General features: G+C 46.6%; 3 protein-coding genes across 4 annotated transcripts in view; 2 read left to right on the plus strand and 1 right to left on the minus strand.

Moving 5' to 3' along the window:
- UTP11 (UTP11 small subunit processome component) overlaps nucleotides 1–9,932 on the minus strand; it is a 10,682-nt gene extending 750 nt beyond the window's left edge. Inside the window, exons 1-6 of the mRNA XM_036746743.1 lie at nucleotides 9,749–9,932; nucleotides 6,057–6,118; nucleotides 4,605–4,707; nucleotides 3,698–3,811; nucleotides 3,330–3,423; nucleotides 3,082–3,212 (exon numbers count right to left, since the gene is read on the minus strand). Coding sequence (XP_036602638.1) covers nucleotides 3,082–3,212; nucleotides 3,330–3,423; nucleotides 3,698–3,811; nucleotides 4,605–4,707; nucleotides 6,057–6,118; nucleotides 9,749–9,811 — 567 coding nt within the window. The 5' untranslated portion in view covers nucleotides 9,812–9,932. The remainder of the gene's footprint in view (nucleotides 1–3,081; nucleotides 3,213–3,329; nucleotides 3,424–3,697; nucleotides 3,812–4,604; nucleotides 4,708–6,056; nucleotides 6,119–9,748) is intronic.
- A 9,199-nt stretch (nucleotides 9,933–19,131) lies between these two features.
- Nucleotides 19,132–29,644, plus strand: FHL3 (four and a half LIM domains 3). 2 transcript variants are annotated; one of them, XM_036746742.1, is made up of 7 exons: nucleotides 19,132–19,207; nucleotides 22,607–22,717; nucleotides 27,250–27,421; nucleotides 27,648–27,822; nucleotides 27,965–28,134; nucleotides 28,454–28,640; nucleotides 28,825–29,644. In XM_036746742.1, the coding sequence occupies exons 3-7, from the start codon at nucleotides 27,266–27,268 to the stop codon at nucleotides 28,977–28,979; spliced, it is 843 nt and encodes a 280-aa protein (XP_036602637.1). In that variant the 5' UTR covers nucleotides 19,132–19,207; nucleotides 22,607–22,717; nucleotides 27,250–27,265; the 3' UTR covers nucleotides 28,980–29,644. The 2 variants fall into 2 exon arrangements, with proteins under 2 accessions (XP_036602637.1, XP_036602636.1); XM_036746741.1 differs by lacking the exon at nucleotides 22,607–22,717 and having other exon boundaries at nucleotides 19,134–19,207.
- Nucleotides 29,645–39,989: 10,345 nt separating this feature from the next.
- On the plus strand, nucleotides 39,990–56,330 carry SF3A3 (splicing factor 3a subunit 3). The gene is made up of 17 exons (XM_036747239.1): nucleotides 39,990–40,151; nucleotides 40,471–40,518; nucleotides 42,144–42,196; nucleotides 42,305–42,410; nucleotides 44,346–44,418; nucleotides 44,898–44,989; nucleotides 46,343–46,425; nucleotides 47,350–47,488; nucleotides 47,747–47,815; nucleotides 48,381–48,448; nucleotides 48,623–48,730; nucleotides 50,152–50,221; nucleotides 51,695–51,859; nucleotides 51,953–52,063; nucleotides 53,813–53,903; nucleotides 54,760–54,815; nucleotides 56,018–56,330. The coding sequence occupies exons 1-17, from the start codon at nucleotides 40,056–40,058 to the stop codon at nucleotides 56,093–56,095; spliced, it is 1,506 nt and encodes a 501-aa protein (XP_036603134.1). The 5' UTR covers nucleotides 39,990–40,055; the 3' UTR covers nucleotides 56,096–56,330.
- Nucleotides 56,331–60,948: the final 4,618 nt, after the last annotated feature.

Raw genomic sequence — 60,948 nt, forward strand, 5'->3', positions numbered from 1 at the left:
TATTTTCAGCAAAACAAACAAATGGAGTAAAAGTCACTAAGAAATGTTTCAGAGCCCAATGGGAGGCCAGATCTGCCAAGGCTTAAACAAGCTCTTCTCACAACTCTAGGAGGGCCTCGCTACAAGGCAATGGATGAATTGCTTCGACTTTGGGGGACTACACTTATTTGGAATCTCCAAAAATCATGGCACTGTTCTGTAGATGGATTTTGTTTCCTGAGAGCATCATTCACAGCAACCCTGTGAGGTGGTTAATCATTAGTCCCATTATGCAAAGGAAGAAGCTCAGACTGAAAGAAGTGACTTGTACAAGGTCACAGAGCAGCACAGGTGAGACCCAGACCCAGAAGCTCCTCAGTCCACCTCCCCCTCCCTCTACTCCCCCCAACCACTTCCATTGTCTGTCTAGGGCCTGAACATCTTGAGGTCAACAGAAGTGGCTGGGAAAGTATGGCCTGGTCCTTCCGTAGGCACTCTGTGAAATACTGAAAAAATTTCAGGAAAAGAAAGAAATCACTCTGCCTGAATTCTGAAGCCTCTCCCTGATGATCCCTCTTCCCACACCCCTTTTCAGGGATGCAGTCACCCAAAGGTAGAGTGGAGCTTTTACTACCCATCTTGGCAACTATCATGGGGCAAAAACTGTGCCAAGTGTTTGGCTCTGGAGTAAAAGGAGTGAAGAGGCTACTCTCTTCCAGTTCATCCACCCTGATAGGCACAAGCAACCTTGAGCAGAATGTCCCAAATCACCTGATCTCAAGGGACAAACTGCTGCTAAAGCAAAGGAAACAGGGCAAGCCCCAGTACCCCACCTCTGTCTACTCCTCTCCACCCACAGATGCAAAGCAATGCAACCAGGTAGCAACAGAGTGACCTCTCCAGGGACCAGCATTTAATACTCATGAAAGGTCAATGACACACTTAACTATTACCAAAGCTATTTCACGAACAGGGGTTGTCACAACTGGTAATGCCAGAAAACCAGCCTGGCTGCTCCAACTGCTGTCTATGTAGAAGAATATTTAGGGAATATTCTTGGACCTGAGATGATGACAATTCACCAACTCTGCCACAGTCTCCCAACAGCGGTTTCAGACAGCTTTTGTTTTCACTTTATTGCACACGCTGTCAAATTTATGGGATTGCCCAATATATTCAAACTAATTAGGGGTATTTATATTACTAAAGCAAGTTTAGCTGCCTCTGAGCTAAAGGAAACTGCTGTGAATTAAACATTGGAGGCAAAGCTGATGCTGTGTAAATGATTCAAATCACAACAGAACAGCTGTCTGCTTGAAACTCATAGACAAATTTTTTTTTCAATGAATCAGTCAGAACAGAGATTTCAATTCTCTGAGAAACAGAACATCACATTTCATAAACCCAATCACAACAAAGGAAGAGAGTCAGAAAGGAAAACGCAATAGAAATTCATCATTGAGGTGAGGTGGGCTGCGTGGTGGAGAGTCCTAAGTCCCAGGCTCTGGCACCAACTGTACGATATCTGAGCTTTGTGGGTGCCCTGGAATAAGTAACACACTCCCTGAGCTTCAATCTCCTTATCAGAAAAGTAAGAAAAAGAACACCTCCCAGCAATGTGGCGGGAGTCAAGTAAGATGGTGGGCATGGGGGCATCTTGTTAACTGCTAATCTATCAATGTGAGTTATTACTTATAACCAAAAAACTTGGGGAGAAGGGGAGAAATACATAATCACTACTAAGTACAAGGCCACAGACCGAAACAATCCAAGTGCTTTATCCTTCAATGATAACCTCTCTAACAGGATCAGAGAATGCTACTGATGGAAGGAATCTCAGAGATGGTCCCTTAGTACATTCACTTGCACGTTCTAAACACTTTTAGCATTTGTGACACATCTCTTCCCAAGAGGGGAAGGATGATGCTTTGACTGTACTCAAATTTACCAATAATCTCATTTGTTACTATGTATGATCACAACATTTTTTCGTTCTTCGGTCGTTTTTCAGCGGTATCCGACTCTGTGACTCCAATTGGGGTTTTCTCAGCAGAGATACCAGAGTGGTTTGCCATTTCCTTCTCCAGAAAATCTTACAGGTGAGGAAACTGAGGCAAAGTTAAGTGACTTGCCCAGGGTCATACGGCTGGTGTCAGAGGCTGGATTTGGACTCAGGAAGAGGAATCTTCTTGACTGCAGGCCCAGAGCTCCATGAAGTATGGCGCCACCTAGTGGCCCCAATGTGCCTCATACTCTGAGGTCTGCAAGCACTGGTTTCCTCATTGGAGTCTCACCACAACCCTGTGAATTAGGGCACTATTATTAACCTCCCTTTCCAGAAGAGGCAAACACAGGGTCACACAACCAGTAAACGCCTGAGACAGGATTTGAATTCAGCTCCAACTCCAAATCCAACACGCCACACTTGCTTGGTTTGAGCAGTTTTATAACAAGAAAGAAGCCTAGATTAGATGACAGAAGCCTGGGCTTTCTGCTCCAGCTTTGCTCCTCACTAACTGTGTGAACACTTCCCCTCCCCATCTGTAAAACGAGGGGGCTGAATTGGTAACTAAAATCCCTTCCAGCTCTAAAAGTGTCCAGCTGGTCCGAATCGGCATTATGGCTCTGCCCCATCGCATCTTTAGCACCCAAATAATCACCACCAGCATCTGCACGGCACTCCAAGGTTTGTGAAGCGCTAGATAAACATCTCCTTTAAAAATACTTTAAAAGAATCTCCTCCTTATCCTCACAACCACCCTAGGATGCCGGTGCTGGTTATGACTCCCATTTATAGGTGAGGAAGCTGAGGCAGAGGTTCAGTGACTTGCTCAGGGTCACACAACCAGTAAGTGTCTGAGGCTACATTTGAACTCAGGACTTCCTGACTTTAGCCACCATGAAACTACCATCGCCAACGAATTAGCAAGACCACCAAGGTCTCCGATCAAACCAGATTGTGAGCCAGTTTCCAGTCTCAGAAATCTGTATAACAGAAGAGTTTACAACAAGTATCTTTGTTATACAGGGTGGCAAAAGGGGGGAAAAAAAGTCCTCCCATTCCCCTTGAGGCTGAATGTACAGAATTGTGGCAAAGAGCACCTCGATCTGGCTGCGCTTGGTCACGCCCTTCACTGTTTCTTTCTTCAAGGTCTCTATCCTGGGCCGGTTATAGACTCTCTTCACCAGCTCCGGGGCCGTCTGCAGGTGAGTGGCGAGGTCAAATGCTTTAACTACAAATGCAGACAGGGAGAGGTCCTGAATGAGGGTAGGCCAGTGGACCCCCAACCCGACCCACACCCAGGATCCCAGCCACCGCCTGTCCCCCAGTCCTCAGCTGTGCCTCATACCTTCCTTTTTGGTGTCAAAGAAGAACACATGCTGGTTCTTTTGCTTCCCTGAGGCTTCCAGCAGGTGGAGCTCCGATTTCAGACGTTCAATTTTCTACGGGAGAGTCAAGGGCACGTTGGCCTCTACGGTTTCGGCTCACCTGTCCCACCTCCCCGTCCCAGCCCATATCCCCAACAAGCAGAGGTGTACTCAAAGGTACTGAAACTTCACCTGGATAAGCTTCTCTCCACCCACGACCCAGCTCTGCCCTGGATCACCCTTCAGTGACGTCACACTCGCCCAAGAAAGAAACTGAGGCCCCCCAAGCCCATGCAGGACTGTATTTTAACAAGGGGGAAGCATCAGTAGAGAATGGTCCCCACAATACCTTGGCTTCTGCCGCCCTCTTCATCTCCACATATTTGATGTCCTGAGTCTTCATCACCTTCAGCTGCTCATCGGTCACCTCATCCTTGGGCTGCTTGACCACGTGGACCCCATCCTAAAAGGCCAGTCCAACCATTCACCGAGTTAATTACCTGTGGTTAAGGCATCTCACAGGTGCCCCAGAGCCTCTCTAGAGGAGGACACTCCCCTCGCAGACAGCTCAGCTCAACCACAACTGTGCAAGATGCCCACCTTCTTCTAAGGGTCATCCACTAACCCCAGTTCTGCCCGCTAGGGTCAAGCTAAGTGAGTCTGATCCTTTTTCAACATTAACATCCCTTTAGATAGTTTAAGAAAACAATCACTTTCCACAAAATCTTCTCTTCTCCTTTAACCCTCCTCACCTGAGAGGGTTTTGAGACCCTTTACCATCCTGGTCCTCCCTCCTAAAACGTGACACCCAGAGCTAGATAAAATACTGCAGCTGTGGTTGTACCAAGGCAGGGGACAGCCAGACCATCACTTCTCTGATTCTAGACAAAAGCCTTCTTCTAGTGATGCTGGCAAAAATTGCATTACCTTATTTGAGAGCCATGTCCACTACTGAATCATACTGAGTCTGAGATCCACTAGGACCTCCAAGTCTTTTTTTACATGTGAAGCTATCTAGGCTCATCCCCTCCTGCCCCTCTTCCTGCACTAAGTGTATGTGGCACAAACTCCTCTTCCACAGTCACTGCTAATATAAAATGATTCATACCCAGCCACCAAAAGCCTGCTATCTCTTGGACAATAAGTGTGATAACAGGTGAGCTTGAGATTAGCCTAGGGTTAGCCTTGCCTCTCTGCCCTCCCATCCCACAATGGCAGGCATTCAATAAATACTTCTGGGTCAATCAGACACCGACCTGGAGTTGAACCCGTGTCATCTTAAAGTAAAACTCATCAGGATTTTTTTCCAGGGCCTTCTTCCGAAGGGCTCTGAGATACTCCTGTTTCTTGTGGTAGTCACTGAAAAACACATTAAGCAGAGTTTACCAAATGGCTTCCTCAGACCAGATCGATCTCAACAGGCAACTTCTACAGGGATCTGAAAGTTCACGGGCAGTGAAGTCCACAGCTACTGTAGCCCCAAAGCAATTAATTCGGGGACTGTCAACATCTCTCTTGCAACTGAAAGCTACTCCATCCGGTTAATTTCTCTTCATTGAATCAAAGTACAATCTATGTCACAGAAGTCACAAATTGTTAGCAAGAAGACCAAGGTCCAAATCTCAGCTCAGCCACTTACTTGCCACAAAGCCTTGGGAAAATCATCTAACTTCTCTGGACCTCAGAGTAATGAGTGCACTGCTTGTTTCTGGTGGAGCTCTAAGGGTCAGTGTGGGAGTGCATGTGAAGGACTCTGTCCAGGGTTGGGAGCTATCTATACATCAGTCATTGTCTATCATACCTGACCTGGTTACCTGGTGACTTCGCTTTAACAAGAAGCCAAGAGCCACACGAAGTGAGAAAGGAGGCGTCTGAAGGGAGGCCTGGATGCCAGATGGGGTCACGGATGGAAAGACCATGATTCAGGAGTGACAAAGGCAGCAAGTGTAGATAAGGCAGGTACTATCATGCCCATTTTACAGCTGGGTAAACCACGTCTCAGAGACTTGTGTCTCACTGACGGTCATACAGCACTGGGAGAGGATGAGCCTCAGGGTCTTCTGAATCCCTGATTTAGCACCAGGGCCCACCACCTCCTGCAGGAACTGATGGGCCTTCAAAATTCTGTAAAATGCTCCTCCCATTCTGTTCTGGAGGTACAAGGAAGACCTGGGCCATAATGTGGACCGACCAAGAAAGGTCGAATTAAGCACTCGAGAAGAATGATGGTCCTAGCTGTGCTATCAAGGGTTTATCGGGGGGGGGGGGGGGGGGGGGGGGGGATAGCAGTCACTACGCTCAACTTTGACATCTGGATCACAAACTCCTATCCACACTTCATGGGGATGTAAGAGATGGAACAACTGGATGCTGGGATGCCATCTGGCATTTCAAGGACTGGGGAGGAAAAAACCCTGTTTTTTGGCTCAAATATCAAGACCATGACACACAAAGTCCCTCTGAGGAAATTAATCTGGAACAAAATGCAATGAGAAATTATGTTGCAACTGAAATTGCTACAAATATTACTATGCCTAAACTAACAGATCAGTTTGGGGCCATGGAAAAGCATCTGAGGGGCTGCCAAAGGTTCTGCTCCTTTATCAATGGCAGGAAATGATCCTCTTCTGGACACTCGAGCAATTTCATCACAGTGTTTCAAGTTTATCGTGTTATTTGCAGCAGCTTGAACAGAAAAATAAACTCACTTGGCACGAATCTTATAATCTTTCTTCTTTTCCAGAAAGCCCAGATGTTTTCGAAAGCCAGGCTAGAAGACAAAAACATGGTGTTTGGTTTCCCCAGCACACAACACACCCCATAAAGCTCCCATTTGACTGCCACCAGCCCCTCTGAAGAGACAAGTGAATCCATGTCCTTGGAGCTGTCCCCTCGGCCCAGCTTCCCTCCCTCCCCATTTACTCCATACCTATCCTCTGCCAGAGGACAAGATACATCGAGCTGGGCGCCAGGAGGTTTAAAAGTTTGGCCATGGCAGGCTTTCTAGCCAATTAAGGACAGCAGGAGGCAACAATGAGTGTGCACCATGTGAGCAGTTGCCAGCAGAACTAAAATTAATGTGAATTGGATCCAAGAGTTTGTAGAAAACCAAACAGAGGGAACACAACGTGTATGTCTAGTGTTCCAGCAAATCTTAGGGAAGGTGGGGAAAGCTTTCTACCTGAAGAAGGCACCTGGTAGGGAGGTCACGAGGATAGAATTTGGGGGGAGGGAAGAGGTGTGAGCATGTATCTGTCACTCTGACATTCTGGGGTGATTCCTCTGTTAAGCCTCCAATTCTTACAAAGCGATCTGAATTTAAGAACTTTACTAATATACTGCACATTTATGAGGTGGTTCATCATTTTTGTCATCCTTCCAAACAACCGTGTCTTTGGTAAACCCATGGTTTTTTCCCCTGTAGGTCCTTCCTCCACTGTCACATACTTCATAACCATCTGGTCTGAGCATTTAGAGTAGGAAAGGGCTTTAAAAATCCCCTATCCCAGTGGTTCCCAACTTTTTCAAGTAGGAAAAGCCCTTTTAAACATCAAAAAACATAACGTATCTCCACATGATAGTGAATGCACCAAATAATCATTAAGAAAGAAAAATACAGCAAAAATTTCTATGAAATTAACATTGCTTTTAAATGAAATTATATCCTATTCATCACAGCAGCATCTACAACCATTTGAAAAACAGCAATATTTATATGTGCAAGATATAGTATTTATTCCATCTACAGAAATTAAGTTTGTCAAGGTAGTAGACACCCAGCATACTGGGGAACAACTACGTAAATTGTGACACACTAATGTAGTGGAATATTATTACCCTGGGAAAAAAAAACCAATGAAAATGAAAAATTCAGAGAAGTATGAAAGACTGATATGAATGAAAGAAGAATGAAGTAAGGAGAACCATAAAAACAATCTATACATTGACTACGCAAGGTAAATGGGAGGCACAATCAAGTGAAACTGACAGCAGTCATTAGAATGACCAAGGAGGGGCTTTCAGGTCTACAATACTGCATTTTGTGTCAGAGATGGGTCCAGGAATCACTCAATTCCCTAAAATTTTTTTCTTTTTTAATCGGTTAAAAGAGAAGGCTCCCTAGGTACAGCAGGGAGGGATGTAGTAGGCAACAAATGTGACATAAAAAGGAAAGGTTATATAATAAATTAAAGGAAAAATGGGGCGGGAAGAGTAGAGGTTGGGGAGAATGGACTGGGGAAAAGTATCCATCTGCAAGGGGCTCAGGAGTCAGGATCTGCCCATCAGAAGATTGGGGGGGAAGTGAATTAAGCACATATATCATATCAATCCCCTTCAATAATAGCTCCCTATTATCCACGAGGTCAACTCTGTAACCACAGAATGTCAGAGCTGGAAGGGTCCTTGGAGAACATCTTGTCCAACCTCCACATTTTACAAATGATGAAACTGAGGACCAGAGAGTAATAGCAGCCTACTCTGAAAAGAACACCAGATGTCAAGTCACATAACCTTGGGAAAGTCACTTAACCTCTCTAAGGCCTACATTTCATCATCTGTAAATAAGGGGATTGAACCAGATGATCTCTAAAAGCTCTAAATCCTATACACCCATTGCTTGCTCAAGGCAAGTCACTTCGGCTAAGCCTAGCCCTGTCCAACGAAGCTACAGGATGATCCCTATTACCTCCAGGGTCCGACCTGTCTGGCATTTATAAAGATCTTCATCATCAGACTCGTTCATACTTCTCCAGGCTTCTTACGCTTTACCCCCACCCCCTCACTCACTCTACAATCCATCGATCCTGGCCTCCGTGGGGTTCTTTTAACACTTGACAATCCAGCTTCCAACTTTGACATTTCTGGGCATTTCTGGAAATTCACTGGCTGTCCCCCATACCCAGAATTCTCTCCCTCCTCAGCTCTACCCCTTGGCTTCCCTGGCTTCCTTCAAGTCTCAACTAAATCCTACCTTCAGCAAGAACCCTTTCCTGGTGCCACTTAATGCTAGAAACCTCCCCTACTGATCATCTCCAATTTTCCTTGTATATAACTTGGATGTACATAGTTGTTTGCATGTAGTCTCCCCAGATGAATGTGAGCTCCTTGAGGGCACAGATTGTTTTCTGCCTTTTCTTTTTATCCCTAGGGTTTAGCAGGTATTAAGAGCTTAAAAGATGCTTGTAGTCTGAATGCCTAACAGCACGTCATTTGCAGAAAGGGCGATAGAACTCAGGTCTCCTAACTAATAATAGAAGACTCTCCACCCTAGCACAAAGATTACAGTGTTAAATCAGCCAGTCAATAAACATTTATTAAGGCCCTACTAAGTGCTAGGCACTATGCTAGAGGCAAAAGATGGTCTCTGCCCTCAGAACTCAGAATGTAACGAGGGTGACAACAAGCAAACAAATACGTACGTTATTATAGACAGGATACGTAGGAAACAACAGAAAAAAGGCAATGTAATTAAGAGGGGTTGGGAAAGGCTTCCTGTAGAAGGCAAGGTTCTGGTTGGCACTTAACGGAAGTCAGAAGGTGAAGATGAGGAGGGAGAGCATTCCAGGCTCGGGGGACAGCCACAGAAAATGGCCAGAGCTGAGAGATGGGGTGTCTTGTTCATGGAACAGCCCAGAAGCCAGTGGGATATCAGGGAATAAGGTGCTTGAAGCCTGGAAAAGTGGGAGGGAACTAGGTTATGAAGGGCTTTGAATGCCAGAGAGAGGAAAGAACTCTGGACTTATAATCAGAGGGCCTGGATTTGACTCCTGGCTAACCCATTTTATGAACTGTGTGATCCTGACCATTCACTTGACTTCTCCCAGTCTCAGTGTCCTCAACTGGAAAACGGAACTCCCAGATGAAGAAGCCACCTCTGCAGATGCTACTTGGCACCTTCTCTAAATTTTTTTAAGCATTAGAGTTGCATGAGGCACTAAGAGTGACTTCCCCAAGGTCGCACAGCTAGCTTGTGTAAGAGGTAGGACTTGAACCCAGTTTTCTACTCACAAAATAAATGCAAGACAATAAAAACTTGTTGAAAGCAGCCCTGGTCCAGGTTAGAGAACCCGGGTCCGGGCCATGGCTCTGATCCCGGTCCTAACTCTGCCACTCTCTCTATGCAGATCGTAAGTAAGGTCCTGCCGGCGCTCTTCCGAATTCAAGTTTCTAGAGCTCGGGCCTCTGCAGCCCAGGAAACTGACATTTGATGGTTGCACGAGGTAGGAGGCCAGGGAGCGTGGTATGCAAATAAGGGGGCGGGGACGCCGACGACCAGCCGGCCCAAGATATGCGCACGCGCCAGGCTGAGCTCCGAGTGGAAAAAGCCGGATCGGCGCTCCGGGGTCACGGCGGGGTTGGACACCCGCGGGGCCGCAGGGAAGGAGTGAGGGGTTCCTACCTGGCTTCGTTCCCGGTGCTCCCGCTGCCGGGATTTGGCCGCCTTTTTAAACGCCGCCGACATGTCGCTTGCCTTTTCCGAGAGCCCAAGAAGCGCCTCCGGCCCCACTCCGCCTCGGCCGCCTCACCGGAAACAGGCCGCGCCGCTGGATGGCCCCTCCCACTTTCACCTCACAGCCTATGGAACTCGGACCTCCTCGGAAGAATCGTCGCCCAACCTGGAGCCGCTCGAAAGCCCTTCTGGGAAATGTAGTTTCTCTTGGTCTGAAGCCACGTGACATCTCTCTCATTGTTGGGTGCTGGCTCATGTTTTCTACTGCCTAAGACTTCCGTGCTCTGCTACCCCTTGGCTAATCAATTAATCTGTAACATTTTGTTTAGCCCCTACTATGTTCTCGCTGGGTGGTGCAGTGGATAAAGCCCCGAGACTGAAGTCAGGAAGACTCAGGTGGACTCAGACACTTACTAGCTGTGTGAAGCCTGGGCAAGTCACTTGACTGCTTCAGTTTCCTCGTCTGTAAAATGAGCTGGAGAAGGAAATGGCAAACCACTCCAGTATCTTTTCCAAGAAGAATGAGACACACCTGAACAACATGTGCAAGGCACTGTGCTAATGGCCTGGGGTGGGGGTTAGGGGGTTACAAAAGAGGAAAAAAACAAACAGCCCTTGCCCTCCTTGAGCTGCCAATCTAAGAAAAGAGACAACAAGCAAACAAAGCATGCTATATACAAGATAAATTGGAAATAATTAACTGAGGAAGGCACTGGAATTAAGAGGGGTTGGGGAAGGCCTCCTGTATAAGATAAGGTTTTGGTTGGCACTTAAGGGAAGTTGGTAGGTAGAGATGAGGAGGGAGAGCATTTCAAGCATGCATGAAGGACAACCAGAGAAAATGTCCAGATACAAGAGATAGAGTATCTTGTTTGTGAGCAAAATAAATGCCAACCGGCATTTTGTATTTGAGCTTAGAGGCCATGGGGAGCTGCTGGAGTTTATTGACTAGGGAGGTAACAATGACAGACCTGTGCTTTAGGAAAATCACTTTGTTGGCTGAATGGATGATTGATTGGAGTAGGAGGGAAAGACTTGAGGCAGGTAGACCCACCAGTAGGTCATTGCAATAATCTAGGCATGAGATGATGAAGGCCTGCACTAGAGTGGTGGCAGTGTCAGAAGAGAGAAGAGACGTGTATACAAGAGATAATGCAAAGGTGAAATTGGCCTTGGTAACAGCTTGGATATAGAGAGTAAAAACTTGAGTATGACTCGTAGGTTGCAAGCCTGAGAGATTGGAAAGATGGTGGTGTCCTCTATAGTAACTGGCAAGGAGTGTGTTTGGGGAGGGGGGGTGGGTGACAAATGAGTTCTGTTTTGAGCATATTAAGTTGAGTTTAAGATGTCCACTGGCCATCCAGTTTGAGATGTCTGAAAAGCATTTGGAGAGATAAGATTAGAAGTCAGCAGAGAGATTGGGGCAGGGCAAGTAGATTTAAGAATTATCAGCCTGGCAGTGGCAGTTAAATCCATGGGAGTTGATGACATCACCAAGTGAAGCAGTAATAGAGGAAGAAGAGAAGGCCCAGGATAGAACCTTGTGGATACCTACTGTTAGGGGGTGTGATCTGGGAGAGGATCCAGGAAAAGGAGACTGAAAAGGAAGAGTCAGATAGGTAGGAGGAGAACAGGAAAGAGTAATGTCCAGAAAACCTATAGAAAAGAGGACAGGGTAATCAACGGTGTCAAAGACTGCAGAGAGGTGGAGGAGAATGAGGTTTGAGGAAAAGACCATTGGATTTGGCAGCTAAGATCACTGGTAACTTTGGAGAGGGCAGTTTCAGTGAGGTTAGGAATCAGATTTTAACGGGTTAAGAAGAGAAAGAAGAGAAAGTGTAGGCATCTGTTATAGACTGCCTTTGGAGGAATTTAGCTCTAAAAGGTAGCAGAGATAGAGGATGATAATTAGCAGAGATGGAAGGATAAGGAGATATGTGTATATCTGTAAATGGGAAATGAGCCACTAGACAGAAAGAGATTGAAATTGTGAAATAGTGGAGATGATGGGGCATCTGTTGGAAGAGACAAGATAGAATGGGATTTCAAGAACAAATAGAAGGGTTGGCCGTGGTAAAGAGTAAGGCCACTTCATCATATGAGACAGGTGAAGGAAAAAAAGTGGCAAAAGGAATCTGTGTGATAGGGGATGAGGAAGAGAGGAGAAGAGGGATCGATTTCTTTCTGTAAAATATGAGACAACATCTTCACTGAGAGTGGGGGAAGGGGAGCCATGGGAGGTATGAGGAGGGACGAAAAGGTTTAGAGGAGCCACTGAGAACAGTGGGAGTGTGAGTCAATGAGGGAGGTGTGGCAGGATTGCCTAGCAACAATGAGGACCCAGGTGGGTTGTGTAACATAAATTTGTAGTGGACCCAGTCAGAACAGTTGTGTGAGTAACCTTTGTTCAGCAGTATGTGTGTAGGAGCAAAGGGTACAAAAAGGAGTGATTTAAGGCTGAGGCTTAGCCAGATGTAATCAGTGACATGATAAGGGGGCAGGGTAGGGATTCAAGAGACAATAATGTAGAGCTGAATTGGTTCACCAGGGTGAAGATGGGGAAGAGAGGACGGAGGAGAAAGCCTAAGAGAGAATTGAGCAGTCAAGAAATTGGCAGCCACAGTGTGGATGAAGAATAGGGTTACGGAAGAAAAAGCAGAGGGAGAGGTGAAAAGCCAGATTATGAATGGATAAGGGGATTTCAAAATTCTTAACTTAAAGGTGGTACATTTGTGCATCAAGATTAAGGATAAGACCATCTTTGAGTTGGCACTTCAAAACATGGAGTTGGCACTTTCTGGAGGCTGAGCCAGACATAAGAAACCCAAATTCGTGTTTTCTTGACAAGAGTTAGCCTTTTCCCATAGTTCTGGGTTTAATTTGCTGCTTTTGAGTTGCTGCAGTAGCCCCATGTAACTGGCTACCGTTCATGTTTGGTAATGGGAGCAAAAAGAAATTGACCCAGAGTTCCTCCTAAATATGAGAATTAAGGCTTCTCTGGCTCCTTTGCATATGAATTAACATTCTTCATGTCTTTATAGCAGTTTACAGACCAATTTCACATCCATGTATGACCCCACAAGACCCCTATGAGGGAAGCTAGACAGATGTTCTCATACCCATTTTAGGCATTAGGAAACTGAGGTCCAGAGAGCAAAATAACAACAGTTCTCATTTCCGTGTTGTGGTTTACGAAGCCCTTTTCCTACTACACCCCTGTGAACCCAACAATGTAAATACTGCTTCTGTTTGCCCGAAGTCACCTGCCTGGTAAGTAAAGGAGGCAAGACTCAAGGTCCCAGGATTTTAGAGTTTTCAAAGATCTAAAGCCAAGCTCTTCATTTTGGAAAACTGGAAACTTAAACCCAAATCCACCTTTTAGCCAACAGAGTAACTCACACAAGGCCATGGGGTCATAGCCACAGCCAGAGCTCAAAGAAGCAGCAGAGAGCATCTACTTCAGCCTCTCATTTGACTGATGAAGAAAGTGAGGCCCAGGAAAGATCGATGATGTGCCCAAAGTTATCCATCCCACCTTGTGATAAAGGATAAAGACCCTCCAGAGCCAAAGTCCTGTCCTCTATACCAGAACAAACTCTTAGGAAGACAACCTGTTAGTAGGGAACACTGAAGCCTCTAGTCACCAAGACTGTTATCAAGGCTTCTTCTATAACATGAACTAAAGCTTCCTGAGAACTCTGGCCCAACACAATCACTTCCCTTCTCCAGGACACCCAGCATTCTGGGGTCCGAGGCAGCATACTCTTATAAGCCATGCTCATACGTTTAATACATTGCATAGCTTTTCACACACATCTTGTCTACTGTGTCAGATTTTTGAGCTTTGACCATATCTTGCTTTTAGATGTCCCCACCCCCACCCTAATGCCTTGATGAATCATTCTGGTTGTTTCCCTCCAGATATAAGAGGGGCAGTGTGGTACAATGGAAAGATAACTGGGCTCAGAGCCAGGTGACCTACATTTTCATCTGAGCTCTGCCACTAATAAACTGTATGGCCATGGACGAGTCCCTTCCCCTCTATGTGCCAGTCTCCCACCAATAAAATTATTGGGCTGAACTACATGACATACAGTTTTTTCCATCTCTCACAGCCTATGACCCAAGCCCCTCCCAGCTCTGACATTCTGTGTTCTAAGGCCCCTCCCAGCCCTGACATCCTCTATTCTAAGGGTCCTCCCAGTCCTGACATTCTCTGTTCTAAGTGCCCTCCCAGCTCTAACATTCTCTGTTCTAAGTGTCCTCTCAGCCCTGACATCCTATGTTCTAAGTCACCTCCCAGCTCTGACATCGTTTGTTCTCTGACACAAACTTACCATTGAGACTCAGGTTCTCAGGGACAGAGGAATATGAGCTCAGCCCAGTGGTTACAGGGAAGTGAGTTTCCTCTCTCTAGGGTGTCTCTCAACAAGTCCACCCCACATTGACTTGTATTACTCTGATCAGAACCTCCAGACAAAGGAAGCCTGAGAAATTCTGTGTCCTGACTACTGTTCTGGGAAATTTAGATGGGAGGCTGGGCTGATCTGTGCCAAAACCCACCTTGGTAAGAACTGCTTCTATAGGCTGCCCCCCCATACAAACACAGCTCAGGGCATAGGAATCTAAGAAAAGACCCATTGTGCTAAATCACTCCCTGAGAGTCATAAACCCATCAGTGAGCATTTCCTGAATAATCCTTCATATCTGTACTGGCTTCTCAAGTACCTCCACGTACAATTATGTCATCTGATCCTCCTCATAACCCTGCAAGACAGGTATTATTCCCATTTTACAGACGAAGACAGAGACTCAGAAATGAAGTTACTTGGCTCAGTCAGTAAGTAACAGAGCTGGAACTCAGGCCCAGGCTTTCTAACTTTCATTCCAGTGTTCTACCCATCGAGCCACCCAGCCTTTGGGAGAACCTTTCTGGGGGTATACAAAGCAATGTTGGTTTGGCTTTGGTCCCTGGAAGTTAAAGATATGGCACTACTGACCAATTGCAGCCCAGAGATAGTGCCCTTGGACACCCCTCTTCACACACACACCAGTAGCACCTAGCACAAGCTGCAGGCGGCACCCCAAAGCAAAGATGACTAATTAACCCTGAGGAGGAAGGAAGTTCTCTTGGTGTAGGAGAAAGGAGCCGTTGGAGCAGAGAAACAGTATAGCCACCAGAAAGGCTGTTTTCATCGCATTTAGCATTTTTTACATTTAGAGAAGGTCACACTACCACAGGGCAACCAAGTTCCTTCCTATTCGGTGCAGCCAAGTCCAGCCTGCACAGAGGGTATGCATCTGCAGGACCGAGCCCTCCTAACCCCTCCTGCACATTACTCCTCCTCCCTCCGCCCCTACTGCCCGCATCCACGTGCTGCCAGGGGTGGATCAGGGGCAGCTGCCTGACTGCCTGCTTCTCTCGTGCACCTGTTCCATGGAGCCTTCAGGGTGGGGGGAAGGAGAGAACAGAAAGTCCAAGTGGCCTGAACCCCAGAGAGTCCCCTGGTGGCATACCCCCAAGGCCAAAGAAGCTCGAGACAGGCCAGGTGGGGACCTTGGGCTGTGGAACAGGACGAAAAGACACCGACAATTTTGCAGCCTACTCCAGAGCACAGGGGCAAGCACCAGCCAAGTAAAATGAGCAGTGAACTGCTTCTGAATCCCAGCTTTGCTATTTACTACTTTTGTGACCTTGGCCAAATCCTGCCTCCAGCCTGCTTTTTCTCACCTGGAATTCTCTCCTGCCTCATCTCAGCTTCTTGGTTTCTCTGGATTCCTTCAAGTCCCAGCTAAAATTCCCCCCAGCAAGTCTTTCCCAATCCCCCTTAATGCTAGTTCCTGCCCTCTGTTCATTATCCCCAATTTACCCCGTGTATAACTTGTTTGTACATAAGTGTTTGCATGTTGTCTTCCCCATCAGACTGTGAACTCCTTGAGGGCAGGGACTTTCTTTTACCTTCTTCACATCTCTGGTGCTAAGCTAAAGTAGGTGCTCAAAAAACATTTATTGACTGGCTGCAAAATTAGGTGATTACACTAGGTTTCCAAGGTCCATTCAAATTCTAAATCGGGAACCTACAGGCCTCGAGGCCACATGTGGCCCTCTAGGTCCTCAACTGCAACCCCTTGGCCGAATCCAAAGCCATCAAAGGGCCACACTTGAGGACCTAGAGGGCCATATTTGGTTCCCCACCTCTATTCTAAATCCTATTGTCCTAAGACATACACAGTCCTCCCCGGCTGCCTCTGCTAGCTGAAAGTGATCTCTGCCGCTGCCGCCTAATTCTCTTGTTACATTGTTCCCTCCCTTGTGCTCTATGGTCTATTTTGTATTGTGGTTATTTGAGTACAAGTCTCATTTCCCTACCCATTGTGAGCTCCTTGAGGACGGAGACCATCTATCTTTGTTTTATCTTGGTGGCTCCCCCATGCAGAGCACAGAACTTTTGACATAATAAGTGCATAATGTCAGAGTGTACCACCTAACTTAGTGCAGTGGAATGAGTGAGTGTCATATTTGGAGTCACAGGGCCCAGGTGCAAATTCCACCACCATTATTACCTACGTGCCCTTAAGCAAGTCGCTTGGCCTCTGTTAGGCACTTAAATGAGAGGGCCTCTAAGGTCTCTTCCAGCATGAAATCTATGATGGTAAGTCAGAAGAGCCAGGTTCTAGCCCTGGCTCTGCCTCTTGTTCCAAATGAGGCCTCAGTTTCCTTGACTATAAAATGAGTGATTGTACTACATGGTCTTGAGCTGTCTTCCAGTTCTGACCCATGTTTTAAGGTTCCCTAGCATTCTAACGTTCTGCAGTACTCTGTAATCTAAGGTTCCTTCCAGATCTCTGAATCTCTTCCATTCTTTCCTGCCATTCCACTCCCTAGGCTCCCAGGCCTGCAACAACTGAACCCCTTAACAAGGGATAAAGAAAGACAAAGATCTCGACCTCCTTCGTTCAGCCCTGAACCTTTAGTTTCTTCTCCATTACCTTCTTCCCTAAAAGGATGGAGATCCTAGAATCCATTCCAGTCTTCAGTGCTCCCTTTCTGCCGGGGTTCCCTCCCCTCCCCGAGGCTGAATCCCCTCCCTCTAAGTGGTCAGGCTCTCCCCAGTAGACCAGACCGCAAGACAGTGGCCAAAGGCTCAGGCCTCCAATATTCCAGAATCAATACCTCCTCATGGATCATTCTAGTTGAAAGGAAATGTAGGCCATGTAGGCCAACCCCTCATTTTGCAGATGAGGAAATTGGGGCGCAGGCACTGGAAAACATCTGCCCCATAACCACATGAAAAGACTCAGGGCAGGCTTTCCTTCACCACAGGGCTCAGAATAAATTTAGCACTGATCTGAATCCCTTGGGTCTCAAGAAGAAAAGAGCAGAATTAGAGGCCAAGAGCCTCAGAATGGAAAGAAACCTAATGGGGGGTAGGGGTGGAGAGGGGCTGGAGAGGCTCTCCTGGGATTTGAATTTCTGTTCTTAATTGTCCCTGGAGCCAGTTTATCTGGAAGGTTATTTCCAGGATCAGTTTGTTGTCTCTATTTTGCAAACAGCCCCAGCAGTGCCTCCTCACTTCCCCTGCTTTCCCTCCCCCAGTCATTCAGGGGCTATTTATTTCTGGTGACAAGCCCCATCGTCCCTTGGTGGGGGTGTATCAAAGCATTGGAGGGGACAGGGTGTCACTGGCAGCAAGCAGGCAGTCACCCAGCCTCCTATGGCACAGAAGAAGGTTGGAGCAAAAAAAGCTCCAACACCCCCACCCCCAGCCACTGCCCTTTCTCTCTTGCTTCTCTAAAAGTACTACTGGGATCAAGGGATCAAGGATCATCAGGCTCTCCCCAGGGCCTCAAAGGTCAAGGCTATTTCTGGACACTGGGGAAACAGAGGCAGGATATTTTTGGTGTCAGAGATGGGGCCTGAGGGTAGGTTGGAGAAAGAAGGCATCTCCCTCCCTTCTACTACCCCGCCTTCCTCCTCCCCATTTACACACACACACTCCAGCACTCAGAACTTTTAAAGAACTCTGGAAGGTCACAGATCCATCTGCAGGAATTCTCCTTCCTGCTGTCACCATTACGAGTAGCTGGAGTATGTCCCCCACCCTTCAAGTCACCTAGGGGGAATTATATATTACTCATGTAACTTTGGAGGAGTGCACTTGTTCTCTCAACCTGGTTTGTTTGTTTTTTCTGTAAAATGGGAAAGCTACGAGATACTCTAGCACAGTGGGAAAACCACTGACTGCTGTGAGAGACCTGGGTTCAAATCCCCCCAAAGATGGCCTTACACAAGACTCCAGGCCTCAGGTTCCCCACATGTACAAGGAGGAGGTTACAATCGATGGCCTCAGAGGGCCCTTCCTGCTCTAGGGATATGATACTATGACTAGCTGTTTTTTAAGTGCCCATCCAGCCTTAAATCTAACAGTCCTAGGACTTGAAACACTAACATGCCCTACCTCTGCCTTGGCTACAGCTAAGCTAACCCCAACTGAGCCCCACCTACCCCAGCTGTGGGATCCAATTTGTGCTCGGTAGTCATACTGGACTAGGGACCTAGGAAGAAAAGACACCTCCCCCCACCAGGTAGGAATTCCTGGAGGCCATACTCAGATTCTTGGAGTAGGGGCTAGAAAGATTCCACCATGCAAAAAGGAAGAGACCAGTGGATAGTGAGTAAGTCAGAGCACCTGGCAGGACCTGGAATCCTATTTCCTGGCTTCAAGTCCTGGTTTTGCCACTTTTTGTCACTTGTGTGACCCTGGCAAATCCCTCTGGGCCCCAGTGTCTTCATTTGTAAAATGAAGGGTTTGGACTAGATGCCCTATAAAAGTCTCTACCAGCTCTAAATCCCTGAGCCGATGGTTCAAATCCTAGCCCTGCTACTTACCACCTATGTGATTTAGGCAAGTCACTTACACCCTCTGGGCCTCAGTTTCTCGAAATGCAAAATGAAGGGACTGGGCTAGATTAACAAAGCTCTATATTAAATCTGAAGTCCCAGGCCCCACCTGACCCTTAGCCAGAGAGGCCAGAGCAAGGGTCTCCGAAGAGCCCCAAGAAGGCTTTCAATTCAAAATGCCTACTATGTGCAAGGCCCCTAGGCTGAGGCCCAGGGCCAGAGGAGGACCAGCACGGATAGGCCAGGTTTGGGGAAGGGGGCTCGGGGAGGGACTCTGGTCGAGGGGGCGGGGTGGGGGGGGTGAGAGAACAACAAGGAGGGGGGTGGGTCCGAGAGGCACTGGGCCGACTTGGGGGGAGGGGGGCCGGGGGCGGGGTCCGGGTTGGGCTGGGCGGGCTCCCGCCCTCACTTCCTCCGGGAGGGGTTAGGGACGTTGTGCTCAGAGTCGCCCACACAGTCTCTGGACAGGAGTCGCCAGAGCCGCGCGTCCGGCCCCGGCCCCCCAGGTAAGAGCCACCGCCCCGCGCACGGCAGCGGGCAGAAAGACTCGGCCAACCGGGACCCTGCCCCAGCACCCCGCACCCCGCCCTCGGCCCCCGCTGCGGCTGCGCCCCCCTCCTCCACCGCATCAAGCCTCCTGGCTAGACTCTACCCTTGAATTTGCCCCCAGCCCCACGTCCCAGGTCGATCAGTCCCCTCCTGCTGGGGCCGTGCTCTCCTGCTGGGACTGGAAGGTGTGGAGGGAGTGGGGGACTCAGGGAGAGAAGAGTTCTGGACTGGCACACAAAGGGTTAACGGCAGCTGTTTCCCCGCCTGTCCCCGGCTTGCTTGCTTGCCTGCCTGCCTGCTCGTTCAGGGTCCCAGCTTCCGAGCGCCCCCAGAGCCCGGGAGACCGTGCTGAGCCAAGCTGCATAGTCGAGGCCGGGGATGGGAGTGAGCTCCCCGCTGCCGAAACCCTACTGACATCTCCCCCTTCCCCGCCCTTCCCCAACGGCCGCTGTCTGTGCCCTCCTGCTGGGAACCGGCCGGCTAGTTTCTGATCCTGGCCAGGCTCTCCCTTGGGCGACGAAGGAGGGAGGCCGGGGGGAGGCTCCCGCTGTCCCACTGGGTGTGGGACTGTTGTGGGAAGCCAAGTTGGAGAAGGAAAAGACAGAAATTTGGAGACACCCAGAGACTGAGACACAACAATTGAGAGACAAAGATGGAGGAGGCATCAGGGAAAGAGAACAGACACACAGAGACTCAGAGTGAGACAGACATACCTGGCTAGCCCCAAACTTTTATCTTCCAATTCAAATCTCTGTCTCAGTGCCTCAGCCCCAGGGGAGAAAGATTGAATGAACTGGCTGTCCCTGGGCCCATGGGAGCTTCATCCATCCATCCCCTTACCAAGCCTTTTCTTTTCCCAAGTAGCTTTGTCCTTCTAGGCCCCCATGGTGGAGGGGAGAGGGAGGAAAGAGGAGAATTTAGGTTTGGTGCCAGGCAGCTGGTGGGGGGAGGGAGAGGGAGAGAGAGAGGGAGAGGGAGAGGGAGAGGGAGGGAGGGAGGGAGAGAGAGAGAGAGAGAGAGAGAGAGAGAGTGTGAGTGTTAAATTTCTCCCCTTGAGTATTCTGTCAACAAACCCACCAACTCCTGGAATTTGGGGAAGGGGAGGAAAGGGGGAGGGGGGCAGAAAGAGAAGGTTGTAGTCCTAGTCACAACTGGGGGGCGGGGCAGGGCAGGTTCTCTGCTAGCCTGTGAGGAAATAAATGTCCTAAAATTTGTATGCCCTCCAAACAGTAGAGTGGTTAGTGGGCATAATGGGAAACTTTATTTGCATGAACATTTAGGGAACTGGGAGTGTCTGGCCCTCAATGATAGGAGGAGGCAAAGGGAACCTAGACCCTAACCTTGTTAATGTTCTCTGCCTGCTGGCCAACTTGGCTGAAACATTTCCAAATCTCTCCTCTCCCCTGAGAATTCAGTATTGGCAACCTCTTGGCAGCCAACAGTTCTTGTAGGGCTCAGAGGCGATCCACCAGGTGTGTCAGAAAGGAGGAGGGAAGTTAGATGGCCGGGTAGCCCTGGAGTCCAGGGTTCTATAGTGTCTTTTCCCTGGAGCTAAGCAGGTTGGTCCTGAGGGAATACCTGGGCTTGCTCTTAATTCCCATGTTAGACAGACTGATCAAGGAGCCCTTACCATATTTTTGCCCCTAGAGAGGAGCTCCATTCTTGGCTATAGAGTACAACAACTTAGTTCAATTCACCAAATATTTATTACCAAATGACTACTATGTGCCAGACACTGTGCTGGATCCCAAGAACTCAAGGATGACACTTACTACAGCCACTGCCCCTACCTGGCTGGAACTTACAATCTACTATGGGGGATCTAACTCAATGGCAACAAAACTAAGCCTCCTGCTAGAGAGATTGTGATAGGAACAAAGGAGAGTAAGACCAAGTGCTATGAGAAATTTAAGAAAGGAGAACACACAGAAGGCACTCCCTTTAGGGGGCAGAGTCCCAGGCTTAAACTAAAAGCCTAGGATGGGATGGAGATCTTCGTTACCCACTGAGGCCACTAACACCACTGCACTGTGGAAATTCAAAGCCTGCCCACTTCTGGGCATAGAAAATTAATATCATAGGATCCTTCCCCTGGCCATGCAGACAAGATTCCAGGAGTTAAGGGACTGAATGGCTCTGTGTAGATCTCAGAGTAGCGAGATTCACCTTCTGATTGTAGCCCTGGTACCCTGGGGGAAGAGGGAATCAAGCACACAGGAACTCTGCATTCTGATGACATCTTGCCCCCACCCCATCCTGGCCAGCATCTAAGTTGAGGGGCAGAAAGCTGCCCCTAAAGGAAATGGAGGGTATAAAGTGGGGCAGGGGAGGGGGCGTTAAAGAGAGAAGAGAGTGACCTGGAGGGCCTCTACATCTCATCCACAAGGCTTGGCTACTCTAGCTGCACCAGGAAGACGAGATGGGCTTTGTAGTGAGTGGTATATGGGGTGTTGGTCCAGATGTCGGGTAGACCTGGATTCAAGTCCTGTCATTGGCAGCTAAGGATAACAACGTCTAATGTTGCTGCCTCAAAGGCATAGTAAGGATTTAATAAGATAATATAAGTATATAATAAGATAAGATAAGTGCTTTATGAATGCCAGCTAGTCTTATTATTCTCTGATTTCCCCTTCCCCCCAACCCAGGAGGGGAAACCCCTTGTCTCAGGAGCTGGAGGCCAGGCCAGGGAGGAAGGAAGGGGTCCTGAACACTCCCAGACGGATGTCCTGCCACACTCCCCACCTGCACTGACCACTCTCACATACAGTGTTGAATGGCCAAGCAGAGCTTCAGATGCTGGGCCAGAGGAAGCATGAGCTAGGGGAGTAGGGGGAGGGGGGAGTGAGGAATAGGGGGAATAGAGATATCCAGGCCAGAGGGGTGGAACATTCTGGAGAACAGGAACCTGTCTCCCCCAGAGCTCTCTCAGCTTTACATGTACCGTTTCCCAGAGGGGTCTTCCCCTCTGTACAGAAGGGAAAGCTGAGTCACAGAGCAATAGTCCCTGTGAAACAAGTTCAGGGATCTTAATAAGAGTCCCATATTGCCTGATAGATCTGCTGATAGACACTTTAGTCAAGTAAGCACTGATTCCCTATAACAGAACTACATCCACCATATACCCTAGAGGAAAAGGAGCAGACAGCCCATTTCTGGGAGCTCCTCCCCAAACCACTATGGCCCAAGGGACTGACCTGAACTCCTGAGTCCCAGGGAAGGAATGTCCCTGGACAGGATCACTGTGGTCAGGGTAGTCTGATAGGGGATCCCTGTTCCCCAGGACTGATCCCCAAAGGAACTTCTGCTCTTTCCCTGGTTTCTTTCCTCTAAATCCAATGACCCTATCACTGTTTCAGGAAGAGGACTCTGTCTGAGGCCACTTAGCCCAACTCCCAAAGGCTTGTATGAGGTGCAAGGTGGCCAGCTTACCCCACCAACCTGGATTGAGCACAGCTCATCGGAGAGAGGTCTGTTGGAGAGGAAACCTGCACTGAGGGGAAGGGGAAGGAGTTCTTTTTTTCCCTCAAAGTCGGAACAGAAAGAAGTATCTTGGGGGAGAGTCGGTCTCCTGTCCTATCTGCTGCTCCCTCTCCCCAGCTCTACCCATCCAGCTTGGTCTCAAGTGTGGCAGGGGAGAGGAATAGGAAAGTTGATGTGGGGAGGAATGAGGGATAGCATTTAGGGAAGTGCAGTGGTAAGGTGGCGGGGGGGGGGGGGGGGGGGGGGGGGGGGGGGGGGGGGGGGGGGGAGCTTCAAAAGATAAAATGAAGGGAGCTGAAGGGGAAACTGAGGGGAGGAGTGAGGACTAAATGAGTAACTAGATGTGTGTTGGGGAGTAGGGTAAATTAGTGTAATGGGAGGCCTGAAGGGAACCTGAGGAGGGGTGGGGAGAGGTGTGAAGGGCAGCTAGCTGGCCAGGCTACTTTTCCCTGTTGAATCGGATGCTTTGGTCTCTGTCCCTTTAACTTCCCCGGCTTTTCTCTGCCTCTGCCCCAGGGCCTTCCCATCTTCTCCTCCTACTTCCAGCCCCTTCCTGTCCCACTCTGTTACCTTTCTCAGTCTCACCCCAGGCTGGGTTCCAGGTGCCCCAAGGAGGCCAAACTGGAGGCTAGGCGCAAGGAGACTGGTGTCTTAGGGGACTGCTGTCTAAGAAGCTTCTAAGAAGGGGGTTGGGGTAACCTGGGACCCCCTCTCCCCCCACCCCCAATCCCATCGACTCCAGCTCCTGCGCCTGCTGCAGAGGCAGCTGCGCTGATGACCTCACCCCGCAAACACGCTTTGTTCCTGAGAAAATGGAAACTGTCTGAAGTTTGGGGGCCGGGTGTCTGCAGCAACAGCTCCTAGGGCTCCCCTCCTTCCGCCTCCCCTCCCTCCCCCCAGCTAAGCCCAGCCAGGAGCCAAAGGGAAGTAAGATTTAGATGGAGGAAGATAAGATAATTGTAGCTCACATTTTAGATGGCCCTGTAATGTTCACAAACAGCTTTTTCCTTGACAACTATGAGGAAGGCACAGCAAGTTATTAGTGCCCCTGTTTTACAGATGAGAAAACTGAGGTTCAGAGAGATAGAATGATTTGTCCGAGATCATACAACTTGGTAACCAAGATTGAGTGGCAGAATTAGAACCCAAACCTGAGTATCCTGGAGCCAAGTCTAGTGTTTTTCCCACTGTAAAACATCATCTCTGACTCCCTCACTCCAAAAGCAAATTCTTCTTTATCTGTCCCCCGAGAGAACCAGGAAAAAGTAGAGGGGGGAACCATTCACCACAGAGGCAGGGGGAGGGAAGAAATGACCTTACCGCCTTGTAAGGAGCAATTTGCCAGGCACATCAAGAAGCTGAAGGAGATGAGGCATAGTGGGGGTACAGGCAGTGAGTGACCCATCAGATCGATACTGTGCACTGCATGCCTTCTCTCTCTCCCTCTACGCATCTCTCTCTTTTCTTTCTCCCTTTTCTTTCTTTCCATTTGCTAGCAAATTTTGACATCTGGCCATCTGTGCTCCCCACAGATGCTGCATATGTCTGACACCCAGGCTGCCAGTTCATGCTGTGGGAAAACAAATGGACCTGACTGGCTGGAGGCCTGGGGAGTAGAAGGGAAAGAGGCAGGCTGGGAGAAAGGGCTGGAAACTCAGGGGCTTCTGGAAGCCTAACTGTTTCCCCTCAACTTTTGAGAGACTTCCGACACTGAATTCTCACTCGGGTTTCATTCTGCTTGCCACCACCTTCTCCCATCTCCAGCCAGTCAGTCAACAAGCATTAATTGTCTGCCAAGTGCTGGGGATAAAGAGAAGAAAATGAAATAACTCCTGCCTTCAAGGAGTTTATATTCCACTAGAACAGAGCTTCTTAACGCCTTCGGTCTGTGGACTTATTCTTGAAAAAAAATTTGATAAGCGTATTGTAATATAATTGTTTTCCTTTGTATTTCTATGCGTTCTATGCATTTAAAAATGTGATTCTGAGAAGGGGTCCATGACCCAGAGGCTAGGAACCCCTGTCCTAGAGAGATGCAACATGCTTACAGGGAGGTAAACACAAGATATATGCAAAACAAATCTACAGTCAAGCGGTAGGATTCTAATAGTGGGACAGAGGTGAGGGAAAGCAACTTGTGGCATCTCTCTTTTTTCTTGGGCATAGACCATGAGGAGCTATTACATCTCCCTCATCACCTATCCCATAAGTACCCAGCTGCTAGTATCCTCCCTCCAGAAATTCCTTTCTGCTTACTTTGTATATTATTATTAGCAGGATTATATAAGGCCCACATTCACTTATAGGTCATCTCTCAGCCTGCTGCCTAAGTAGTAATTTACCCCAAGCTCTAAGTTAATCTAGGAGTATGTTTATTTGTTTCCTCATTAATAACATTTAATATAGCAATCAATAAATTAAGCTCATGGCCCAACCTCAATGCATCAAATATTGTTTATTTAATAAACAATAGAAATATCTTTTCCGAATCATACTTATTTGCATATCTTTATATATGAAATTCCTTCATTTCATAGATTAAATACAAATATTTTAGATCACAGCCATTGTCACCTCCCACCTTCACTATAACTACAGATTACTTCTCCTTACTTCTGGAAACATAGATCCACTATTCAGTTTTACTCAGGATCCCAAATAAAAGTCTCTTCTCAGGAAATCTTATCATCCTCTTTGAAAAACAGTGGTTTAAACAATGCCAACAAGAAAGAGTACTTCTCCATCCTCTTTCTGCTCTCCCAACACAGTTAAAACAGCAATTTCCCCAACAATTCATTCGGCTTTTAAAGCTATGTTAACTATAGCCTCTGTGGGAAAGGTTTTGGAAACAGATGTTGTTGCATTTAGGTATGTTCATGTTTTCTTTACACTTAGAACGCAAGCGTCTGGAGGGCAGGGAATGTTTCATATTTGTCTTCAGATCCTCAGCACCTAACTTGGTCCCTGGCACAGAGTAGGCACTTAATAAATGCTTGTTGATTGCCCATAGATTTAGAACTAGAAGGAACTTAGAGACTATAAGTCTAACCCTCTAACTTCCCCCTCTGCAAGCTCTAAAGCACCATATGATAATAGCTAGCTCTCATTATTTCACTGAAGAGGAGGGCTTGAGTATGAATGAGGAGTGAATTAACAGGGGCAGCTAGGTGGCGCCATAGTACACAGAGCACCTGCCCTGGAGTCAGGTGGACCTGAGTTCAAATTCAGACTCAGACACTTGACACTTACTTAGCTGTGTGACCCTGGTCAAGTCACTTAACCCCGATTGCCTCGAGGAGAAAAAAAGGGGGAGTGAATTAATTTACCCAAGGTTAAACAAGTCCTATTATTAGAGCTGGGTTTTGAACCCCCATCCTCAGACTTCAAATCCAGCACTTTTTCTAATAATAGACCATGCTGTTTCCCTTTCTCCTTTTCTCTGACCCCTGAGCTGTGTTCTCTCTGACACCCACCCTGGCTGCTAGACTCAGACTGAAGTCTCTCCTTGGTCTGTCCACAGCCCTTGGGCACCAGAATCATAGTTCGCTCCCAAAATAATGAGGTCTCCTCAGTGCTCTGTGAGAGCCTGGAAAGGGGTAGAATTTTGCATCTGGTCTTTGAGGGGGAGCTAAGATGGAACAGAGAGGAAGCCTGACTTAGTTTCACTCTGCCCCCTTACCCAGATCAGTCACCAGGGAAGGAAAGCTGGGAGGGGGGGAAGTAGTGAAGGGGGTGGGTAGTGGAAGGAACTCCTCAGAGCTAGGACAGGAAGTGAGTCATTGGTGGGGGAGGGGGGATCATCCCTCTATCAGGCTCTGCTAGGACCCAAATTAGGAAGCAGTCTCTTCTTCCTGTCTCTGACCTGACCCCTCTCCCCTGGAGATTCAGAGGGTAGGATATCAATCCACAGAAGATGGGGAGCCCTCCACACACCAACTATGTATATCCATATCCCCCAGGACCTCTCTGTAGTCTTAAGCCACTCAGCCCCTTATCCCTCCTTTCTCAGGACCAGAGTTGAAGTGGAGTGTTGCCTTAATATTTCAAAGGCAATTTCCCCCCTCTTGTTCTTTCCTCAACACAATTCAGTCAATTCTGGCTTCTCCCTTCTCTGACTTCTGGTTCCTCTGCTTGGGATGGACCAAGTTCCCCCACTTAGCCCCAGGGCGGAGAAAAGACTGAGCAAGTTTTGAAAATTGGGGCACTTAGGACATGACCTAGCACACAATAAATATCTTCGGGTCAAGGAGAGTGAGATGTTCTGGCATTAACAATCTGTGTGTCTAAGGCAGAACCAGCACTTCTTGTTACCGAATGCCGTACCCATGATGACTTATCCACCTTCCCCACCCACTAGGCCATTCTAGCCCAGCTGGACGTTGACCTTTCTTATTTTGCTGAGTAGATTTGAGGGAGTAGAGTTCCTCTTTCCTTTGACTGCTTCTCTGTTCCCATCACACCCAGGTGACCCATCTTTTCAGGCCTTAACCCCTGACTCTTTTGTGATCTCTCCCTTCAGGGCCCTTGACACCACCATGAGTGAAGCCTTTGACTGTGCCAAGTGTGGGGAGTCCCTATATGGCCGGAAATACATCCAGGCAGAGGGCGGCCCCCATTGTGTTCCCTGCTATGATGGCACCTTCGCCAACACGTGCGCCGAGTGCAAGGAGCTTATTGGGCATGACTCTCGGGTGAGGATGGGCACCAGTTGCCAAGTGGGCTTTGGTTTCTAGACACTTAGGTTCCATCTTAGACCTATTCTGGGCTTCAGTTTCCTTATCTGATAAACAAGAAAAAGGCTTTATGCCTCATAGGAGGACAGTGAAGAAGGATCTCCAGAGGGCATGTGGCATTGGGAATGGTAGGGAGTTTGGCTTGACCCAAGTTTGTTATGCCTCTTTCTCTGTCCCAACACAGGAACTGTTCTATGAAGATCGCCACTACCACGAAGGCTGCTTCCGCTGCTGCCGTTGTGAGAAGTCCCTGGCAGACGAGCCTTTCACTTGCCAGGACAATGAGCTCTTATGTAATGAGTGTTACTGCAGCGCCTTCTCCTCCCAGTGCTCAGCCTGTGGGGAGACTGTCATGCCTGGTATGGGCACAGGGACAGAGAGGTCCCTTGGATGGGGTGGATGGGCAGGGTGAGGCTGTGTTGGGTGTGCAGGGAGAGTGGAGTCCCTGAAGGAAAGGGGCTGTACTTTTCTGTCCTTTGACCCCTTCTCCCTCTCAACCAGGGTCTCGGAAGCTAGAGTATGGGGGTCAGACCTGGCATGAACACTGCTTCCTCTGCAGCGGCTGTGAGCAGCCCCTAGGCTCACGCTCCTTTGTGCCTGACAAGGGTGCTCACTACTGCGTGCCCTGCTACGAAAGCAAATTTGCCCCTCGATGTGCCCGCTGCAGCAAGGTAAGATCAGGGAGGGGCTTGGAGAGGAAGACATGCAGTTGTGGAAGACGGGGGTCAGGGCTCTGGACCCAGGGGTTGGTATCTCTAAAATGTCCTGCTCCTTCTCATGTCAATTTCCCAAGGCTTTGCTCTGTCTTCCAAGAGGAACTAGAGAATGGTGCAGGGTTGCTCCCCCTCTACTCTAGACCAGTACGCTAAATCCAATCTTGTCCTCCCTGACCCTGGCCCTCTAAATCCATATCTTGTGTGTTCCCAAATTATCTCCTGCACCCCTCTGCCCTTAGTGTCATGCCCCCTGACTGTGTCCCTGTCCCACCAGACACTGACACAAGGTGGAGTGACTTATCGTGACCAGCCGTGGCACCGAGAGTGCCTGGTCTGCACTGGGTGCCAAACCCCCCTGGCTGGCCAACAGTTCACATCCCGGGACGATGACCCCTATTGCGTGAATTGCTTTGGGGAGCTCTACGCACCTAAATGTAGCAGCTGCAAGCGGCCCATCACAGGTAGGGGATTGGCACCTGTTGGGGGGGTTATTATGGTAGGGGTTGGTTGGGGGGGGCCTTTCCTCCAGTAGATAATGGGGACCCATCATGTTGTGGCTGGAGGAGTGGAGGGAGCCTTCTGGGAATGGGAAGAGGGTATTGGGGGATCTGACCTCACCTTTTCCATTTCCCTTACTCCGAGCAGGACTTGGCGGGGGCAAGTATGTGTCATTTGAGGACCGCCACTGGCACCACAGCTGCTTCTCCTGTGCCCGCTGCTCAACCTCCCTTGTGGGCCAGGGATTCATACCCGATGGAGATCAAGTTCTCTGCCAAGGATGCAGCCAAGCTAATCTCTGAGGGAGCCTCCCCGGCTGGGGACCTCCCAGGATACTCCCACCTCCAAACTGGTGTCTCCTATAAACCCAAATGTCCCCTTGGTTGTCCCATCCCAAACTCAGGATGCCCCCCATTCCCACAGCTCCCCAATCCCAGCTCAGAAGGTAGTGAGCTCCCTGTTGCTGGAAGTCTTCAAGCAGAGGCTGGATGACCATTTGTTCAGGATGTTGTAGAGCAATCTTCCTACTCAGGTAGGGGTTGGACTAAATGACCTCTGAGGCCCCTACTAGCTCTAGGAGTCAGTGGAACCTGAGACCCTCACCAAGAGCCTCCTGCCCTGCCTGAAATCCTAACCCCCAAGTCTCTAACCAAAGGTCCTCAAACTTGAGACCACTCCTGCCCACAACAAACCCCGGACCCAGGGCCTCCAAACCCAAAGATTTTCTTCATCCTCCCAGAGGGCCTTAAACCCAGGCCACATCAGCACAGGCCTGACACAATCCTTCCCTGTCCTCATCTGTCTGAGACTGCCTAGGCTCTGAGGACTAAACTGGGGTGGGGGTGGGGGGTAAAAAGGAGAAAAGGACATAGGGCCCTTAATTGGGGCTGGGGGAGTAAAAGGGAAGGGGGAACCATTCATCCTCCCTCTCCTTACTTGCTTCTGCAATAAAAGTGTGATGAAACTGTAGCAGTTACTTTTTGAGGGTGGTGGGGGGTTCCCCTAACTTCAGATTTCTCTTTTTCTCCAAGACCCTTTTCGTTCTTCCAAGGGCACACATCTGGCAGAGTCTCTAGGGAATGGTGGCCATCCCCTCTCTCCCACTACCTCTGCTGTGGAGTGGAGCCTTCTCCCCAACACACATATCATCCCTCACTTTCCCCAAGGCCTGGCCTCCTGCTACAGCTTAAAGGATAGCTTTAATCTTCTGTCCTCTGTGGGGATGGAGAGTGGTGGCAAAAATAAAAACCACGCTTCCTAGAGTGTTCCAAACTTACCGAGCCCTTCTTTTACATCAGCTCTGGGGAAGCATCATTTTCACAAAGTTACCTCCCAGAGGTCACCCATCAAGCCTCTGTGAGAAGCATCCTGATTCTGACCCCGCCGCACACACACACCCCTTCCCCTGTATCAGACTTCTCATAATACAGTCAGTGTGACCCAAGGTTACCATTTTAGTGGCTTCATATCTCTCTATCCCCAGGGGCGAGGTACAGGAGTGGAGAACCTGCAGCCTCGAGGCTACAAATTCTTGTTCTGTGAAGTTTGTATTCAATCAAAGGGCCGAACCTGGAGGGCCACATGGGGCCTGGAGGCTGCAGGTTCTCCACCCCTGGATGCCTGGCATAGAGTTGGTGCTCAATAAATGCTCATCGATCGATTGGTTTCTATAGCTCTTTACGGAGGCAGGCATGTAGTACAGTGGATAGAGGCCAGGACTAGGCATCAGGAAGACCGAGTAGTGATCTAGCCTCAGCAACACCCCCCCACCCCCACCCCCGCCGGAGTCTCAAGCTCTTCTTCAGTTTTCTTATCTGTAAAATGAGTATAATTAATAGCAACTACCTCCCAGGATTATTGGGAGCTTCAAGTGAGATAATATTTGTAAAGCTCTTTTCCAGCCTTAAAGGGTTATCTAAGTGTTCATTATTATAATAATCTTATTCTCACAACAGGGTAGTGAAGTAGATAATGGACGTATAATTACTCCCATTTTAGAGATGGAGAAATTGATCCGATCCAGAGGCGTTCTTTTCACTACCGTTGGATTAACTCGTTGCCCTCTAGAAACACCTCCTTGCAGCCCTCACCTCGCTTTCCCCCTCATCCTCCGCCCTTACGAAGTCCCAAAAAGGGGACGAGCTAGGGAGAAGAGAGGCTCCTATCCTTTCATTGCCACAGTCAGTCCCTGGACCCCCATCACAGCTCCCTGCCCCCCAACACTTTCCCGAGACGAATAGAAGTGGGGGAGAGGGGGGCGGCCAGGCACCCCCCCTTCCCCCCCGGGGATTCGCTCTCGGCTGCACGTTTTTAGCCAAAAAAGGCAAAGGAGCAGCTGCATGAGGCAGGAACATCTGGATCCGATTCCCGGCATGAATGGGTCACGGCCCCGCCTTCCCCTCCCGCTCTCAACGCGGGTGATTCATGGATCGGTTTGGGAGAAGAAAGGGGGCTGCCCCCCAAAATAGGAGGAGGGGGACTGAGGGAGGTCGACGTCTGAATGACTACGTGTCCCCTCCCCCTAGGGACGTAGGGAGACAGGAGGGGGCTGCACTCCTCCAGTTTGTCTCCGCACCCCACCTCCCCCTTTCCCTTTCTCGCTTTCCAGCCTGCCCTTCCCCCGTCCCTCAGTAACTTGACTGCAGTCCGACCGCAGAAAACTTTCTAGGTCCTTGGCCCGATCTGTCTGTCTTAATTCTAATTCTCTCTCTCATTTTCTTTCTCTCTCCCTCCCCGCCCCCCCCCCCCCCCCCACCCCGTGTGTCTCAGGCAGACAGGCACAAAGACAACACACGCCTAAGGTTAGTCGAGCCTAGAAGCTAAGGGTGTCTCCCTTCCCCACACCCACTTCGGGGGAGCAGAAATATTACAGTAGCCTTCTAACCAGTCCTCCGCCCCCACTGCCTCCACCCTCTAATTCAGCCTTCAGACACTGCCAGATTAATCTTCTTTATGCGTACATGAATCACGTCTCTTACTGAGATAACGCTGGAGGGCAGAGACATTGGCGCTGGACCGAGCATAGAGGTCATTTGGCGCATCCCTTCACTTTTACAAGCTGAAGAAACTGAGGCCAGGAAAGCGGGAATGATTTGTACATGGTCACCCTCCAAATGGGTGGCATAAGGAGGATTCCAACACCTACTATCTACTGACTCCTAGTTGCCTCTCCACTGACCACAGTCGGTATAAATTCCATTTATGGCCCTCTGCAATCTAATTCCAATTGAGAAGTCTCAGCTTTATCTCATAGCGCTCCCTTGCCTGTACCCTGAAACAACTGTCCCTCTCTGTCATCTTGTCCTCTCCAAATCCCTATGCCTGGAATGGACTCCCTCCCCACCCCACTCCCTTCCACCCGATCCCTATCAGTTCCAACTTCTCTCTTCCTTTAAGACCCAACTCTGGCACCCCTCCTCCCTAGCAGGGAGCCTTCCCAGACTCCCCAGGTGAAAGGGATCTCTTCCCTGCTCACATTTTCCATAGCACTACTCAGGACTCCCCTTGGCCCTTACCTCACTGTTCCCTGTCACAGTTATTTGTGTACAAGCCCTCCCCTGACTTAGAGAGGCATTACAGTGGAGTGAAGAGAACACTGAATTTGGAGTTGTCACCTTGGGTCTGCTGTGTATCTGTGGGACTGTGGGCAAATCGTCTCTGGGTCTCAGTTTCCTCATTCCTGCTCTAAATGTGACAATAGGGCCTTATGTGGAGTTAGTCTTTGTAATCCCAGCACAGGGGTACTTATGCAGTAGGGGGGTGGGGTGGAAGCTGATCAGGGTGGCTTTTTTTTGCATTTAATTTTTTTTCTGATTACATATAAACAAAAACTTTTACATTTTTTTTTAATTTTAAATTCCATATTCTCTCCCTCTCTCCCTCCCCTCCCAATTTAGAAGCAGCTAGGTGGCACAATGGATAGAGAGCTGGTCCTGGAGTTGGGTAGACCTGGATTCAAATATGACCTCATATGGGTGCTAACAGTATGACTTTTGATAAGTCACTTAATTTCTGTTTGCCTCAGTTTCCCCATCTGTAAAATGAGCCAGAGAAGGACCTTAACAAGGTCTCTGATCCAAATTGATGGAATTAGAGGGCAGCTTAGCCACTGACTGGCTTTAAAAAAGTAGGATGCACTTTGTAGGAATAGAATTAAGGATTGAATCAGGAAACAGCTTTGAGCAGTATTACTGAGCTCTGTGAGTCCAGAGAAAACCAGCTCTGGATATTGGGAGTTCAGCTGCAGAGAGAAACAGGCTCAGAGAGCCCAGTAGAAATGTTGTACCCAGATGGAGCAGCGTGATGACACTACAAGAAGGGAAAGGACCCTGTGGACCTGCAGATGAGTTGCCTTGGCCCCAGTATTCCCTAAGTGTTAGCCTCTCTACTAGTGTGTTCTCAGTTTTTCTACTAATGCTGTGTATGGTTGTGTCATGTTGTTGGGTAGGAGAGTGCACCCCAGGTTTTATGAAAGGAATGTTACCACTTTTGTTACTGTTACTTCTACCATCTCAGAAAATACTTTTTGTTTTAAGCTAAATGTATCAACCTGCTGATTATTAGAAGTAAATGCCCCCCTGGGGGCTCATAAGCAATATTTTTAAGAATGTGAAACAGAGTACCTTAAACCTGTTGGCAGTTGCCCCCTAGGGACCAACCCATGAGTTAGAGTTGGAGGTACCTCATAAAGGGTACAGCACTTGGCACTGAAATTATTAAACTAAACCACATTGCTTCAATTCTGTCTGCTGCCCCCATCCCTAAACATCTATTACAAGGTAGATGATTAATAGGTGGGTGGTTGTTGTCCCTAATGCCCAAAGAGAACCAAAATGATATCACCATGTGGGGATCAGCGTACAGTATGCCCAACTGTGGCAGTACAAGCCTAGAAGGCTCTATCACAGGTTGGGCACAAATAGACCACATGAACATTTGGAGTGGAGATGTTGCTAAATTTGCATATCACCTTTCTTTTGAGCTAGTGCAATTCTGTTTTGCTCATAGAACACAGCTCCTTCTTTGATACTGGAACATCACATTGGGCAGTCAGTGTCTCCCATGCCTCACAGTCAATTCCAAAGTTCTTCAAAGAGACCTTGAGAATGTCCTTGTATCGCTTCTGCTGACCTCTGTGTGACTGCTTGCCGTGTGTGAGTTCTTCCTAAGATAATCTTTTAGGCAAACATACATTTGGCATTCGAACAATGTGGCCAGCCCTCTGAGTTGCACTCTCTGCCACAGAGTTTGAATGCTTGTCAGTTCAGCTCAAGAAAGGACCTCTGGTACCATATCCTCCCAGGTGATCTTCAGAGTCTTCCTAAGACAATTCAGATGGAATCGATTCAGTTCCCAGGCATGGCACTGGTAGACTGTCCAGTTTTCACAGGCATACAACAATGAGGTCAGCACAACAGCTCTGAAGACCTTTAGTTTGGTAGGCAGCCTAATACTTCTCTCCTGCACTTTACTTCGAAGCCTCCCAAACACTGAACTAGCTCTGGTAATGTGTGTGTTAACCTCATCATCTATGTGTACTTCACTGAAAGTATAGGTAAGTGAACTTATCCACAGATAGGATATGAGATGTGTGGCCTAGAGTGCTACACCAATTATAGACTTATCCTCTCCAAGATAAACATTCAAATTCAACAAAAGCACTGGCCCCGAGGCAAGATGACTACCAGAAGACTTAAAGTCAACGGATTAGATTGCTTCTCAGGTGAGAACAGTTTGTTGCTAACCCCCTTACAAAACAATTCTAAGAAAAACCCCAAAGTCTGGACGTCTATCCCCATTGGTGGGGGTAGTTGGCCTCACGTTCTTGAAACAAGGAGAGATTCTTAATCTAACGCCTTAACCCCAAATTAAAAGACAGCAGTTGCAGGCATGATGCAGGATGTGGGTATATGTGGTATATGTGCAAGTTTAAGCGGGGAGGGGGAAGGTTAACTTTAAACTTTATGATATAGCTCAGGCTTTACGGAGGCTAAAATATTAAGCATCCTTTTCCTTCAATGAGAGACTTTCAGCCATTCCACTCACTAACTTGAAGGAAAAGCTGAGCCAACACATGGGCTGGTAACAGAAAAGAGTGTCCTGTAATGATCATAGTGGGGTCTCTTAGAGCAGAAAAGAGTGGGCAGCTTTCAGGGATTTGGTGTATGGTACCACATTTACTCATCTGGGTCAGAACACTCAAAAACATCAAAACTGGTTTGATGAAAATGATGGAGAAAGAAAATGCTAAATGAAAAATAAGAAGTCCATAGGGTTTACCATCCATCTTAAGAAGGCAATATTTAACTCTATCAAAAGTAAAGTGCAATTGCAGAATTTTTGGCTCAGTAAGAAGGCAAATAAAATTCAGTTTTATGCTGATAGTAACAATCCAAAGCGGTTTGTTGGTTTTTTTTTTTTTTAATGATGCTCTGAAGGCTATTTATGGGCCAAAGACCCATGGTGCATCTCAACTATTTAGTGCTGATGGAGCCACATTGATTAGTGATAAGGACATGATCTGGGAGATATTCACTGAATACTTCCATAGTATTCTCAATAATCCATCATCATGCTGAAACCAATGCTGAAACCATCGATTGTATACCTCAGGCTGAAGTCAATCTCTCTTTAGCCAAACTTCCAACTGAAAAAGAGGTTTTTAATGCCATTAGGCTCCTCCCATGTGGCAAAGCCCCTGGTGCTGACTTATTACAGCTGGGACTTACAAGGCAGGGGGTCCACTGCTCATACAAAAGCTGACTGAAATCTTCCAGGTTACTTGGCAAGAGAAGATTATCCCCCAGGAGTTCAAGGAAAAGAAAATAGATTGTCCTGTAATGATCATAGTGGGGTCTCTTAGTCATTGCTGGCAAGATTCTTGCCAGACCTCGATTCTTCACCCGGAAGTCGGTCATCTACCAGAGAGTCAGTGTGGCTTCAGAAAGGACTGAGGAATGGTAAATATGGTGTTTGCTACCCGACAACTCTAGGAGAAGCACCAAGAGCAGTACTGGGGTCTGTACATGATGTTTGTTGATCTGACCAAGGCCTTTGATTCTGTCCGGTGTGAGGGCTTGTGGAAGATCATGGCAAAATTTGGTTGCTCAGACGAGTTCATCAGTATTGTATGCCAGCTCTATGACAGCATGCTTACCTGGGTTCTAGATAATAAACAATGTTCTCGAGCTTTCCCCATCACCAATAGAGTAGAGCAGGGATGTGCTTGCTGCCATGCTCTTTTGCATATTTTCAGCAATGTTTTCAGACACCCTCACCAAGGACACAAGTGGCATTAAGGTCAACTGTTGCACTGACCAAATTATTTAACTTGAAAGGATGATTTTTAAAAATTACTAAAAATCTGGAAACAAAACATGTCTCAATTGGGGAATGTCTGAACAAATAATAGTAAATAAAAGGCATGGGATATTATTGCATGTTAGGAACTTACTAATACAAAGCCAAAGAAAAATGGAGAGACTTGTATGAACTGATGAGAGCGAAGTAAGCTAGGGGACTAATATATACAATCATAACAACCAGAGTAAGGTAAACTTTAAAAAATAATCCTAAAAGAAAGCCAAAATTTGATAAATTGTGCCATCTCTGGGAGTGGTGACATTGGCCAGCTATGTCCACAGAGGGCAATTACTGTTCTTCCTACTCGGGGCTCCATCACTGAATAACTCCCAGAGCCTGGAGTGTCTAATATTATCACTCATGATCCTCCATTCAGTGTGCTTCCCCTCCTCCCTTGCCTGCCCCCATTATCTATCAACCAGCTGATGGTAATTAGCTTTTATATAGAGATACTTACTTACTGAGGTCTAGCAATCGGAGTAGTTGCATAACAATACCCCCAAACTGGGGAGTGTGCTCTTTTTTGGGAAGAAGAGACTCAAAGTTCAAAAACCCCCACAAACTATGGGCTTTCCTCCTCTCTCCATTCAGGAGCACACTCTCCCATCTGCCCAAATTCAATTCCTGGGAAGATTGAGTTCAATCTTAAAGCTACTGAGACACCCATGTAGAGAATAGGTTCTTCTAGATATGAGAATCCTTAGAAGAATCCCCACCAAATGGCATCACAGGCGAAGTTGCTCCTGGACTCCATTGTGGAGCTCTATGTAGACTGTGACCAGTTAATCCTTTCTTGGACTCAGTCAAACAGACTGCTTCTGAGGGCTGGCTCCTCTGGATTCAGGTATTGCTGCTAAAGCCTCTGCTAGGGATCTGATTTGCTGAGGGGACAGTTGGGGACTCTTCCAACCTTTTGAAGCTTAAAGAGGTAGTAACCAGGTCTATTCCATCTTTATTTGCTCATTCATCTAAGATCAGGAAAGAAGAAATACAACAGAAACAGGTGCCATATATTCAGGGCCACATGGCATCCTGAGGACATAAGGCTACCCCTTGTCTCTACTGAGGCCCACAGCAGTTCATCCTCATTGGAAAACCTCCAGGGGAGAATAAATGGAGATCTTTCACTTGAATCTTTTGTAGGTACCCTCAGTTCTGGTTCAATCTCTCCATTATCAGCTCTTCCAGGGCCTCAACCAACCAGGAGACTTTTCATCATGACCCAAACCAGCTTCCACAGTTCGACTGGTGGCAGATGGGGACTATTGCTCATGGTTTATGTAACCGAAAGGCAAATCTGTCCATGTTTTAAGGACTGGGGCTTAACATGGAAATACTTCTATGAACTGATGCAGAATGAAATCAGCAGAACAAGAACAAAAACCACAATGATCACCATAATATAAAAATGGGAAAGAAAATAACTCTAAAAGGAAGCCGACTCTAAAAAATTATGGAGGTTTACGTTAGTTCCAGAGAACAGACAAGGAAACAAACTTTTTTTTAGAACGTCTGGGGGTTGGAACAGAGTATGGGTATTCAGGAAGGACTAGCACCTCTGGTGTGAAGGCTTGCTGAACCCTTCTTGGGATTGTTCATCCAGCTTTGGTGTCCACCCAGCTCTCAGTTGTGGCTCCAAGAAGCTGTAGCCGGTCCAGCGGTCATACTCCAGTAAAACTGTCTTGGCAGGCAGGCTAAAACCAGGTTGAGGGTTATTGACAGGTCTCAAACCTGTCAGTGAGTTAGGGAGATGTGTACTCTTTATGGTTTGGGAAGTCAAACCAAATTTGGGAAGCAGTGAAAAAAAAAGGCACTAAATTCAGGAGTCAATGGATGTTAATTTTAACACTTTGAGTACAAACACAAGGGAGCGGAGTTAGGGTGGAGTTAGATTCAGGAGACCTGGTTTCTAGCTGTGTAATCCTTGGCAAGTCACTTTCATCTCAGAGTCTCAGTTTCTTCATCTGTAAAATGGAAGTGATAACATTGCAAGGCTGTGAAAAAACAGTTTTGTAAATTTTAAAGGACTGTGAAAATTGTTGTTCTCTGGGTCTCCCATGTAGTTTCCTCCTATGTAGATAAGTATGTCAACGAATAAATATTTATTAAACATCTACTATACGCCAAGCACTGGGGATACGAAGAAAGGCAAAAACTGGTCCTTTTTCTCAAGGAGTTCAGACAACAAACAAACAAGCTGTACACAAGATAAACTGGAGATAATCAACACAGGTCAGGTGCTAGAATCAAAAGGGCTTCCTGTAGGAGATGGGGTTTTGGCTGGGGCTTGAAGGAAGCCCCGGAGGTCTGCAGTTGGAATGGAGAAGGGAGAGCATTCCAAGCATGGAGGCGGCTGTTGTTTGTCCTTCGTTCTCAAGACGACCTTGACATCAGGAAGGTGATGCCACTACCTGAAAGTGAATTGGATTTAAGGGAGGAAGGGCTGTGCAAAGTCATCAGTCTCACTTTCTCCTCGGGAGCCATCTGGGTCCAATGACCAGATATCAAAGGGAAAACTCCCAGAAAGGAGAGATGGTGTGTCTTGTTTGAGGAACAATCAGGAGGCCAGTGACACCAGATCAAAGAGCACATGTAAGGTGTAAGAAGACTAGAAAGGTAGGAGGGGGCTAAGTTACAAAGGGCATTGAATGACAAACAGAGCATTTTGTATTTGATTCTGAAGGCAATAGGGAGCCACTGGAGATTGTTTTGTAGGAATGACATGGTCAGGCCTTTAACTTAATCATGGAACAGAGTGAGGAGGTTTTTTTTTTGTTGTTGTTTTTTAAAAAAACAACTTTTGTGTGTCATCCTCAGCAAGTCACTGCATCTGAGTCTCAGTTTTTTTGTCTGTAAAATGGGGCTAACATTACAAGGCTGTGAAAAAATGGGGTTTGAACATTTTAAAGGACTATGGAAATTATTATCCTCTGGGATAATGTGTAAAGCATTGTTGTAACAACAATTTGGCTAGCGGGTATGGTGAGGTGTGTAAAACCAACAACAACCAGCACACGGAAGACAGATAACACACGGTTTTTTGATCTGCTTTACTAAGGAAAGTGACATTAAGGAGTTAACAATCTTATTTCAATCCAACATACAAATATCATTCACTTAGTTCGGGAGGAAAAGCCAGCAACCTGAACTTCAGAGCAAATACAAACAAATTAGAAACATACACTATAAACAGACCAAATACAATTCAGAGTTACCAGGAAAGCATCAACATCTGGGTTTAAGAGCAGGGGGACTCTTAAGATGGCTGCCCAGAGTCTCATGCCACTCTTCCAGTGCCTGAAAGCCCCAGACAATGCCAACTGTTGTTCAGGGCTCAAAGGATTCACACTTAATCAGCAAAAGGGCGTGAGCCTGGGGTTTAGCACCTAGTTAACCTTAATCAAAGGCATTTCTCAAAGAGAAAACAGTAAAAAAAGTCCCACCTTAATTACCAATGCAATTGTTCAAACTTTAAAGCTGCTTTAGAAATGTTGGTGATGAAAGAGATGATGTAACATAAGGGGATCGGACAAGATGATCTCTAGCAGCTCGACATCTCATTTTTTAAAAATACTGTTTCTCCATCTGTGAAATGGGTACCACTGTGAAGAGGACGCGATATGCATGAGGTCTGGTCTCACATCCTGCCTCGCCGGCCCCGGTCCCCAAACCCCGGTCTCGGGTATGTCCCAGGACCTCCAGTGACCCGGCCAGGTCACGGACCCCCTACGACCTCTCTGGTCTCCTCCGGGAACCTGAGCACAGGCGGCTGCTGGACGCCAGTGTCTCCGCACGGTCAGCAGAGGGCGCTGCCGCCTCAGCCCGAGGAGCCCCAGCTCCTCTCTGCGCCTCTCCCTCTATTATCCCGTTCCCAGGCTAGGACTTCCGGCGACGGCGGAACCTTGGTGTCGCGGGGTGCGAGGCGCTGCCGGCGGAGCGCGCTGAGCGGCACTGGCGGCTGCGGCAACTTCCGGTCGTAGCGGCTGCTGGAGTGAGGTGGAGGTGGTGGGGGCAAGATGGAGACTATCCTGGAGCAGCAGCGGCGCTACCATGAAGAGAAGGAGCGGCTCATGGACGTCATGGCCAAGGAGATGCTCATTAAGAAGTCCACGGTGAGCGGCCGGAGGGAGGGCAACGGGGTGAGGCGGGGGGGACAGAGAGAAAGAGGAAAAAAAAAAAGCGGCCACATCCGGGATCCTGCCCCTCCCCCTCCCCCGGGATTCCCTCTCTCCCAGGTGTCCCAGGGCCCTACCTTCGCGGGCGCGCGGATCCAGCCCGGAGGTCCCGCCCCCGGGGATCGCGGCTCGCCGGCGGGACTGTCCCGCCTCAGTTCGGGGGTTTGGATGGTGGGCCTCCGGCCGGGAGGAAGGGAGATGTCGAGGGTCTCCGGCTGGTTGAGGCTGACCCGGCCAATGTCTCTTCCGCCTTCAGCTCCGGGACCAGATCAACTCGGACCATCGCACTCGGGCTATGCAGGACGTGAGTTCTGGGGCGGGGAGGGTCCGAATGCTGCTGGAGTGTAAGCCCCCGGGGGGCAGGCACCGTGGTCTCTTGGAATCCTTTTCCTCCTTAGCTTCCCCTTGAGACCGCGAGCGCCTCAAGAGCAGCGGCTGTTTTGTTTTTTGTATTTCTCGATATCAGGCCGGGGCCTGTTTGTTCTGAGGCTGGCACATTAATAATGGTTTGACTGGCATAGCGGGCGCTTAATTAATGCTGGTTTGGCGTTCCAAGAAGGGCCATCGATGCTCAGATGGAGTGCTAGAACTTCTTAACTGTTAACTTTGGTCCTAGCCCTGTGCTGAGCCCTGGGAATACAAAGAACGGCAGAAGAACAAACAGCTCCGCTCTCAAGGCCTCCCAGGCCAGGGGGAAGGTGGCATTTCTCACTGTGGTTCATTTCAACTCAGTAGCCATCAACCACCTACTCTGCGCCAGCATGCAGTGTGCACTTTAGAAGTTAGCTCCCAGAGAAGGAAGAGATTGGAGTCTCAGGAGTACACCTCAGAAAGCATCGGGTCTATCCCCTACCTGACCAGGACTTCTCTCTGGCTCTCCCGTGCTTTTGGACTATAGGTCCCTCTTGTCGAGCCTTGACCGCAGAATATTGACAAGGGATCAGCACCCCTGGGTTTGAGTCCCAGCTCTGCCTGGGATCCGCAAGACCTGAGTTCAGGTGCTTCCTCCCTGTGTACCCGTGGGAAAGTTGCTTCACTTCTGTCTGCCTCGGTTTCCTCATCTATAAAATGGGGGTAATTTTAGCACCTACCTCCCAAGGTGGTTGTGGGGTAAAAGTGAGGTGATGCTTGTCAAGAGCTTTGCAAACCTTAAAGTGATATATAAATGGTAGTGATTATTATTAAGTTTTATGACCTTAAGCAAGGCATTTCACTACCTAATCTTTGGTGTTCTCTTCTCTGAAACAACTATGATCATATTTGCACAGGATTAAGTAAAACACTTTACAGCCTTTGAAGTAGTATGTTAATATTAATTGTAGTTAAGATTGGAAATAAGGAATGTAGAAATATGTCTTGCATGATTTCATACATATATATCTTTTTTTTTTTTGCCTTTTCAGTGGGTGGAGGAGGGAAGGAGAGAATTCAGAAATGAAAATAATTTTTTTAACTGATTGTTACCACCACCATCACTACTACTATGGTACCACCAAGCCTGCCTTCCTTCTAGACTTATCTCCTTTTATATACATTTTCATCCCATTTTTGAGGAAGCTGCTGTGGCCTTGAGTATAAAAAGTCTCCAATAAACATATTCCTACTAATGTCTTGATGACTGAGGCCAGTGTACTGTGCTCTTCTTAACTGTCCAGTTGGATTTCACCTAGGTCCTGGGCCAGAAAAAAAATTCTCAAAAAATGAAATATTAAAGAATGATGATGGGTTGGTGAGAATTTGAATGGGGAATAGACCTTCCTTCTCAAATTATGTCATATAAATAATATCTTCACTGTCTGCTGAAGTCTTAGTGCCACTTAATTTATCTTGGATAATCACTGAAGAATCTTTGTTGGATATCCAACTGCATAGCAACACAAACTGCTTTGTGTTGATAAGATTTTGTTTGTTTGGTTTTTTACCTTTTAGAGGTATATGGAAGTCAGTGGGAACCTGAGAGATTTGTATGATGACAAGGATGGGTAAGTGGCGGTGCTGGGCCATGTATGGGTGCTTCTGGGGAGCCAGTGTCAATCAGACTACTGACCCTGGTCCCTTGTTTTCTCTTTTGGTCCTTTTGGGAATTTCAGGTTAAGAAAGGAGGAGCTCAGTGCTATTTCTGGACCAAATGAATTTGCAGAATTCTATAATAGACTCAAACAGATAAAAGAATTCCACCGGAAGCACCCAAATGAGGTAAGCCCTAAGGGTTGTTGATGAAATGTGGCATATACTTTCCGAGTGAGCCAAGGGATACCTCAGGAAGAAGCAGCAGAGAGGAAGAACATTACTGATCTTTGGTTTGTTTTTACTCATCAGTTACCTAATCTGTACCTTAGAGTTATTTTGATGATCTACAACAAGTGAGCAAGGGGCAGTATATTTATCATTGAAAGACAGAGTAAGACAGTTTGGCAGCTATTGTCACTGTCTTTCCTAGTTTGCTGTATTATGTATGAATATGGAGGTTATTTTCATTATTGTTATTATAGTATGATAGATAGACGTTTTGGTATAGTGGCACAATAGAGTGCTGGACTTGACGTGAAGAAGACTTGGGTTCAGATCTTGCCTCTGATGGGCAAGCAATTTCTCTGAGCCTCAGTTTCCCCATCTGTAAAATAGAGATAATAATACCTGTACTACCTACTTCCCAGGGTTGTTATAACGTGTGGCGAGCACTTTGCAAGCTTTAAAGGATTATATTAGCGTCTGTTATTATTACTGTTAAGATGCGTAGTTGTCACAGAATTCATGACTTCGTCTTTGCCCTGAAAGAGCTGACTGTTCCAGCAGAGAGACATATGTAGGTAGCAGACAGGAGACAGCCATGGTGTACTGGGCAGTGTTGACTTGGGCTCAGGACTCTTTCCCCTCTACCCAGGAGATCTGGGTTTAATTCCGTTCTGGCACTAATGAGCTCTGTGGCTTTGAGCAGGTCACTGCTTCATGTTTCTGGGCATCAGTTTTTGGGGGTTTGAAAAACGAGGGGGTTGGATTGGATGTCTACTAAGATCCCTCCGGCTCTGACATGGCATGAGTTTGAGGACACAGGCAGTAAGGACTACAGGCATTTAGAGGCAAGAAAGTGCTGGGGGTGGAGGAAGGGGAAAGCTGCTGTCAAGAGTGAGGACTTGAACTTGGCCTTGAAGGATAGTTAGGTAAAAAGGTAGGGGAAGGGAATTCTAGGGTAAGGGAGCGCTGTGAGGAAAGGTGCAGAAGTGAGAATAAACAAGATATGCTTGAGGTACAGGGAGTAAGCCAGCCTTGAGTGGAAGGTCACGCTGGATTTTAGCAGGAGAGGAGGAAAGGGAGTTTGAGGTCTGACTACAGAGCCTTGAATCTCAGCTTCAGGTTTAGGAACTAGAGAACCATCAAAGGCTTTTGAGGAGGGTCATTATGTGAAAGAAATAGAAATTAAGGTAATCTGCCAGTTGTATACAGGGACCAATAAGGCAGATTTTATATCTAGGTATAAGGTGATAGGGACTTGGGCAAAGTTGGTGCCAGTGGGAATGAAAAAGCCGGGTCGATATGCTGAAGGTGAAAAGTCGAGTGAAGATGCCTGCATTGGAGGGGTGATGTGGGCACAGGAGCTAAGGAAGCACATCTGCCAGTGTAAGGCAGTACTTAACATTCTAGGTTGTCACCGGTCTTCTGGTCATGAACAGATGAACAGAAAAGTCATTATTAAGCACTTGCTTTGTGCCTAAGTGTACTAAGTGCTGGGGATACAAAAAGAAAAGCAGAGAAGAGCTGTCAGGGAGCTCACCTTTCTAATTAGGGGAGAAAACATGGACGTGGGGCAGTCAGAAGATAGACACTTTAGCATTCATCAGTGTGCAGCTACAGGCCGGGCCTAGGGTCCTTAGGTTGACTTGTTTGGTCAGATGTCAATGCCCTGTGGGTTTGAAAGGCAGAATGTAAGGCCTGGTAAGGATAGGAATAAGAGGAAAGGCTCAGGTATCCCTCGGGCACCTTGCTGTAATGTATTAGAGTCACAAACAATGTTGCAAGCCACACTACATATAGAATCCGGTTCAGGACACAAGAGCCATACGTATGAGACAATGTTGCTTCTGTTTAGAGGAAATGGAGGACCCATCTGGGCTTTGTGCTTTCTCTTCTCAGATTTGTGTGCCAATGTCAGTGGAATTTGAGGAGCTCCTGAAAGCCAGAGAAAATCCTAGTGAAGAAGCACAAAGTAAGTGGGGTTTTACGTTTCATATTAGCAGAAATATAGCAAATATTCAGCTAGTTTATGTGTAATTGCAGCTGCCCTCCCCGACTCAGGAAACCAGTCTCCCAAAGGAAATGTGTGTTAGTTCCTTCAGACTGTCTAGTGAGGTGAAATCTTGGCTTGGTTCGTTGCTGTGGGGGATATCACTTAGGAAGCAATTGGCTTCAGTTTCCATAATCATCAGAATCAAATCAGGACTCTGGTGTTAGAAGTTGCTGCCTGGGACCTTTTCCTCCAGAGTTCACTTACCTTTGGTGACTTGGAAAGCTCCTCAGCATGTTGTGGTCAGCTTTCCCCAGAAGCAGCAGGGGACAACTCTGTGAATGGACCTTACTGTCTAGTGAAGAAGCAAACAGGCTAAATGAATAGGCTTACAAGAGAGGTTTTGTGTAAGGGACTGTTTTTAATTTATTTGGGGCAACTGTTCTCTCCGATTCCCTCAGACTTGGTGGAGTTCACAGATGAAGAAGGATATGGCCGTTACTTGGATCTTCATGACTGCTACCTTAAGTACATTAACTTAAAAGCGTCTGAGGTAAGATACTAGAAAGAAATCTTGATTCACAGAAATGGATTAGGGAGGTTGGGCTGGGGATACTGACTTTGAAGCAGGTGGTGTTTCACTTCCAACTAGACTGGACATGTGATGTGCACTCTTTGAATGAGCCTCCCCTTTAGAAATGAAAATAATAAATATTGTGTGCTGATTATGTACAAGACAATGTGCTGAGTGCTGTGGTGACTACAAAGATGTATAATGAAGAGAAATGTAGGGGCAGCTAGGTGGTGCAGTGAGTAGAGCACTGGCCCTGGAGTCAGGAGGACCTGAGTGCAAATCTGGCCTCAGACACTTGACACGTACTAACTGTGTGACCTTGGGCAAGTCACTTAACCCCAATTGCCCTGCCCAAAAAAAAGGCAAAAAAGAAAAATGCCTTTATTAAGTACTTCCTATGTGCTAAACACTGTTAAGAGCTGAGACTCTATAAATAGAAAAGCAAGATAGTCCCCATCCTCAAGGAGCTTTCACATTGATGGGGAGACAGCATATGTAGACAAGTGGTGGGCACCAGAGGAGGGCGAATGGGAATGTTTGTTGAGGAAATCAGAGGAATGGTGAGTGGAACCATAGAGAAGGGGATTGATGTGCGTTTTCCAGTAGCAATGGCAGTATAGATTTGATTCTGATTCCTAGAGGAAGAGATGGAAAGGGACAGTCCGTGTTCATAGGCTAGATGGAAGGGAGAGGAGGGTCATAACTGAGAAGCTTGACTAGGTTGGCTAGATATGATGGACCATCTAAGCATGTGTGTTTGTGCCCATACACTTAACAATTACAGGCTCCAAAGTAGGAAAGGCAAAGCTGAATGGCTTAAATCCCCCAAAGCAAGGTATCTGGAAGTCTGGAGGTCTCCAGGGTACAGCAGTAGGTTGGAAGACAAGAAGATGGCAAGGGTGGAAGCATGGACCCTGCCTTTAAGGACTTTATAGTATAGTTGATCAAAACACCTTTTTAAATTGCAAAAACAGTTGGCACGTAATAACTCTCAAATGAAGAACATAAACATTGAGTAAGATCAGAATTGAGAAGAAACAAATCAAATTCCCAAAAGTTAATTGGCTCTATCTGGCGCATCCCACTGGCAGAAGGAAATCTTGTGATTTTATAATTTTATTGTCACTGTGCCTGCTTCTCTTCTAAATGTCCGGACTAAGACATTGCCTACCAAAGTAGTGAAGGGATTGAATGTTGGAAAAATTGCACAAGAAGAAAAAGACTCTTTAAGTTGTACCCACTGAGCCCTCAAATTGTATCTTGTATATTGATTAGACTGTATCTTTGACTTCTGCACACCCAGCTTAGTTAAGCCTCATGTGTTATTTTTAGAAACTGGATTATATCACATACCTGTCTATCTTTGACCAGTTATTTGATATTCCCAAGGAAAGGAAGAATGCAGAGTACAAGAGGTAAGCATTGTCAAGCTTCTTGGCTTATTTTTTTAAATTGGAAACTAAATTCTAACCCTGGCTGTTCTCTGAGCTCTCCTGCTTCTAGAGTTATTGGGGAATGTGGAACTCTTAAAAATCCAGTTTTGAACATTTGTACTCCACCAGTCTTGGCAGAGTGAATATACTTTAAAATTATTATGAACTTGGCAAAGATGAATATTTCTACGTATAAAGAACAGGGAGAAAAAGAATTTTCTATGTAACCGTGAAGCTCATGTACAGCTTGGTTTTTGCAGATGTGTGTTGAATTTAAACACTCCCTTGCTTGTCTAGGTCCCCTTCTGAACTTCATGTTCTTTACCATGCATTTTTAACATATTCATTGATGCACCTTTCTTTTCTTTTTTAATCACTATCCCTCTTCTTCCCTTTCCCCCAGATAAAATCCTTCTATTATAATAAATATGTACAGTTAAGTGAAACAGATCCATACATTGGCTATTTCTGAAACTGTCTCATCTGCACTGTAGTCCATCAACACTGCTAAGAGGTGGGCTTCATCATCAGTCTTGGAAGGTGGTTTCCCTTATAGTGTTGTAATCATTGTCTTAATTGTTCTCTCAGCTCTGCTCACTTCAGTCTCTGTCAGTTCAAACAAGTCTTCTCATGTTTTTCTGAATCTGTCTCTTTTGTCATTTCTTATCACACAGTAATAGAAGAAATACGATTTTGTCATCTCAGGCAAGCTCCTGCTTCATTCACTGTACCGCATAAGGCTCTCATGCTCAGGGCTTTGTGTCTTTGGGGCTGTGGCTGCAGTGATGAAACTAGGCCTGTGCCTGGATGGGAAACGATTTGCTTTGCTTTGTCACCTCCATCACAGATATCACTCCTGACTTTCTCTAACTTGAGTGTCTCTCTCTCTCTCTCTCTCTCTGTTAGGTACCTGGAGATGCTGCTTGAGTACCTCCAGGACTACACAGATAGGGTGAAGCCCCTACAAGACCAGAATGAACTGTTTGGGAAGATTCAGAATGAATTTGAGAAGAAGTGGGACAATGGTACCTTCCCAGGCTGGCCGGTGAGCTGGAGGGCCTCTATCAGGAAGCTTAATCATGACTCTTGCCCTTTGCATTTTAGCAAAGGGCCTGATGATACATGGTCCTTTCACCCTCAGTTGTGGCCCTGAAACATTCTCTGTGCTATAATTTTATGGAATCTGGTTTTCTTTTTATGGTTTCTTTTGGAGGTCATTCCTAAGACTTCTATATGAATGTGGGAGGGATCCATTGCTATTGCCGTGGAGCTGGCTAAGATTCCTTGTTGTCTTTCTTGGCAGAAAGAGACAAGCAGTGCACTGACCCATGCTGGAGCCCATCTTGACCTCTCCGCATTTTCCTCCTGGGAGGTATGTTTTCTGTAACTCCCCAGTTTGTCTCACAGACTGACCAGCCACTTTTGTTTGTTTGTTTGTTTATAATACATTCTTCTCTTTGCAATTAAAAACAAAAACCACAGGATTTTCTGGAACTGGGCATATGCAAAAGATAAGGAAAAATCAAATGGGCTACTGTGTTTCTATAAACTTGAATAATTGTAAAGCGCTGTATGCATAGATGGTACTGTTATTAACTCTACTGTTGCTTCATCATGATGTGGAGATCCCCCTGGGATCCCTCGTTCAAGCAGGTACTGCCAGTCTGGAGGGGCTTCACGTGCTGGGTGAATGTAGGGCTCTGTGTATGACATTTGAGGACCAACTTGGTTGAGTGCATCAAGGTTCCTCAACAGAAGGTTGGCCGCAAGCTGATGAATTTTTTCAGCCATAGCAATATGTGAAGTCATTTACAAAAATGTAGACGAGTTCCTGTCTTCAGTAGTACCCATACTCAGTTCTACCAGGAGAGCGTTTGGAGCATTTGGTTTCAGGAGTCATTCTTTTCAGCATCCTAACTCATTCCTCTGTTTTATAGGAGTTGGCCTCTTTGGGTCTGGACAGACTGAAATCTGCACTCTTGGCTTTAGGACTGAAATGTGGCGGGTAAGAGGCGGGAACTGTAGTCTTAGCTGCCCAACATTTCCTTCCTCCACTTGTTCACCATAGTCTTTGAAGGGGCTCAAGCTGCATTTGTCTGACTCCTGTAAAACTAGCCAAGTGCAGGTGAGACTGCCTGGGGTGATCACAGGGAATCCTTTGGTCCTTGTCTTTACACAGTACACTGGAGGAGCGAGCCCAGAGGCTGTTCAGCACCAAGGGCAAGTCCCTGGAATCACTCGACTCCTCTCTGTTTGCGAAGAATCCCAAATCAAAAGGAACCAAGAGGTGAGTGAGCTGGTTGTTTCTGAGTCGCCTGGTATGGTTGGCTTTGTCTTAGTCCTCTTCCCTGGCAGGTGGCATGGTGTAGTCAGAGGAGCATTGGACTTGGGTTTAAATCCCAGCTTTGATACGTTGGCAAGTCAGTTACCTCCAGAGTCTCAAACTCCTCGTGTATAAAATGGGATTAACAGTGCTTGACTAATTGATCCCCAAAGACTCACATCAGAGTGTTTTATCAATGAATATCCCTTTTTATTGTTTAAAAGGTAGATTGTGAAGCTTCCATTTTGTCTTCACTGATCCGTAGTGATAGCCAGTTGTTAAGTACCTGCACTACTAGAGAGACATTGTATGACTATTCCCAGACAGGCACATTTACACTTGTTTAAGTCAGAGTTGACTCTAGACTATGCCATAGAAACGTTACCTCAATTAGCGGGAAATGTAAAGAGATTGAATTTGGCAAACATTTACTAAACAACCAACTTGAAGCAAGGCACTTGGGGAGAAAGACAAGACAAAACTCCTTCCACCCTCCACAAGTTTAGTCTCTGGCTACAGTATGTACCCAGATGAGCATAATGCAGAATCAGGAGATGTGGGACATAAGAGAGCTCACAGAGCGTGCTCCTAAGAGAATTGGAGGAGTGAGAGACACCATTGAGAGCTAGAGGAGAGGCTTCCCCTGAGCTGAGCCTGGAAGGAAGAGAAGGTTTCTGAGAGACATTGAGGAAGTGGAGGAGAAAGAGGTGCATTTCTGGTGGTGAGGATTGCTTGTGTCAGTGCATGCTGGTGATCTAGGGAATTCAACTTTATTTTATGGTCCAGTATGGTGGTAACAGATTGTGGTAAGGTATGTAAGGTAAGATAAAGCTGGAAAGGAAGGTTGGAGCCATATTAAAGTTCCTATTATGTTAAAGTTCATATTAAAGTTAAAGAGTGTGTGTCTCATCCTACCGGTGATAGGGAGCCACCAAAGGTTTCTGAGTACTAGCGTTCAGGTGGCTGTGTATATGAAGAAAATGTTGGGAAGAGGTATTATAAAGTTAAAGTGATGGGGTTTAGAAAAAAAGGAGAAATGTCAGAGATGACTCTGTTTTCGTTTGTTCATTGGTGTGATAGGTCAGTACCCCAGTATTCTGATGTTCTCTGTAGGTGGCATTAAATGTAGTCATTGCCTTTGTGACATTATTTTCAAATTTCTAGAAGGTTCTATACTCTTGTTTTATCAACCCGTTATGGGTTTGGGTGGCTGTAGCTTTTAAGATTTTTAAAAATTGCTTCTCTAAAGGAAATGTTCACTTGCAGGGAGTGAGGTGCTAAATGGAACCATTCCTAGGATTGGGGGATTGAGTTAAATTATAGAGAACCCCATTATATCATACTTCAGCCCTCTTCAAATGACCTGGATCTCTTCTTATTCACAGGGACACTGAGAGGAACAAAGACATTGCTTTCCTTGAAGCCCAGATCTATGAATATGTAGAGATTCTTGGGGTGAGTATGTGATGCTGAAGGTAATGTAACCCAAAACATCATCCACTGAAAGGCCACCCACCCATATCACTCTTTTTGCTTAGACAGTTAAACAAAAAGAAAGGGGCTTATTGATGTCAAAAGTTGTCCTCCTTGGACATCTTCAGCTTTTCCACACTAGTCTTGGGCACAGCCTGAATTGCCAGTCTTCCCAAGCATAACTGGATGGAAAATCTGTCTCTAGTTTTTGATTTTAGGGAATCATCTGCATCCCTTTACACTTTTGAGAGCATGCTGTGTTTCTGTTCAAGAGATGTCTTGGGATTAGAGACCATTTAATTTCTGGAACAGGTTCTGATTTTTGGAAGGATGAGATTTCTACACCTTTGTCTAAGGCAGTCTGATTCCTTTAGGTCAATGACTAGAATCTTGGGCTTTTTCATCCCAGATTAGGAGATATGTTCTGACAGGAAGCTCTGAAACTGTTTGGATCAGATAAGTCCACTAAGTCATTTCCACTCTTTAAAAACCTGTAATCCAGGGGCACCTAGGTGGTGCAGTGAGTAGAGCACCATCATTAGCTCCCTCTCCCCCAATGTTCTTCCCCCTCCTCCATTAAAAAAATAAAAGCCTAACTGTTGTAACAAGCATAGCCAAGCAAAATTGATCCACACATTGGCTATGTCTGAAAATCGTTTTCTTTTTTTTTTCTTTTTCTTTTCTCTTGGGCAGGGGGAAGGGCAGGGCAATTGGGGTTAAGTGACTTGCCCAAGGTCACACGGTGTGTCAAGTGTCAGGCTGGATTTGAACTCAGGTCCTCCTGACTCCAGGGCCGGTGCTCTACTCACTGCACCACCTAGCTGCCCCCGAAAATATTTCTTGCTCTGTAACTTTAGTCTGTCTTCTCTGTCAGGTGTAGGTAGCGTGTTCGCTTGTTAGTTCTCTGGAGTTGTGGTTGGTTTTTGCGTTGATCAGAGTTCTTAAGTCTTTCCCCGTGTTGTAGTTATTATATAAATTGTTCTCATTCTGTTTACTCTGCATCAGTATATACAAGTATTCCCACATTTCTTTTAATCCATACCTTTGTCATTTCTTATTGCACAGTAATATTCTATTATACTTATATGCCATAATTTATTTAATTATTTTCCAATTACACACACACACACACACACACACACACACACACACACACACACACCAGTTGCCAGTTCTTGGCTGTAACAAAAAGTGCTCCTGTGAATATTTTTATACTTTTATACATAGGGGTCCTTTTCCTCTGTCTCTTTTGGGTATATTCCTTTTACTGGCATAATAATTAGGGTCAGAGAGGATGCCCTGTTTTGTGACTTTGGGGTTCCAAAAAGTGTCCCAAAAGGACTGAATCACTTCACAGTTCCGCCCATACTGCATCAGCAACTATTTTTGTCCTCCCACGTTGGGTTGCACTTCTCCTGCCTATTTATTAATTAGCTTAATCTTTTGGTCCTTTAGGAACAGCGGCATCTCACTCATGAAAATGTGCAGCGCAAACAGGCACGCACAGGAGAGGAAAGAGAGGAGGAAGAAGAAGAGCAAATAAGTGAGAGTGAAAGTGAAGATGAAGAGAATGAGATTATCTACAACCCCAAAAACCTGCCCCTGGGCTGGGATGGCAAAGTGAGTGTTTGTGCCCTGTTCAAGAGGCCTGATCAGCTCTTCCTGACTTCACACTTCAGTGTCTTACTCTGTTCCGTGTCTCATTTCTTCCAGCCCATTCCCTACTGGTTGTATAAGCTACATGGCCTCAATATAAACTATAACTGTGAGATTTGTGGCAACTACACCTACCGAGGACCCAAGGCCTTCCAGCGGCATTTTGCGGTAAGGAGTCCTGGGGCCAGTTCCACCAGAAATGAAAACAGAGCCAAGGGAGGGAAAACCTTTGAATGGGGACAACCCATGGCCAGCTCCCGTGTGGAGTTAAGGGGGAAGAGGAAGGGCTATTAGACAGTGTGCTTGGAGGTGTTGGAATGTGATGGGGTGCCCTGGGCCAGCAGCACATGCCTGTGTAGCCCTGGAGTCAGAGCTGAGGCCATTGTGGAGCTGGCATCCTGCTGGGCCTTCCCCTGTGGACCTCTTGGTTGTAACATACATAAGCCAGATTGAAGGTACCGGTCAGTATGTTCCCCAAAAGCTGAACAGTTCAGAAGAGTGATTGTGAGAGGCAGTGTGTGCACCATCACACCCATGTTGTTTACCATTCTTTAAAAGGGAGGAAATAAGGGCCTTCAGCCTACATGATTCTGTACAAATAGTTCCATACTTCTTCGATTTGTTTCTTTTTCTTCATTCCCTTTCTTTTCCCTTGGCTTTTCTGCCTTCTCAATACCTATGCCTTATACTTGCCTCAGAGCATTTCAGGGTCTATCAATGGCATTAAGGGCTGAGATAGGTGCTACCTCTGGCCCTGAGGGTGCTGTGGGCTTGCTTTTACATCCTGCCTCCTACAGAAAATAAGGCCATTTATAACAGGAAGGAGTACATTGTTCGTGGTAGCATTCTTAAAACAAGTTATTAATGAAAGGATTTACCATGGCCAACAGAATAGCTTAAACTTCCTATTTTCATCTTTTTCTGCTACTTAAAAGGAACTTTTCCAGGAGGAAAAAGGCTTCTGATAATGTATAATAAAGAGAAAGAATGTTAGATTTAAAGTCAAGAGACCTGGCTTAGTATTGCATTTTGATACATATTTGCTGAGTAACCTTGGGCAAATCTCTTAACTTTTTCAAGCCTCAGTTTTCCATCTGTAAAATTGGGTTAGTTATAATACATGAGTCACCTGTTTCCCAGGATGGTCCAGTTTGGTTGTACAAAAAAGCACGATAGAAAGTGCATCTTTTTTTTTTTTTTATATCAGTTCATATCCAACATAATCCTTGTCATATTTTCTAGTCTTTCATAGACCAGCAGTGAAATGAACTTACTATATACTGGCCAGTCATCACTAAGGTATACTTTGGGTTATTTTTCTAGTAGTGGTAATGGTTTGTGTCTAGCCAGCCATCCTCTCTTACCCACTTCTCCTTGAAACGCTAATGACTAATCAGAAGGTTGATTGGAAAGGTCCACTAAGATCATGGAATGATGGAACTAAGAGATATGTAGTCTGATCACCATGTTTTACAGATGAGGAAACATTCCCAAAGAGGGAAATTCATTTGCCCGTGGTTGCACAGCTAGCTAGTTGTAGAGCTGGTACTTAGACAACATTATGCTGATTCCCTCTCCAGTACCCTTTTTGCTCCACCATGATGTTGCCTTCCATTCTGTGTTCATGGCACAGAGTTATCAACAGCAGGATGGACTGGCCTATAAAAGCTAGTCCTTAGCCAACTGATTTTGACCAAACAGTACAGCTAGGAAGAAAATGGGGCCAAATAGTGTAAAACTTTTTAAAATTATCTACTTCCTATGGTGTTAAGTATAGTCTTTCTGCTTACAGATACCACTTTTAGAGAGAGTCTCTGATGGAAAGAGGGTTTCAAGATTTAGGGATGAAGTGAGAATAATGCTTTGTGTATAGTTGGTACCATTTCCCATTATCCTTCTGACTTTCTTCCTTCCCAGGAGTGGCGTCATGCTCACGGTATGAGATGCTTGGGCATTCCAAATACGGCCCACTTTGCTAATGTGACCCAGATTGAAGATGCTGTCTCTTGTAAGTAACCTTTAGTTCTCTGTAAGTATTAGGACAGACTGAGTGCCCACTCCCTTACCCTAGGTACCCTTCAGCAACAACATACTGCCCTATTAAAGGTTGAGCAGTCTGTCTTTTTTTCCTATCTTGCCAGGCTGGAATTATAGAGAGTACCTGTTCCAGACCCCTCTCCCATTATGGTGTGCACAAGAGCTTTTACCTACTCTTTCCACATTGGAACAGCTTGTTCCTCCTTGGGTATCCTGGAGACCTCTGGCTCCTGGGGATTCATCATATTAATGCCAAGCGTAGTGTGGACACATGACCAACATTAGCCCTCTTGAGCTCAATTGAGGAGGTCCACCAACCTCAGTCTTCCCAGTGGCTGGAATTACAGGCGTGTGCTGGCATACCTGGCAGAATGGAGCGGTCTTAAGTACCTGACCAACAGTGCTATCAGTTTTCCTTCATTAATATGAACCCCAAGATGATGTGGCCATCTTTTTCCAAGGTTCCCCTCACCTAGTCATCAGCTAGTTCTTCCTTATCATTTAGCTCCAAGACACTTAACCTGTCATGCTCCAGGCTGCTCTCAAGGACTTGAAGTTGCAGAGTAGGTGCCCATCCTGTGCAATGAAATCACAGCTGGGGCAGGGTGTGGGATGTAGGGGATTTGTGTGTCCCACTTTACAGAGTGGAAAGTGCTTTGTAAACTTTAAAATGCCACGTTTGTGTCCGCTCTTATTATTTCCACTGCACCAAAGTTCTAATAGATTTGTAGCTCTTGGATTCTGAAGTATGGTTTGGATTCTAGTCCCATGCATCCCAGGCATCCCCTGGATACTATTAATACTAATTACTCGTAACTGTTTTGTAGTGTGGGCCAAATTGAAACTGCAGAAGGCTTCTGAACGGTGGCAGCCTGACACTGAGGTAAGTGGCCCTATTGGGGATCACAGATGCTGCTAAGCCGCAAAGACGCAGCTCCTTTATCAGGGAGCTGTAGATGTTGCCCTGGCTTTGCTCCATTGCAGCGGTGATTCTCTGGTCATGGCCAGTGACCTTCTGGCAGTGGTCCAAATAGATTTGAGACTAAATGCTTGTAGGAATATTGTTTGTAATAGGATAATGTGTATCCTGTTAGAAATTTACCAGGGATATAGAATAAACTCTCCACTCTCACATTCTTTCAAGTGTCCCATTGTACTGTGGAGGTGACCCTGTGTTTTCAGAGGCTATGCCAGCAGAATAAAAGCTGTGCCAAGTCCCACCAAATTGGAAAGGTTTCCAGTTGGGTCCTAGTGGTGGGTGGGCTCTGCATCTAAGGACTAACCTAGCTTAGTTAGGAGAAACTTATCACCAGAGGGGTGACCACCAAGGGCTGAATTTTTTGAGTCATAGCAACTCATAAAGACTGCTTCCTTAGTATTCTTCAGTTGAGGGAGTGCCCACACCAATAAAATCATGAATTCTTGAAGCATGTCATAAAACCAGAAGTCACCTTATATGCCTTTCTTCAAAAATATTGTCATCTTTCTATTAATTCTGGCAGGAATTTGTCAGGGGGGGTCAGCAGTGGCTAGACAAGTGCTTTGCCTTACCAGAGTGAAGCAGTAGCCACAAAAATTGAGAGTGGATGCCCTTGAGCAGGAATTCTTTACCTTTTCTGTGCCCTGGACCCCTTGGGCAGTCCAGTGAAGCCTTTGTTTTTAATGCATAAAATAGAATACATAGGATTATGAATGAAACCGATCATATTAAAATAGTTGTCAAAATATTAAGATAAACAGGTTCATGGACCCCAAATTAAGAACTCCTGCCCTAGGAGTTCTGAATACCTTTGCATGATCTGCCTTTGTTGGGGATATCTAATGATTGGCTGGCTCCTGTTTTAGGTGGTTATCAATATCAAGACTGCCACCCTTGATTTGGAGGGATGAGGATGGGTTGCAGAGGGAGTGCAGACATTGAGGCAAACACCAAGTGGTGGTTACTAGAGTGGGGAACAGCAGCCATGTTTTGCTCACATACCTTGAGATTGCCTAGAAGTGAGCCGAGGCCATTGCCAAACATCCAAATGCTCATTTTCCCCAGGGCTAATAAACCACTTCCCTCTTTCTTCCCCACCTTTGTAGGAGGAGTATGAGGATTCCAGTGGAAATGTTGTGAATAAGAAAACATACGAGGACTTGAAACGCCAGGGACTGCTCTAGTGCCTTGAGAACAAGCTCAGTGACTTAAGCATCCTAGGATTTGGCATTTTTTTATTCCACACAGGCACATGTTCCCAAAGACTCCACTGCGTGATCTAACATTCTAGCCTGTGTCTTGTGAAGATGAGAATTGTGGACATAGTGAAGATTTGAAATATGTTTAAATTTTTGTTTTATATTAAAAAGGGTTCTACAAAAAAAACCACAAAAAAACTGGGCTTGATTTGAATTTGATGTGTCCTGAAGCCTATAGGGAAGCCAGTTCTTCAGTCCATGAGTTCCTGTCACTTTGCCTGTCACTGTGCCTAGACTAGAAGGTCAGAGGTTGAAAAGAAGAAAGAACACGATTATAATGTCAGAAAGCAGACTTCTCTATCGTTAATGTGAAGCCAGCACAGAGCTGCCTCAGTGCCCCAACTCAGGGAATCACCAAGCACCACTGCTCTCTCTCCTGTCCCTTTTCACTGGAGGACCTCTCTCCTGATGGCACCTGGGAAACTCCATGCTTAGTTATGGGAGCAGCAGCAGCTGCTTCCTCTTTAGAGGGCCCAGTTCCCCTCATACAGGAGGAGCCTGTGATCTTTAAATCTGCGTTTTCTGTGCCCTTTTTAATTGTCACATTCAGTCAACACCGTTTAAGGTCCTGCTGTGTACTGGACCTGGGGGATACAGGTACAAAAAGTTAAATGCTCTTCACACTCTTGGCAAGGGTCTGAATTCTCTTGTGGCTCCCCAGATCTTTTCTTCCTTATGTTCATTGTGTAGCTTTTTATTTCCCTCAAGGAACACTTCGTTCTCCCTGATCACCCAGAGAAGAGAGGTGTTCCTCCAGCCTCTGCTCCTGTTCTAGGAGGGTGGCCAGGCTACACTTGGGGGACAATTTGTGGTTCCTTGTCCATGACAGAAAGACACACATGCCTTCTCTTCAGGGCATGGAAGTATTTTCCTTGCCCTCCATTCTTTTTGGAAGTAAGATCGTTAATCCCTAGTCCTCCCTCACTCTCATTGGAAGGTATTGCAGTTGATAATCTTGAAAGACAGGTTGCTGTGTTAAACTACCCATTGGCCTTACCTACTCACCTTCCTAGAGACTGCTCAGCAAAGCTCTATAAGAGTCTTATCTTTTCTTCCAAGATGAGGCTGAGTTGCTCACCTTGAGTTGGTTCAGCACCTAATATGATAACCTTGTGTACAGGAGGCACTTAATAAAGGTGTCTTGCATTGTCCAGTTTCAGTTAGCTGCTACCTGCCAAATGCCTTTTCCACGTGATACATTAAAGCTCAACCCTGTGCCACATCCTCTCTACTATCCTGGGCCTCAATTTCATTTGTAAAATGGGGGTCAGAGAGGGAAGAAGATTGGTCTGAATGATTTCTGAAGCCCCTTCCGCCTCTAAAGCTCTGATCCTCCTCTGGTTTTGAGCCTCTACTGCTATTTACCAGCAGTGTGATCTTAAGCCATTTACTCAAGGGTAAAATGAAACAAGTCAGAGGTAAGCAACCCCAAAGCCTCTTTTAGTTATTTCCTCCAGGCTACTATTCCAAATCTCTTTCTGCTCTACTCATCTCCAGGCACCTGCGGGACCTCTTCCTGCCCCTTCACCTGAAGACTTGGCCTATAGCGCTGCTCTCTACTCGGGGCATTTCTCTCACCCTGTGTAACAGGAGCTGCCTCGTATACTAGGCTTCAAGGTTCCTGTGGCATTTTCTGTACTTTTTCTCACTTGATCCTTGTAATCCTATAAAGGAGGTGGTATATTTATCATCCCTGTTTTATAGATGAGGAATCTGATGTCCAAAGAGACTAACTCACCTTGCCGTTGATTAGTAAAATGTCAACAGCAGGAAAGATCTGAAGCCCGCTCAGTCTGACTTGTAGGCAGACCCACAGACAGATAACCCCCAAATCACTTGTTGCCAGGACTGTTGGATGTCTGCATTTCCCATGGCATAGGCCACCCAGAGAGGTGGCTTCTGGCTTGGGTTATACTACTGGCACCCTCCCTCCGAGGTTCTTAGGATCCCAAACAGGGCTGACAGGGCCACCTTGGGGTTTGTGCTCTCAGGAAAGCCAGGGATCGTTGGGATGGGGGTGCCTTAGCTTTCCACAGGGCTGTCCCGAGGGTGCTTGAACCTGAACTGGATTTCTCCAGTCCCTTCCTTTAGCGTATTTATGCTGATTTGTTGGCAGCTCACCAATAGTGTCCTTGAGTTTTTCTAACCAATCCCGGCAACTCCAAGGCCGACTCTGCCGTGCTCCACCTCACACCTCAGCAAGTGGCTATGGCCAGACAGTCTACACCCTAGACATCATTCTCCCGTAATGGGCCGTAATGGGAGAGAGATGCTAGTGATAACCACAGTAAATTATGGAACACTACTATGGTCACTATTGAACTGAAAATGGAAATTAGCACCCAGAGGGCAATGGAGAGGGGTGTGAGAAGATGTGAGAAGATCTGAAACATCGCACACAAGGCCTCGGGAAGAGATTGGGAGTACAAGATGCCTTCGGAGAAATGCATGAGCATGAAAGAAGGTGAGGCGGTTGTATAAGGGACAGCTGATAATCGGCTTACGGCTCCGCTGGAAAGTCCCGGGTGCATTGGGCAGAACCCTCAAGGGGGCTCAAGTTCAAGTTGAAGTTAAACAATCATTTATTATTAGGGACTTACTGGGTCAGGCCCTGCAATAAGTTGCTGGAAATGCAAAGAAAGGCAACTTCTGCTCATGGTCTAATGGGGGGAAAATACTCAGACAGCAACGTGCAAACAAGGAAAATTAGAGATAATCCCAGAGAGAAGCCTCTCAAAGACTGGGAGAGGCTTCTGGTTGAAGCTCAGCCTTGAAGGAAGCCACAAAAGGGAGCTCCAAGTATTGGGGGACAGCCGGGAAAGGTAACGAGCTGGGAGTCAGAGGGTCACATCCGAGGAAGAGTGAGGGGGCCAGTCACTGGATCAGAGGATGGCCAGAAGACGAAGGTGTAAGAAGACTGAAAAGGCAGGCAGGGGCCAGGTTATAAAGAGGTGAGGGTTTTATATTTGATCTTAGAAAGCAATAGGGAGCCACTGGAGTTAAATGAATGGTGTGTGTGTGTGTCTGGAAGCAAGGAAGGGGAGGAATAGATAACAAGACTGGAAAGATGGGTTGGGGCCAGATTATGAAGGGATTTAAAAGCTGAATGGAGGAGTTTATATTTTCTCCTAGGGAGCCACTTGAGTCAACCAGTAGGATAGTGAGTGACATAGTCAGATCTATACCTAAGGAAAATCACCTAGGCAGCTGTGTGGAGGATGGGCCAGAGCAGGGAAAGGGAGCCCAATAATACAAAGACATTCCATGTGCCCCACTTAGAGAGAGTTCAACCCTTGTCCCTTGGGCTCCCTAGGACCCAAGGGCCACTCCTCACATAGCAGTTTATAGATTAGTTCCTGCAGCTGTTGAAAACCTCAGTTGGATTGTATGATCTCTTGGGGCTCTAGGATAACATGAATAGATATTTAAGCTTAATTGGGCCACCTAGGAGGGCTTGATTACTGTAGTAAGCCACTGGGGCAATCGGTGCCAGGGCAAACCAAGGAGCTGATAAACAGGCAGGACAATGGGTGGGGTTGGCTGGGTGGTGGAGGGGAAGGTCAAGACCACTAATATGTGAGAGGCATAGGAATGTGGTGGGAAGAGCACTCATTGGTCCGATTTGAGTCCCTACCTCTGGCATTTAAAAAAATTAGTTAATTTAGTTTTAGTTTTCAACATTCACTTTTACAAGATTTTGAGTTCTAAATTTTGCCCCCTCCCTCCCCTTCCACTCCCCAAGGTGGCATGGAATCTGCTATAAGCTATGTACATGTACAATCATATTAAGCATATTTCCACATTAGTCATGTTTTGAAAGAATAAGAATAAAAGGAAAAACCACAAGAAAGAAAAAAAAAAGAGAAAATAGTATGTTTCTATCTGCGTTCAGACTCCATAGTTCTTTCTCTGAATGTGGATAGCATTTTCCATCATGAGTCTTTTGGAGTTGTCTTAGATTGTTGCAGTGATGAGAAGAGTTAACAAAGTCAGTCATCGAACAATGTTACTGTTACTGTGTACAGTGTTCTCCTGGTTCTGCTCACTTCACTCAGCATCAGTTCATGTAAGTTTTCCAGGTTTTTCTGACATCTGCCTTCTCTCCATTTCTTATAGCCTAAGAGTATTCCATTACATTCATATACTACAACTTGTTCAGCCATTCCCTAATTGATGAGTCCCACCTCAATTTCCAATTCTTTGCCACCACAAAAATTGCTTCTATCAATATTTTTGTACATGTGTATCCTTTTCCTTCTTTTATAATTTCTTTAGGATCCAGACCTAGAAGTGGTATTGCAGGGTCAAAGGATATGCACAGTTTTATAGCCCTTTGGATATAGTTCCAAATTGTTCTCTAGAATGGTTGGATCAGTTCACAACTCCACCAACATTACATTAGTGTTCCAATTTTCCCATATCTTCTCCAACATTTGTCTTTTTCCTCTTTTGTCATGTTAACCAATCTGATACCCACCTCTGGCATTTACCGTGAGCAAGTAACTTCACCTCTGAGCCTATTTCCTGGTTGTAACCTATACTATCTACCTCTCAGCTTTCTAAGGAAAGCTTTTGGAAACCTCAAAGTGCTATGTAAATGTTATTATGGGAAAACCATATAGTGTACCCGATATTCTCTCAAATTTCCAAGTTCCTTTCTTGGGGTTGGGGGTCTGGGCCTTTTGGGTTTATGTTGAGAACTAAGCCTCACTGCCTTCAAGCAAATCCTTAGAATTAGAGCCATCCAAAGGATATATGGGCCACTTCAGAAGGGAATG

This window comes from Trichosurus vulpecula, chromosome 2, assembly GCF_011100635.1.
Source record: "Trichosurus vulpecula isolate mTriVul1 chromosome 2, mTriVul1.pri, whole genome shotgun sequence".
NCBI lineage: Eukaryota > Metazoa > Chordata > Mammalia > Diprotodontia > Phalangeridae > Trichosurus > Trichosurus vulpecula.

Coding starts and splice junctions, on each gene's coding strand:
- SF3A3 (XM_036747239.1), top strand. CDS start 40,056: ATGGAGACTATCCTGGAGCAGCAGCGGCGCTACCATGAAGAGAAGGAG. Junction 50,222..51,694: donor AATATGTAGAGATTCTTGGG/GTGAGTATGTGA, acceptor TTGGTCCTTTAG/GAACAGCGGCATCTCACTCA. Junction 54,816..56,017: donor GGTGGCAGCCTGACACTGAG/GTAAGTGGCCCT, acceptor CCACCTTTGTAG/GAGGAGTATGAGGATTCCAG.
- FHL3 (XM_036746742.1), top strand. CDS start 27,266: ATGAGTGAAGCCTTTGACTGTGCCAAGTGTGGGGAGTCCCTATATGGC. Junction 27,422..27,647: donor TTATTGGGCATGACTCTCGG/GTGAGGATGGGC, acceptor GTCCCAACACAG/GAACTGTTCTATGAAGATCG. Junction 28,135..28,453: donor GATGTGCCCGCTGCAGCAAG/GTAAGATCAGGG, acceptor CTGTCCCACCAG/ACACTGACACAAGGTGGAGT.